This window comes from Rutidosis leptorrhynchoides, chromosome 7 (assembly GCF_046630445.1).
Source record: "Rutidosis leptorrhynchoides isolate AG116_Rl617_1_P2 chromosome 7, CSIRO_AGI_Rlap_v1, whole genome shotgun sequence".
Lineage (NCBI taxonomy): Eukaryota > Viridiplantae > Streptophyta > Magnoliopsida > Asterales > Asteraceae > Rutidosis > Rutidosis leptorrhynchoides.
This window is the reverse complement of record NC_092339.1, coordinates 364,856,007-364,928,095: the sequence shown is the minus strand read 5'-3', so window position 1 is coordinate 364,928,095 and position 72,089 is coordinate 364,856,007. Positions and strand designations below refer to the sequence as shown.

At 33.5% G+C, this 72,089-nt stretch overlaps 1 non-coding gene across 1 annotated transcript; it reads right to left on the bottom strand.

The window, feature by feature from the left end:
• Nucleotides 1–39,051: 39,051 nt before the first annotated feature.
• On the bottom strand, nucleotides 39,052–39,157 carry LOC139860988 (small nucleolar RNA R71). The gene has a single exon (XR_011763611.1). It is a non-coding gene; the product is annotated as a small nucleolar RNA R71 (small nucleolar RNA).
• Between the last annotated feature and the right edge of the window lie 32,932 nt (nucleotides 39,158–72,089).

Genomic DNA, 72,089 nt, shown 5'->3' with positions numbered 1-72,089 from the left:
ATTAAAATTATGTAATGATTATTTATGTTAAACTAATGAACTCGCCAACCTTTTGGTTGACACTTGAAAGCATGTTTATTCCCAGGTACGAAAGAAATCTTCCGCTGTGCATTTGCTCATTTTTGAGACATTACTTGGAGTCATTCATGACATATTTCAAAAGACGTTGCATTCGAGTCATCGAGTTCATCGAGTTCATCAAGATCATTATTAAGTCAATTATAGTTGGATGTATTATGATAATGGTATGCATGTCGTCAACTTTCAATAAAATGAAAGTTTGTCTTTTCAAAAACGAATGCAATGTTTGTAAAATGTATCATATAGAGGTCAAGTACCTCGCGATGTAACCAACTATTGTGAATCGTTTATAATCGATGTGGACTTCGTCCGGATGGATTAGGATGGGGCGCTTTAGTTGGTATCAGAGCGGTGGTCTTAGCTGATGATGTAGCGTGAGGGTACGAAATAGTATTATTTTTACTAGGAAATACTACAAAATATGACACAAGTTTTATTAATTTACGGATGGGATATACCTAAACCTTGCTACAACACTATAGGCAGTGTACCTAATCGTAGAGTAGTGTAGTTTTTAGTAAGTCCGGTTCGTTCCACAGGGAGCTAGTGATTACGTGCTATATTTTTATAAAACTATATTTATATAAATATATATATATATATAAGTAGTAATATTATTATAAAAGGGGGGTTTTTACCGTTTAATGACCGGTTTGTCGATTTTATATTTTTAAGCGTAAAGATAAATGACAATAATTAAAGTGCGTAAAATAAATAAATGACGATAAATAAAATAACAATAAATAAAATTGCGATAGAATATGAAATAAAAGGATTATGCTTATTTAAACTTTCGTAATCATGATGGTTGACGTTTTGATTTTAATTAATTGTTACTCGGGTTAATTGTCCTTTGTCCTGGTTTATTTGATACCTATCTGGTTTTTGTCCATAATAGTCCATCGGTCATAAATATAAAGTGCGAGTGTCCTCGTCAAATTACCCTTATACCCGAAGTCAAATATTCCAACTAATTAAGGATTTAAACTGTGACGCAGTTATCACTTCTGTCAACAATTACACCAGTTATTACTGTATGTAATCCACCCCTGTTTTGATTAGATATGAATATTAATTTACCCACTTGATCAGTTTGAATAATCAATTACCCAACCCGAATAATTAATTAAATGATTATAATAGATTCCATATGAACGTCACTAAATAGGACAACCATAATCATTATTAATTATTAGGTTAATTAATTTGAAGATAGGTTCGACAGACTCCAATGAGTTGTCACTCAATTAGACAATACCCCCCATCTATTAATAGTCAATAGTCCAATTTCCACAAGTGTCGGTCTTTTGCCCAAACCTTAATTATGGTACAAAGTTCAATAACCCCTTCTTAATATTTTAGCCCAACATCACGATTACTTCGGCTTAAATAAGCATAATAATAACTTAGTTACGAGACATTAAATTAAAAAGGAAGAACATAGCTTACAGTGATGATTAATCGCGTAGCGGTGCACGGACAGAATTTTGACTTAAAACCCGTAAAATATTTCTTACAATAACCCAACTAAACCATAACTTTATTATTAAAATTAACTTATATTAAAATTATAATATAAATATATATTACATATTACAGAAGAGAGAAAGAAATATGAAGAAAGGTGTTATTTTTCATTACTACGTGAATTCCATTTTATAGGCAAATGTTGATTTGAAATTTTCACTTATGACCCCTTAACTATGCTCAATTAACAACTTTTTATTATTTATTATTATTCTTATTATGAATTATTTAAATATTATATTATATTCTTGAGCATAGTTAACTTGTAATTTTAGCTCCGTTGCGTCGAGCGTTGAAAGTTGGTTCATGTCTCGGTTCCGAATTTTCGAACGTCCTTGCGTACAATTTAATATCTTGTACTTTGCGTTTTGTAACTTGTACTCTTGTCATTTTTAGACATTTCTCATCAATAATTTGAACCACTTGGATTGTATCTTGTACATTTGAGCTTTTTGGACGTTTGCGTCTTCAAATCTTCGTTTTCGCCTTTTGTCTTCGCGCTTATTTATTTAAACAATTACAATGAAAATATAATACAATTACATATGAAAACCTATTATTTAGGAGGGATATTGCTATGAAATATATGTTCCTTTTTAGCCATATCAAATATCCTCACACTTGAGCGTTGCTTGTCCTCAAGCAATACAGAACTTGAAATAAAAACATACATGAATCACTTTTTTATTCATCACACTTTGTACATCAGTGATTTTGATATGGTGGTATAAACAATGATAGTAACGATAGAACCATGGTTAAAGTTGGGTGTGTCATCCACAGTTGCCTCGGGTTTAGGTCAACGACACTTGCAATCAAATAGCCGATTTACTTTCGGTTTCCAAAGCAAAGTGCACATTTGAAAGGCGGTTTACAGTTCCACATGACTATGAAAATTTAGATCCGTTAGGAAATTGGATCTTTATGAAAACATTTGATCTTTTGAAAATTCAATCTAGCTTTTACCCTAGATAAGTTTTCCGGAATAACCCTTCACCGGTGTTGCAAAATATTTTTTTTTTTTTTTTGGGTTGTGTGGGTTTCAGATTTGAAAATTTTAGCTCAACACTTGTGGTTTTGTGTTACCCACTTGCTAACCTTGTATTGGAAAAGCAACACGTCCAGTTTACTTGTTCCGTATATTACCTTTCGGTAAACTACCTTCCGGTTGTAAAGGAAAGCGATGAACAAGAAACTGTTAAGGCAATGTCTAATGACATGCATATGATTATGGTCTTAAAACGTGTCGGATGCTAGTACTATCCTTTGTAGGAGCAATAGTAAAGATCATCCTATGATTTTTCGGTCTGGCACAAGGTCCTGTCTCCGACCATGCTATGCAACCACCGTTCTTACGGTTGACACCCGATTTGGTTCAGGTGACCTAATGAATTCCAGGTGAATTCCTAGGATTTTACGCTCAATGGTAATGAACGCATTGAAAATGGGTTTTCAGAAAACAAATCGGTTTGTATTTTGATCAAAATATTTTCTCGTTCAAGCTCGAGTTTAGATATCATCGAATTCCATGAGTTTGAATTCTCAATCTTTAAGGTCAATCTCAAGGATTGAGTAATATCAGTCTTAAAAGCTGATTTTTAATCTTTAAGGAGATTATCCTTTCTGGGGATCTGATTCATTAGTCTTATCAAGCTAATTTGCACGGTGCCCCCCCATTATGCGAGATAAATCCTTCTCATGGTTAGGATAAATCTGACCACATGGCGACCCTGTTTGATGCTGAGGTCCGTGGATTTCCTGCTGATTTTAGAGATGACTTTTCTAGATTTTTCGTCAACCTACAGCTGGTCTGAACGACAACTTCATGACCTAAATCAAGAAGCGCGTTTCTTTTTCGGAAGACTTTACTTCCTTTTAATGATGGAATTGATTCATCGTGTAGATCCATCTTTCTTACAGTAAATCGGGTAAACCAGTTAATTTAGTCCAAAGTAAAAGCACCTGCAATAACTTTACAAAAACATGTGATAGATAGTTTTTAATTGAATAACTTGGTACATTCTCCCCACACTTGGCTTTTTTCATGCGTCTTTTTATATCTTAATAAATAAATTCAAGCGTTTTAGTTGTTTCTCAATTTATGTCCTTTCCGAGGTAACAATAATTTCGGCATTAACACCTAGTTTTATCGTTCATAAATATGTATAAACATGATTTTGAATTCATTTAGTTAAAATTTTTTAAAATTTTCATAATATTTAGAAAATAAGCCAAGTATAAACCCGAGAGAATTTATAACCCTTCCCCACACTTGAGATCATGCAATGCCCTCATTTGCATGAAATCAGACTATAATTATAAATTCATGAGGGTGATTAGTGTAGGAAAGTGATTAAAAATACCCAGTTTGTAATTACAAAGCTCGTCGAATGATAGATGGCGCGCCTCATCGTTCATTCCTTCATTTATTATATCACATTTGTTGTTTTGCATCTTGTCGTCAAAATCAGTAGCTTTTGGTGAACTTAATGTTAGTCTTTAAAAGTGCGTTGTTTTACTCTGTTGTTTACATGATAAAATACAAACATATATACATATTTTTAAAGTTGGGTATATTACCCCACGTTCAAAAATTTATAAAATCAAATATTTTTTTTTTTTTTTTTTGCATACTTTAAATCAATAAAATTAAAAATAATGATGACAAAATTTTTCGCCCCGCCCTCGGGTAAAGTAATTTCGGCTTAACGACCTAGTCTTCAACTCACGACGAATTTTAGAAATCATTTTTTTTCAACTTAATGAAATAAAGTAAATTTTTGTTTTTAAATTCACACAAAACTTAAAAAGAAAACATATTAATTTCATATAAAACCTACAAAATAAAAAAAAAAATCAGAATGGGGGGAGAAAACTAGTTCTTTAGTGTCTACTAGCGGAAAAGACCAATCGAATTCCATTCTCGGAACTACACGAGAACAGAACAACTAACTCTAGAGAGCATTTTCTTTTTAGAACACTTGAATCTCCCCACACTTAGGTAGCTGTGGTGTCGAAATTGTGATTAACTTCATCGTCAATTTCTCTTGGACCATAATCAACTTGCGTATCTGTGACTTTTGCTTTAAGCCAGTGACCAGCTTTTTCCGTAATATCCACAAATTCAACTAGCTTCACCTTTTCTTTAGGCAATAGATTGGATACTAACCGGTTACATAACTTAAAGTTCCCCTTGGTTCTAGCATCGCGAATCCGTTTAATAAGTTTCTTCATTGAACTATTAATAACGGGGTCATTTAATTTCGTATCAACAACGGGGTTCTTTGTTATCATGTCATCATTAGGTGTTACTTCATTTTCCCCACACTTAGGCGTTCTATTATTGTTAAGCATTACCGTTGGAGTTGGTAAAACAACATGGTTCTTACCAATCGTTTTTGTCGGTTCAACAATTTTGGTTTGTGGAGATTTAGACTTTCGAATCATAAAGGTGATCGATTTTTCATCATTACTAAGTGTCATTCTACCCTTTCTTACATCAAATAACGCCCCGGTGGACGCTAAGAATGGTCGACCTAAAATTAGAGGAACGTTTGAGTCCTCTTCTATGTCAATGACAATGAATTCAACTAGAAAGGTTAAATTACCTACTTGAACGGGTAGGTTGTCAGCAATTCCAACTGGGTGCTTAATGGTTTGATCAAGGAATCGAACACTCATATCCGTTGGACTTAACTTACCTACACCTAATCTCTTATATAAGGAAAGAGGCATAACACTCACACTTGCACCTAAATCTGCCAGTGCATCATACATGACACAATCACTAAGTAGACAAGGAACAATAAATTCACCCGGATCACCTACCCTAGGTGGAGGTTTTGGTGGAACTGTATTCACCGGGTTTACTTCTACGGCTTTTGTTTCTTGTACTTTCTTATTCTTTTTCTTCTTCTTCTTTCCAGAGGTATCACAATCTTTATTACCTATTACTTGCTCATACTCAACTCCTTTTCTTGGAAACGGGATGGGTGGTTTGTATGGTGCCACCACTGGCTTTACATACTCGGGTGGTGGTGGTGTTGTAACTTCTTCATTGTTACTCATATCTAAAACCTCCCCAACTTCTGGAGCTGGTTTTTCAGAATTCGTGGACACCATATTAACATTCTCATTCCGAGGATTTACTTCAGTATCACTCGGTAGCTTTCCTTGTTCCCTCTCACTCATCATGCTAGCAAGAGTACCTACGTGTTTTTCTAGATTCAAAATGGAAGCTTGTTGAGTTCTTAATGACTGATCAAACCTCTCGTTCGTTTGGGTTTGAGACGTAATAAATTGTGTTTGAGATTCCATTAGCTTTGCCATCATTTCTTCTAGATTTGGCTTTTTCTCTTCGGTTTGATGTGGCGGTTTATACAAGCTAGGTCTTTGTTGATTGAAAGTGTTGTTTTGAGTTGGTTGGTTATTCGGACCTTGTTGGTTGTACGAGTTGTTGTTGGGTCCATTTGGATTGTAAAGAATGTTTTGATTTCGATTAAAGTTTAGCTTTGGCGGTTGATAATTATTCTGATAATTATTTTCCGGCCTTTGGTTCATATAGGAAACATTCTCTCGTTGTTCCATCGTTAGTTCAATGTGACAATCTTTCAATAAGTGTGGTCCACCGCATTGCTCACAACTAATTCGTATTGCGTGAATATCTTTATTCATCTTTTCCATTCGTCTTTCGAAAGCATCTATTTTTGCGGAAACGGAATCAAAGTCATGGCTAGAATCGGCTCTAGCCGCTTTAGATGATCGAAAGATATCTTTTTCTTGATGCCACTCATGAGAGTGGGAAGCAGTGTTATCAATAATTTTGTAAGCTTCAGTTGCGGTTTTCTTCATAATGGAACCACCAGCTGTTATGTCGATGTCTTTTCTTGTAGCAACGTTGACACCTTGGTAGAATATTTGTACTATTTGATAAGTGTCTAAACCGTGTTGAGGACATCCTCTCAACAACTTTCCAAATCTTGTCCACGCCTCATATAGAGTTTCATTTGACTTTTGTGTGAACGTAACAATTTCTCCTTGAAGTCTCACGGCTTTAGATGCCGGAAAGAATCTTTTAAGAAATTTCTCAACTAAAACATCCCATGTGTCAATCGCCCCTTCAGGTAACGATTCTAACCAATCTTTGGCTTCTCCCTTTAAAGTCCAGGGAAACAACATGAGATAGATCTGTTCATCCTCAACTTCTCGGATTTTGAATAGTGTACAGATCCTATTAAACGTACGAAGATGTTCGTTTGGATCTTCCTTCGGCGCACCACTATATTGGCACTGATTAGTTACCATATGTAGGATTTGTCCTTTGATTTCATAATCTGGCGCATTAATGTCTGGCTTAATAATGGCGTGACCTTGGCCCGTGCGTGTGGCTCTCATTCTGTCTTCCATACTTAGAGGTTCCAGATTTTCCATAATTGAATTTGTTAAATACGAATCACTAGAAGATTCTGATTTAATGGTTTGTGGTTCAGGAGGAATGATTAGTGGTTCTGGATCTTGGAATTGTCCCTGAATATTCTCCTGATTCTCAATTGTGAGGTCGGGTTCAAAAGATGGATTATCGGAAATTTGAGTTGGAGTTCTTGGTCGACTAGATGATGATTCTAAAGAAAAATCAACGGCGACAATATTGGCTAGATGTCTTGATCGAGTTATAGGTGGTGAACGTATGAAAGGTGGTGAACGTTTTACTCGGTGCATTCACTGAATATCCTATTAGTTTTTAAAAGGAAAGAAAAATTATATAAGTTATCCAATTAATAGGCTTTTCTGATTTTGCCCACGTTTCGAATAGCCAAAAGATGCAGCAGAGGGGCAGGATTCGTTTGGTCTCAATATAATTGAGTACTGTTTGGCACCAATAACCCGGTCCACGTACAAATCCAACTATTACTACGAACCAGAAAATTTTGATGTCTATCAATTTAACCACTTAAAATAAATTTTCGTAATTTTAAGAAATTTAGATAAGAAGTAGAATAAAAATCTTATCCTAAAACTAGAATAGCGAGAAATAAGAAAGAAAAAAAAAACGCGTCGAAAAAGGTCGAAAAATAAAAGGTCGAAAAATAGGCGTCGAAAAATAAAAATAAGAAAGTAGCGCGAAAAACGGCGTCGCAAAATTCTAAAGCACATAAATCTTAGTCTAAGGAATAAGCACTTAATGGATTTTACGGCAAACCTAAAAATTCTAGAAATAAAAATAACTATGCAAAACTAAACTTAATACTAAAAATTGTAACTATAGTCTAAAAATCTAAAGGTAATAAAACTTAAAAAAAAAATTATTATTTATTATTTTTTAAAAAAATTTTTTTTTTTAAAATTTTTTTTTTTAAAAAAAAACGAATTTTTTTTTACAATTTTTTTTTTTTATTTTAAAAAAACGAATTTTTTTTTACAAATTAATAATTTTTTTATAATTATTATTTTTTTTCAAAACTTTTTTTTTTAATTCATTTACTATTCATGAATAGTAAATGAAAAGAAATTAATTAATTTACTATTCACATGAAAGCGACATGATAGAAATTATTAATTACAAGTTACATAATATACCCCTAAAGTATTTAATAAATACGACTTTTTAAAACTTTACGTATCAAATTTTGATTCTAAAATATTATTATATTATTATATTCTATTTCAATATTATTATATTATTATATTCTATTTCAATATTATTATATTATTATATTTTATTTCAATATTATTATAATTAAAAATATAGCGTTTTAGCGCTCCCCGGCAGCGGCGCCAAAAACTTGATGATGTAGCGTGAGGGTACGAAATAGTATTATTTTTACTAGAAAATACTACAAAATATGACACAAGTTTTATTAATTTACGGATGGGATATACCTAAACCTTGCTACAACACTATAGGAAGTGTACCTAATCGTAGAGTAGTGTAGTTTTTAGTAAGTCCGGCTCGTTCCACAGGGAGCTAGTGATTACGTGCTATATTTTTATAAAACTATATTTATATAAATATATATATATAAGTAGTAATATTATTATAAAAGGGGGGTTTTTACCGTTTAATGACCGGTTTGTCGATTTTATATTTTTAAGCGTAAAGATAAATGACAATAATTAAAGTGCGTAAAATAAATAAATGACGATAAATAAAATAACAATAAATAAAATTGCGATAGAATATGAAATAAAAGGATTATGCTTATTTAAACTTTCGTAATCATGATGGTTGACGTTTTGATTTTAATTAATTGTTACTCGGGTTAATTGTCCTTTGTCCTGGTTTATTTTATACCTATCTGGTTTTTGTCCATAATAGTCCATCGGTCATAAATATAAAGTGCGAGTGTCCTCGTCAAATTACCCTTATACCCGAAGTCAAATATTCCAACTAATTAAGGATTTAAACTGTGACGCAGTTATCACTTCTGTCAACAATTACACCAGTTATTACTGTATGTAATCCACCCCTGTTTTGATTAGATATGAATATTAATTTACCCACTTGATCAGTTTGAATAATCAATTACCCAACCCGAATAATTAATTAAATGATTATAATAGATTCCATATGAACGTCACTAAATAGGACAACCATAATCATTATTAATTATTAGGTTAATTAATTTGAAGATAGGTTCGACAGACTCCAATGAGTTGTCACTCAATTAGACAATACCCCCCATCTATTAATAGTCAATAGTCCAATTTCCACAAGTGTCGGTCTTTTGTCCAAACCTTAATTATGGTACAAAGTTCAATAACCCCTTTTTAATATTTTAGCCCAACATCACGATTACTTCGGCTTAAATAAGCATAATAATAACTTAGTTACGAGACATTAAATTAAAAAGGAAGAACATAGCTTACAGTGATGATTAATCGCGTAGCGTTGCACGGACAGAATTTTGACTTAAAACCCGTAAAATATTTCTTACAATAACCCAACTAAACCATAACTTTATTATTAAAATTAACTTATATTAAAATTATAATATAAATATATATTACATATTACAGAAGAGAGAAAGAAATATGAAGAAAGGTGTTATTTTTCATTACTATATAGGCAAATGTTGATTTAAAATTTTTACTTATGACCCCTTAACTATGCTCAATTAACAACTTTTTATTATTTATTATTATTCTTATTATGAATTATTTAAATATTATATTATATTCTTGAGCATAGTTAACTTGTAATTTTAGCTCCGTTGGGTCGAGCGTTGAAAGTTGGTTCATGTCTCGGTTCCGAATTTTCGAACGTCCTTGCGTACAATTTAATATCTTGTACTTTGCGTTTTGTAACTTGTACTCTTGTCATTTTTAGACATTTCTCATCAATAATTTGAACCACTTGGATTGTATCTTGTACATTTGAGCTTTTTGGACGTTTGCGTCTTCAAATCTTCGTTTTCGCCTTTTGTCTTCGCACTTATTTATTTAAACAATTATAATGAAAATATAATACAATTACATATGAAAACCTATTATTTAGGAGGGATATTGCTATGAAATATATGTTCCTTTTTAGCCATATCATTAGCGAACCAGGTCTGCATTAGTGTGTCTAACTGATAAGTCGTTAGGATGCATTAGCGAGTCTGGACTTCGACCGTGTCTGCATGTCAAAAGTTTTGCTTATCATTTCGTGTCGAAAAACATCTACTTATCATCCTTAGGAAATTACCTGCTTATCATTCTTAGAGAATCACTTGCTTATCACTCTTAGTTTAGACACGTCTTACTGCCTCTATTGCATAGACTGTGTATAGATAAATTCATATCTTAGCATCTCTGTTATTGTTACCTTTGCCTGACAGCTTCCGTTGATTTCTCCGTAACTTATGGGATTTTAGTATTATATATGCATATGTAAATTATGTATTACAGGGTACTAATCTACATCCTATAATCTATTTCTTATCGAAAATCCTTCATCTGATCGTACGAGGTGAATCCCTCAACCAGTTCGAGACCCTCAGATTCCGATAGCTATTCCGATAGTTATTCCGACAGCTATTCCGACACGGATGTTTACCTAAGCTCCGAAAGCAACGTCACCAGAATGAATCAACCAACCATCTATCCCCAATTCATCTGATGGGTTCGTAGTCGGCTTAATCAATGAAGACACGAAGAAGGCGATTCCTTCCACCAATCGAATTCAGCTCTTGAAAATGAACCTGAAGCACTTACCGGTGAACCAGTCTGAAAAATTATTTTCACCTCATTTCCCGAATATCTCGTCATGATTACATAATATCTCAGATTCTAAACATTATTCATTCGCTTGTTCTTACCGACAATCATCCCGGAGTAATCGAAGAAGTCAACGAGCTTCGCGCCTGAGTAATGAATTTTAGAGAATATGGTGCAAAAATTTACCAGCTTCAGCAACATCACCGGCACCAACAGTACCATCAGTAACAGCACCAGCACCATCAACAATCCATGCCTCAACATCTCATTCTGTACCTCGAGTATAATCATCGTTCTACGTATCATTTTACATCATTTATTTTCTTTCGACATGATGGTTATGTAACCTCTAATGTTTTAGAGATTATGTACTCTAGTTCTAACCATAAAGCAAATGAGATTAATATTATATTAACTCATTAAATCCATGATTATATCTGAAGGAAATATATATATGTATATATATATTTTTCATAAAGATTTTAATTAAAAATTCTTTCGTACAAACTGTTATTGGTGAAAATATTTTAACGGGTAGGTAATACTCGAGGAATATATAAATTTCACCTTAATAAGTTACACTGTACATTCGTTGAAGCTGATTCAACAGTCAGTTACTATCCTACTTACAACCACCGATATACGTATTCGTTCACCGCAGAATAACCAAATTTATTCAATTTCATATTTGGATTTTGACCTATCAGAATCCAACAAGTGGCATAATGAAGAAAACATATGTCAAAATAAAATTTGTTAGAAACAGACAAATTAACTATGAGAAATTTTGTTAAGAATCCACGCTAACTGTTCCTAGCTAACTGTTAATTCCGTATTACCTTTTATTTATCGCAATTTATTTATCGCAATTTATTTATCGCATTTATTTTATCGCAATTTACATTTTCGCAATTTTATTTATCGTCATTTAATTTCTGTATTTATTTTTATGCACTTTAAATATCGGGACACGTATACAAGGTTTTGACATATCATATCGACGCATATATATATTATTTGGAATAACCATAGACACTCTATATGCAGTAATGATCGAGTTCTCTATACAGGTTTGAGGTTGATTCTACAATAATATATATAATTTGAGTTGTGATCGAGTCTAAGACATGTACACGGGTCACGATACGTATTAATTAATTCAAATATTATATATTAAACTATATATGAATTATTGAACTGTAAACTGTGGACTATCGACTGTAGACTAATAACATTGAACAATTAAAATGAATTAAAATATTGTTTATAACATATGAAACTAAACAATTCTTCAAGTTTGCCACTTGATTTCATCTTAAACCTCATTTGTATCTTGACGATTCTAATCTGCATTCAAATCTTTCATAATTCTTAAAAACACCTCAATCGAGAGGATGAACCAACCGCACTTCATCTACGGAAGAAAAGATTGATGCATATAGTTATGCACCTGAAAACACTCAGAACCTGTGTAAATGTTTAAAACGTGTCTGTTCTAGCTCCTTTGGCATTGTTATTACCGAAAAATAACATTTCAACTCTTTTCCAAAATAGCCAGTTTTGTCACAGCTTCAGCAAGTCAACTTCGACTTTTCATTCGAAACAACCTTATTATAACCTTGATTTATATGTGTGCTCTTTTATTGTCACCGGGGAACCTTTTATATTCCACCATATTACTAACAGATGTACCAGCAACCTCGTTGCTCCTTGGCTTAAATCTCTTCGACAAATCACTATATTTATCTATTGAAGTCTCATCATGTACTCATCCACATCTTGTAACAAGAATTGCTATACCAATTACCGGGAATCAGCGAATCTATATTGTGAATCTCACAACGTTTCCACATCAACAGTTATACGTATCCATATAACATTTATTTCTTAGAACTATGATCTTTCATTCTGAAATTCTGAAAAGCATCCAGTCTACGAATCAATACTTCAAAGTTTGAAAAAGCTGAATGAAGCAGCAAAAACTGTAAACGACCTTAACAGTCAAAAGTTTGATGATAAATAAGGATACGTTGGAAAAGCTTAGAAAAGTTGGAACAGGAAAACGGATTGAGCTAACCACGAAGGAGATCAAGGACATATACAAGGACCATACTCTATATTCAAAGAATCCAGGTAATTCTGGATCCGTTGAAATCTTTAAAGAATATCTTGCTCCGAAGTCATGTTAAAATCTTGCGGAAAATTTTCTTCACCATCCTTCGGTATTAGAAATTCCAAGATATCATCGTATCTTTCATTATAAATATCCTCCATATTTCTGAAGATATTTTCATAACTATTCTTATCTAAAATCATTAATCTCTTCATGCTATCAGTGTTACATCATATAGAAACTGTTAGTTTCTACATTCTGTAAACTTTCGAGCTTAAAATATGAATATTATTGAAGTAATGTTGGGAACTGATACATGAGTTAGTATAATATAATGACACTTGATCAACGTGATTATATTACAGTAAGTCATGCTGAGTTTCTAAATGGAACGTGATGATTCACAGATCATAACGTCATCATGTACCATGTTACACGACTTTTGTATTCTATTTAAACCTCTAAAATATCAAGAAAATATTTCTTGATGATTCGGTCTTTTCCAGGGTATTCTGATAATTTAACAAATCAAAATCGTTCCATTACTATTCCCTTCCTAGAACATTAACAATGTTCATTCTGAAACTTATATCTGCGAATTCTGGACCATTACGAGAGATGCCTAATCGCAAGAAGAAGAAAAAACGGAGGGACAAAGCTCCGAAATAGAAATTAGAGTATAAATCGCAGCAATTAGGAGGAAGTATTAATTGTGGATGACAATGATTATAGAAAACATAAGCAAGGACTTCGAAATATAAAGAAAAAATATAAAGCCCAATAACAACACGGAGATTACAAACTGTGGATATTAATACGATTAGCAATATAAAGACACGGTATAATTAAGAATAGTATCATCCCAAGGTAATAGTAGAAGTAAACAGATTCTTATGGAGGAAGATCGAAAAGAAGGATAACAGAAATGATAATTAGGAAAATATCAAAGATTAGAACGGGATTAAGAATTTTTACAATCTTTTGGATGTATGAACTAAGAAATAAAGTATAGGAATGGTGAGAATAATAGAACGGAAGAGTTTAATTTATAATGGAAATATCAGACAGAGTAATCGAAGCAGATCACCGCATTCAATTAGAGAGATCTTAATTTCCTTATTTACCGAAGAATCAGATCTTATAGATTTCCAAGATTTTCTTTAAATCCCTTGAATTCCGGAATTAAACCCTGACTCTGTCTAAAGTTAAGATGAATCTTTACTTTCCTATTTCACTCTTTGGTGATAGCTTCATTCGTACTCTTCGAATAATCGAATTATTCTTATCCATATTACTCAATGATGATAAAACTCAATTTATCAACTCATATTCGTCATGAAACCATTTTTATTGTTAGCCATGACCACCTCACTCAAATTTCGGGACGAAATTTCTTTAACGGGTAGGTACTGTGACGACCCGGGAATTTCCGACTAAATTTAAACTTAATCTTTATATGATTTCGACACGATAAGCAAAGTCTGTAAAGTTGAGTCTCAAAACTTTTGAACCGTTTTAATGTATTCATTTACCCTTTGACTATTTCCGACGATTCACGAACAATTATTTGTATATATATATATATATATATATATATATATATATATATATATATATATATATATATATATATATATATATAGAAATATAATTGGAATTAATATATGATTTATCTGTTAGAATTAAATATGTAGATAACTTACGTTATAATGAAACGTGTTATTTAAAATGTGTTTATATACATAGATGGTTTTAAATTTAATTAGTAAATGATATTAAAACGTTGATCATTGATTATTATTAAATAAAGTTCAATGTAAACTTATGAGGATTTAAATAAATGTAGAAATATAAAGATAATTGATGACGGCTAAGAATACCCCTTTAATCACACGTTTTATTAATTATATATATAAACACACATTACACGTATGTATATAGATATCGCCATCAAATTCTTTGATCATTCCCCATATCCAATTATCATTCGATCCCATTCAATTCATGCACTGTGATTTACAACTTGATAATATATTATATATTATATATAGTATAGTATGTGGTGAATTGAATTTGAATATTACTGTTGTTGATTGTTCACAATATTTAACTTATATATGTATACAACGTACATTGCATTATCACCAATATGTTTTCAACTTTTGACTTGGGTTATCACATAACCCCACTTACATTCATACATCTCATTATTAGAACACTTTATATATATACGCATCTCTATTATTGAAACAAGAATAAACAACCACCTCTATCTTTTCCTTCATTTTTTTTTCTACTTGCCTGATTGTTGTATTTCGACCCAAAACACCATCATCGAACTACAAACCACCATAGAACAACCTTATACTGCTATTTTCTTTGTTCGGTACCAACAGGAAACCAAAACCACCACTTGTGATCTTTCATGGTTTCTACTCGATTATAATTAACCTGTTTCTATTTATACGATCACCAAGTACACCTTTGTTGCTTTTATTTCTTTTCATGAAACACCCAACAAAACCCTACGCTGCTACTGCATCCACTGCTGTTTCTGACTCATTCTATCATTACCATAATTCCATCGTTAATAACCATCATCATCTTCAGCCCAGTACACCATCATCTTCCACAACCAAACCGAACACCACCACAATCAGCCTGCAAACAACCGTCTCCACTACTACACCACAGTCAAACCAAGAAACGCCATCACCTTGTAATTTTCTTCTCCTCTCTTGTTCCTGCTATTGTTACTATGTCTCCTATCTCACTAAAACTGTTACATCAGCTGCTGCTGCTATGCAGCCCATATGATGATTCTGCTGGCAATCAAATCCTTTCCATAACCATTAACGATTACTGCTACAGCTGTTGCAACTCCGGTAAGACCACAACAAAACCTTTGTTTTAAGCACATAACAAAACATATATATATATATATATATATATATATATATATATATATATATATATATATATATATATATATATATATATATATATATATAAGGGGTAAAAGTATGATTAATAGATATACAAGATGTCACTTAAACTAATTAAAGTGAATGGATACAAATACATAATATATTACCTTCCTCTATGCTCCAAAAGTTGTTTACAAAAGAGATAGTTACAGGGTCCTGAAGTTATTACAGTGACAAAGCCCAAACAACCTTGTTCCAATCATAAACAATCTTTCTTGTTCTTCTATAACACAAATTCCATCTATTATACCTTACAGTAACAACAACACAATTGGCATATAATAAGTATTCGTACAAATTAACTTTTTCTTTGAAGCAACCTTACCCATAGTCTCATTATAATGAAACCACAAACAAATCAATATGAGGTAGTATACAAACTAATCTCATAAACTTTTAAAATGTAAAAACAGTTAGTAAACTCGAAAGCATAAAGACTTTAATTGTTAAATATAATCCAAACCAAATTGTGTTTGTAAGAGAAATCAAAATTTATCATATAAATATATATACCTGTTTGATTGAATCATAACTTGGCAATCCTTCCTGATGAATAAAAAAAAAGGACCATACCTGTTGCAATCGACGTAGACTTTGTAAACTCATCGAGATTCAATCAGAACCCTACAAATAACTATCATCAGACCTGCAAATCCCATGTAGCTGATACACGGTTACAGTCTCTAATTAGGGTTAATTTATTTTCCGTTCAATCAAACCTTCTAACCAATCACCATCACCACCTATTTTAAAACATTCTGATTCATCATCAATATCATATAAGATCTTTCCATCTTTAATGATCAGATTCGATTCAAAAGAAATAAAAATAAATAAATAAATAAATAAATAAATAGATAAATAAAATACAGAATAAATCTATAAAGGGGTGAAGATATTAAAAGAATAATAACAAATCAATTACCTGATCAATCGATGAAGGATGCTAAGATGATGATCCGGATACAATAAAGATTGGTATTGATGAACAGATATTCGTGTGGGATAATACTCGAACGAAGATGATGATGAACCAATAATCTACTGTGCACCGAAGAATTTCTGGATTAACTGGTCTGATTGATGAATTGAAGAACCCTAGATCGTATTATTCCTCTTCCTCTGTCTTCGAATATATCGATCTGTTTTGGGAACCCTAATATAAAACGCGTACTCTTATCATTAAATATTATCATAACTATTATTATTATTATTTTTATAATTATAATTATTATTATTGTTATTATTATTATTATTATTATTATTATTATTATTATTATTATTATTATTATTATTATTATTATTATTATTATCATTAAGTATTAAGTATTAGTATCATTATTATTATTATTATTATTATTATTACTATCATTATTTTTTATGACAAATAGATACTATACATATAAACACATATCTTTATTACACATAATTATATATTACACATATTTTTATATAAATGATACATATAACAAATTATTGATATAATACTAATTATATATGTATATATACATTGATATAACTACAAACATTAATTACTTTAAATGTATATACAGAATAAATGTAGATAAAACATAAGTTAAGATATAATAAATAAAATATATATATTCTACTTGTAATCTAGTATAAATTTTATATAACTACAATACTAAATATATATATATATATATATATATATATATATAACTTTTTAAATAACAAATATATTACTAAATTAAATAAGGAATATATATAAACTAGTTGATTATTATTACATGTTAAGTATATGTGTTAATATATATATATATATATACTTGATATAGGTTCGTGAATCCGAGGCCAACTCTACATTTGTTCAATGTCGTAATATGTATTTTTACTACAAAATACAGTATGGTGAGTTTCATTTGCTCCCTTTTTAAATGCTTTTGCAATATATATTTTTGGGACTGAGAATACATGCGCTACTTTTATAACTGTTTTAAGAAATAGACACAAGTAATTGAAACTACATTATATGATTGAATGATCGAAATCGAATATGCCCCTTTTTAGTCTGGTAATCTAAGAATTAGGGAACAGACACCCTAATTGACGCGAATCCTAAAGATAGATCTATCGGGCCCAACAAGCCCCATCCAAAGTACCGGATGCTTTAGTACTTCGAAATTTATATCATGTCCGAAGGAGGATCCCGGAATGATGGGGATATTCTTATATGCATATTGTGAATGTCGGTTACCAGGTGTTCAATCCATATGAATGATATTTTTGTCTCTATGCATGGGACGTATGTTTATGAGAAATGGAAATATGAAATCTTGTGGTCTATTAAAATTATGAAATGATTATTTATGTTAAACTAATGAACTCACCAACCTTTTGGTTGACACTTGAAAGCATGTTTATTCTCAGGTACGAAAGAAATCTTCCGCTGTGCATTTGCTCATTTTTGAGACATTACTTGGAGTCATTCATGACATATTTCAAAAGACGTTGCATTCGAGTCATCGAGTTCATCAAGATCATTATTAAGTCAATTATAGTTGGATGTATTATGATAATGGTATGCATGTCGTCAACTTTCAATAAAATGAAAGTTTGTCTTTTCAAAAACGAATGCAATGTTTGTAAAATGTATCATATAGAGGTCAAGTACCTCGCGATGTAACCAACTATTGTGAATCATTTATAATCGATGTGGACTTCGTCCGGATGGATTAGGACGGGGCGCTTCAACAGACCAGTGAGTTGTTTAGAGCATATAAGTTGTATCAGTTAAGACTTATTTTTAAAACATGCTATGACTCTTGATAGTATTTAGTTGAAATAATTCTAACGATGAATTATTCAATGAATATGTATGGATGAATTAAAATTAAGAGGATATATATATATATATATATATATATATATATATATATATATATATATATATATATATATATATATATGGATATTTGGTTAACGGATATGGGTGTTGATATAGTGTAATTCAATATACATACAATCCATTGCCATTTCTACACATTTCAATATAATTCTTTTGCTTACATTTTTCTCTCATTCTTTTACCCACCTCAATATATCGTTTTGCTTATTTTTTTCAATCTTTTATGTCTATCGAATTTATCAAACGTTTAGTTAAGAATGTTAACAAAAATAAGGACTTATAAAATCATTTATAGATATGGGTTATATGTTAATTATTTATTATTTTATTGTTCCATCGAACAAATAATTTGTATTCAATTTATAAAAATTAATTTGGTACACAAAATTACCCCAAACGCAACGTGCAGGCTTCCTGCTTTGTTGATATCATAACTCAAAATTTACCCCACCAAATCAACAAGATACCAATACATTGTCGGTGGTCTGCAGGGGCCCCTCAAAGGAGGATTTTGACTGAATTTTCTGACGATCCTTCCTCATGTTTGCCACTTATTTTCGACGTCCTGGAATTCTAATGAGGTATGATTTTTACTTTTTTCCTTCTCTTCTTCCCCCTATCACATGTGTTTTTTGCGGTGACTACTTTTCTTCACTTTTTTGAAGTTTTTCTTGGGTATTCTGACTTCTATATGCCACCGTTCTCGTGGTGGGTTTTGCTTACGAGGTTCCGTCCTTTCTTTCTCTCCCATAAGTGAGATATTTCCACATCTTTACCTCATCGGAACTGACCGAAGGTTTTTCAGGTTTCTTGCGGGCGGCTTTGTGGTTTCACCACCTTGTTGATTGTGGCTCTCTTATGTCTCCGGCGGAAATGGCGTGCCTACTGGTTCCTTTTTTGACGTTGGTTTGTGGTGCATCACTACCCTATTGGTAGTCGCCACATTTTCGATATTGGGGACGGGGTGTTTGTAAGTGGAGTTTTGGTATTCGGATGTTGCTCGTAGCTGTTGGCTTTATCCTCGTGCTCCTTCTGTTCTGGTCTCTTTAACTAGGTTGAACCAGGAAACAATCTCTGTGTTGGAGATCTGGTTTTTGAGTCAGATGATGTTACTGTTACTGTTTTTTTATCGGTTTGGGTTCATTCAACGACTGGTGGAGATTTGTTGCATTGGTTTATATCTACCGTTATATTGGGTTCTTGTCACTGTGATCTTTTTAGTTATTGCCATTTGGTACGATTTTTGAATTAACGTTTTGAAATCGAATATTGAAGACTTGTATTTGAATTATGCTTGTGATTTAATTTTCTTAGGTGGGGTGAGAGTTTTATTTGGCATAAATAAATCGAACTCTTATAAAAACGAAAATATTTTTCAAATGAAAACGTTTTCAACTAAAAGATACAACAAGTGATAGACGAGGCTCGAATCTAGAGAGGAAAATAACATATAACCATCTAACACTGTGACTACACAAAAAAGAAAATCACGTAGAGAACAAAATATTAAAAAAATAATATATATAACTATCTAACACTGAGCCTTCAATAAAACTCGTAACGAATTCCATAAGAGTTTCAAAATATTTACAAATAATCTCACTTTAAGAGTTTAACTCACAACCTCAAAATTGGTAGTTTACAACAATCTTGCTAGTTCTATGACACTTTGTTTTGATTTGTACTATCTTAAGCTACACATTTTTATTGAAAACAGATAATCATTTAGATTTGACTTTTGAGCTTTAAACTTTATATTGTGTGCTTCTTCTTTTGACCACCATAAGAACGGAATGGACGATATAAAATGGTAGTAAAAAAATACCACAATTTTCGTTTCACATATTCCATTGCAATGGTGGTTATTTGATTTGCATTGCCCACCCTTCTATTTGAATAAGAATATATACCTTTCTGTGATTAAGTAATGCGATAACATGTCTAAGATAAATGATTACATATAATCAGTGGCGAATTCATAAATTTTAAAGGTACGAAATACTACAAAAATAAAAAAAATTGGGTAAAACATCAACTCTTTATTTATAAATACACTAAATGTCGAATTTTAACATATGAATAAACTGAAAAATAAATTGAGTCTTCAGCGGCGACGACCCCTATTGCCCCTTTATAGGTCTTCCTGCTTATAACAACATGGTTCCATTGTTAAAACAGGCGAGTTTATACTGAATAGGTAAAACATCCAAAGATATTATCTCAATATTAACTGTTGCCTGATTTTTCAACATTTTATTAGAAGTTTATTATCACAATAATTTTACTAAAATAAGATTGTATTGTTCAGTGACAATTTTAACAGAATATTTTCTTACCAAAAGAATATTACAATGGATTAAATATAGGTATATATATAATTAAATTTTAATATTGAAATTAATATTTAACTAGTACGGTCCGGCCCGCGCGATGCGGTGGGGCTTTCGGCTGGCGTATTCATATTTAATACGGTTTTATTTACAGAAGGAAAAACGGCTCATGTATTATGCGTCGTTGTTGGTGTCGTCGTCTTTAGTGTTTTTTAAAATATGTTCGGTTCAAACGTAGGTAGTTTCGTTTTGTTGATAAAACTATTTTGAGCCTGACGGTGTTGGTGAAAAAATTTAACTTGCGGCGAACAGGAAGATACGGGCTGTCGTTGTGTTTAGCGTTTTTTAAAAATTGTCCGTTTCGAACGTAGTTAGTATCGTTTTGTTAATAAAATTATTTCGAGTCTGACGGTGCTGTCGGAAAAATTTACCTCTCGGCAAGCGGGAAGATACGGGCTGTCGTTGTGTTTAGCGTTTTCTAAAAAGTGTCAGTTTCGAACGTAGTTAGTTTCGTGTTGTTCGTAAAAATATTTCGAGTTTAACGGAGTGCTTGGTGAAATTTAACTCGGAGCGAAAAGGAAGATACGGGCTGTCGAAGGGTTGAGTGGAGTTTTTAATTTAATTTAGAGAATTTACATTTTACCCCATGAGGTTTGGTGAATTTTTTTTTAAGTTGGGTAAAGTTGAGGGGAAAAAGTGGAAAATCAAAGTGTGGAAGGGGCTATTAACTGTTGTCGTTTTTGTGTTGAACAAACGACCAAAAACCCAACGGGTTTTAGTATGTATAGGATTAATAGGATTAATGTTTAATGTGCTATCAAAAGAGTGAAGAGAAAAAGCCTCAACATAATATAAATCAGTGACCATTGTACGACAAAGCGAATCAAACAGACCAAAAAGCTCTTTAAATAGAAAAACCAGTAAAATCTTAATTAAAGTTAACCAATTTAGGTTGTTTGTTAATTACTGTATTTAAATAATAAAACAACATGAATGTGTTGTTTGTATATACAACAACAAGGCGTCTCTGGCTTAAAATTCGCTTTAGTGACACGCTATATAAAGGTCCAGGCATCAAATACAACTATTCGTTTTCACATTTAAAAATTCTTGAACTTATTTCATATATATTTGGCCATTTTGTCTTTTCATTTTTTGCAGCAATTAAATTGTACTATTTGATTTTTAGTAAAATAATTGTTGAAACATATATTATATTACTAAATATACTAATGGTGAATGAATTTTTATTTGTTGTCACAGTTTGTCTAATCATCATTTTAATTTTTCTCAACTCTTTTCGTAGTAAATTAATTTCAATTATCCTTGTGTTGTTAATCTAGTGGTAATGGTTCATACTTATTTATTGAAGGTTGAGAGTTCGATTGACTGGGGTGATAACATTGAACACAAGAATATTCCATTGATCTTGAAATTCATCTAATGTCGTCTTTCGCACATCGCGTTGCGAGGGCAGTAGAGATGGTGGGTTTTACAGGCTATGCTCTCGGATTGGTCCGAGCTTTTTCCAGAACAACAATTGGGGCATGTTATGCAACTGGGTAGACGTGGTTTAGTTCCTGCTGGGTGATTCCAAACTGTTGTTAAAAAATAAATTACTTTTTATTTATTTATTTATTTATTTATTTACATATTTACTTTTAATATATATTGTATATATTATCTATAATATATAGGGTAATTAATTAATTCCTCGATCCCAATTTAATTGTTATCAAACAATAACACACGATTTAATACTTCACAATTTCACTCCTTACATATCTTTATATTTTAAATAAATAGATTAAAGGGTATAAAAAAATTTACTTTCTTATTTTAAACTATTTTTAGAGGTCGACAACTAATTTGAGATTTTCAAAGAAGAATATTGGACAACTGAATACGAACTAAGGGAGTAAAATTGTATATGTATAAAATTCAAAAATATTTCTATACTTTATAAACAAATACATAAAAATGTATGATATAAAATGTAAAATATGTTTAACTTTTTATAAACGTTGTAAAAATAAACAATGCATGTAATAACCCGCATCACATAAAACATACGTTGCATCATTTTGAATAAAGTATATTCTAACATATGTAATTAAACAATGTATGCAGCAACCCGTTTTACATCCGATTGATAAAAGAATTTTGAGTCCCCTAAAAGTTTAAAATAGATGCTAACTAATTCCTCTCACCATTGTGTTTTAGTTGAAACATATGTGAATATCTACTTAGTCTAGTGCTTCAGCTAATTAGGGGGTGATAAATATGCTATAAGAGCCACTCATGTGGCGTTCGCGATGATTGGGGCAAACCTTATTTATGAAAATAAGTTTAGGCAAATCTTACATGTACCGTGGATATGAGTGATCTTAGGATTTGATTCGGCTTAACGAGGACCTTCAAAATTTAGGTGGGGAGTTTATAACAAAGCGTTCCGCATCGGATCAATAAAAAAATTGTTAGTCTTTTATAAACTTAAAGTAGTGGGGCTAACTAATACAAAATATCTCATACTATGATGTTTAATTGAAACATTAAGGTACATGGTTAGTCTATATTTTAGCTTTTGTGTGTGTGTGTGTGTGTGTGTGTGTGCAACTTCATAACTTCCAAAATCAGTATCGTAATAACCTCCTTTTGCAACGCTTGATTCACCTCATCACTCGTTTTGAAATAAAGTCTATATTATTATTTGATACGGAGTATTCTATGACAGTGAGAAATTATCATACAGTAGTATTTTGCAACAAGTAAAATATATAGTATTTGGGTATTAGACATACATGCAATGCAAACAAAGGTCACTTTTGGCATTATTAAAACACGAAATCCCCATTTCGAAATTGGATCTCTACATAGTGGGATATATATACTCATACTTTATACGATTACGATATAAAATATGATAAAAAGTTTGTAGGGGACAAGGTTATTATTTATTTATATATAAATCATTTATAAATAGATTAAAGATTTAGGTAGGGGAGAATATGCGAGGAATAATTCGGAGTGTTGACATAAATTGTGTTGTTCCTCTCTTGGCACGTACGTAAAAGTAAACACACATAAATATGTGGAAAATTGTGAGGATAGCATAATATTTTAGTATCTGATATTTCTACCACCATTTTGATAAACCAATCAATTTGTTAATTAATAAGGTTTTTTTTTTTTTTTTTTTCTTTTTTTGAAAAGCAGAAAACATTTTATTAACTTGACATGAGATAGAGGTAAAGGAATAATTACAAATATACAACTTTGGAAATGCTATCTATGCTAAAGCAAATTAATAGTGAGCAAAAACAAACGTGAAGTAGGGAAGTAAAATCTAGAGATGTTTATCCAATATGTGATCGGGAGACAACATATATTATCGGGATTGATAGTCGGATTAGCCACTCGAGATTTCATTTTTCTACCTGTAAGAGATCTAATAATGGTTTTCATAAGAGTAGTGTGGGTGACAAAAAGAAACCGGAAGTTGGGACAACTAAAAGCTCTCAAGTGAAGACTCAAAACGCATTTGAAGCTTTGAATAAAGAGGCGGTTAATTTAATTGATGAAGAAAGCGATGTTGAAGCTGATAATGATGAAAATGCTGAGTTCATGGCTTCGAAAACTTGTTCTAAGGAAAGAACTACGTTTGACCTGAAATCAGGTTGGTTTTAGGTTGTGTCCGTGGTTAGGCAGGTTGTTAGGTGTCTTGGCCTGCTAGTACTTTCTATGTTTAGGTTATAGCTTGGTTGTTTGGTTGTTTGTGAGGCCTCAAGGTGCGTTTGAGGTCGTTTGTGCTTTCTTGTATTCTTATTATTATTATTTTTAATAATATTTACCGGGTAAAACTCTTTACCCAAAAAAGAGATCTACTCGAAACTTTTTGGTTGAATGTCGTTTACTATCGATGCACATGTAGACATGTAGTCATATCCTTTAAAAATATACATTGATATCGATTTTTTAAAATTGTGTAACCCGTCAACTACGTTATGGCTTGCCAGAACCTTGAACCTTGAGATGATTTAATCTTTGGATGTTTTCCTTCGAAGGTTTCCATTATGTTCGTGAGATTAATGGTGTCAAGTGTCCATTTGCGAATCCGAACCCAAACTTCAGTAGCACATTTGATTTATCAAGTTCCACTCTAACGGGTAGCTTGTTTCGTTTTGCTATCCAAATTGAGATAACGATTTTTTGGGGATCAAGTTAGTAATTATTGGAGTAATAGCTCGGTAGTTTGATTAGAGTAGTTCAACAGTTAGAGAGTTAAGTTCTTTAGAGCAAAAGTTTTCATTGGAGTCATAAGACAATGTCCAGTAGTCTGTATCTTTTTCAAAAATTGAGACATGATTATAAAACCAATTAAACGTGTTATATCATCTTTTGATCGCCATCTAGGTGTCGAGGGCCAGTTCCATGTGACACGATCAACAACATAAGCATTTTTGTCTTGTTCGATTATGAAAAGCCTAGGAAAATTGCCTTTGAGTAGTTCCGATCCACACCATGGTTCGACCCAGGATTTTGTTTCATGACCTTTATCTATACTTTAACTAACGAGTTAGATAAATCCCACCCTAACTTGTAGGGTGGGGCTAAATTTGTTTATGTTGGACCAGGTTCTTCCTTTTGAATGATTATTTGAATGCATGGTGGATGATTTAATAATGTCCAACCTCCCGATTGACCATAAATACTTTTTATAATACGCACCTAAAGAGAATTTTGTTCATAAAGAAAACGTCACCCCCATTTACCCAAAAGGGTTCAATTTTTTATTTTAAGTGAACCTACATTAAGGCCTCCCGAATCATAAGGGAGCAATATTCTATCCCATGTTACACATGCCATTTTCTTATGATTCAATGATCCACCCCAAAAGAATCCATGATGAATGCCCTTCAACTTATTAATAATACACATAGGTGATTGAAAAATTGAAAAACGATAGAGAGGGACTAAGCCAAGTACCGACTTAATAAGCTTTAGTCTTCCTCCAAATGATAAAGTTTTTGCTTTCCAATCCGCTAATCTCTTGTTTTACTTTTCAATTTTGGAATCTAGTTGAGTTAATTTTTCATGTTAGCAACAGTCGGGAGTCCTAAGTAAGTGAAGGGAAAGTTTCCCTCTTTGTAACCGAACCATGAGGCCAACAAGCTGAGTTCATTTTTAGATGTGCCAATACGGTTGACACAACTTTTGTTGAGGTTTACTTATAATTCCGAAAGGTCTTCAAAGGTTATTAAAAATTTTAGCGTGTTACGGACTTCGAGTTTATTCCATTTTCCAAAAAATTTGTATCGTCGACATATTGAGGATGCCAAACGATAATATTATCTTTCCCTACTTCAACACTCTGAATGATCAGATTATTAACAGCTAAGTTTAGAAGATAGTTGAGACATTCACTGGCGAGTATAAAGAGTAAAGGGGATAAGGGGTCGCCTTGCCTAACACCTATTTTGGGATAAAATTGCATAGTGGGAAAATCATTTATTAGGACTGATATGGTCGTTGAAGATAAACCAGGAGGAAATTCATATTATCCATTTACTTCTATAAACCCATGAGATACATCATATCAAGGAGGAAATTCGAATCATGTAATCGAAAGCTTTCTCAAAATCAATTTTAAATATGAAACTTTTGACTTTTTTTTTTCTTGGAGGTCTTCAACCGATTCTAGTGTGATTAAGACACCATCCAAGATGTATCTACCACGAATGAATGCACTTTGCTATTCACCAATTACTTCAGGAATTATTTTCTTGATTATATTAGTAAGTACTTTTGACAAAATCTTATAGTAGTTAACAATCAAATTTATTGGTCGTTAGTTTGTAAAATTTAAAGGATCTTTAACTTTAGGGATAAGGGTAATGAAAGAGGTGTTGCACCCTTTAGAGATTTCCCTTAATTCCCAGAAAAAGTTGAAGGCATCCAAGAGATCTGATTTGATTATGTTCCAATATTTTGAGTAGAATTTTAGGTTGAAATCGTCGGGACCTGAGGATTTGTTTTGATCGCAACTTTTAGCTGCCTCGAGAATTTCATGTTCTTGGAATGGGATCTCTAAATCAGAAGCTTGTTTGCAAGATATTTTCTCACCATTTAAATTATCAAATTTCAAGTTACAAGATGGGTTTTTGGAAGAAAAAAAATAACGGAAGTAAAAGAAGACTTCAGATTTAATGGCGGAAGGGTCTTCTGACCAAATATCCGCTACATTTACGCCACTCATATTGTTTTTCCGTTGTCTTCTCCGAATGATAGAGTGAAAAAACATACTGTTTTCGCCCCACTCTAAATCCCATTTAACACGAGACTTTTTTTAAGCATTTCGTTTCTGGTTTTTTCCTTTTGAAACCATGTCTACCGGTCTGCATTTTCAGGCAGTTCTTTGATCGTCGTTTAAATCTACAGTTTTTGCTAGGATTTCCCATTCTAATATTTCTTTGCTTAAATATTTAATCTCGGTGATTAGTTTATCTTGAGAAGTGGAGAACCAATTACGAAGATCTTGTATCACAATTTTCATTTTATCAAGAAAAATACAGTCATTTCTCCTGGTAGAAATGTTTTTGTTCCATGCCAATTCGATAACCGAATCAACCTCTTTATGGTTTATCCATTCATTAAAAAAAAATTATTGGTTTGGTGCCAAAATTGTATTCGCAGTCTTTAAGAACAATACGACAATGGTTCGTGTATTTTTTTCTCAAGAATCATAGCTGCACTATTAGGCCAGAACTGGTAGAAATTTTCGCATATGAGAAATCTACCGAGCTTGATAAACTTTTTACCATCATCACTTATTCTTGTATATGATCGACCACCGATGGGAGTATCCAATAGACAATTCGATTTTATGAATTCGTTGAAATGGTCCGCCCTTTTGCTCTTGAATGTAAGTTTTTCATTTCCGAGTTGAATCTTACCTCATTTATATCCCTAAATATAACCCATATTGCATCCAATGAGTAATTCCTGATTTCATTTAAGTCGGACCACATCTTACATTTTGAAAAATCAGCGTGAGGACCATATACACTAGTAAGAATTATTTGAGATGTTCTTCCAATTACCTTTTAGTGCTAAGAAAGAATTTCTTACAACAACTTGATTAGCGATAAAGAAATCGAATCCCAAACCATTAAATTTCCACTCGATTCACCGATTGATGGTTTGAAAGCATATCTAAAATCAGTGTTACCCCAAATAGTTTCTAACCAATATTCACGAAAATTTTTGTTTTTTTGTCTCCTGGAGAGAAAGTATATTCAGTTTGTCAATTCTAATTAATTTTTCAAACTAATTTAATTCATCGGCCTGACCTTTACCCATTCTTATGATATTTAAAGAGAGTATCTTCATTGATAAATTATTTATGAATTCACGAAGACGAAAAATTACCTTAAGGTTTGTGATTCTCCCTTCTGGGTATGCCATGTTTCGAGCATATTTCTTCAAAATTGATTGAATTGTTGGAGTTGGATCGCGATGTATACTTTTTCTCCTTGATTGGATTTGTTTTAGAATTGGCTCTTCTAATCACTGTTTTCGTGTTAGGTGTTATGGCTAGAGATTGATATGTAGGAAATGTGACGATGTATTCCACATGAGCAGGTTAGCCCACGTTGTGTCCTTATTTGTTTTAGAACGAGTTTTGGAGAACTAAGCATCTAGATGGAGTTCTACTATGTCTTGTTGCGCGTTTTGGATGGAAATATATGATGACCCAGAAATTTCGACTTAATTTGAACCAAATTCTCGTTATGATTTAATGTTTCCGACATGATAAGCAATGAATTTTGACAAGTTTTAAAACTTTTGAAAATGAGTTTTTATATAACAGTTGACCACCCTGTTTGTCCGACGATTCACGAACGTCGTAACTTGTGATAATTATATAATTGTGTATATATATATATATATACGGAAACATGCGAATAATATTTATATACGAAATGATAAAAATTTACTATTGAATGATGCAGTTTCGAATTAAAAAGTTTACATATATAATCGTTTTATTTTTATGATGTATTTTTTTTAGTTTTTAAAAAGACACGAAGTTAAATCAAAGATGTACAAGTTGTAAAGCACAACGTACAACAACGTAACTTAAATAGTTGAATCGAAATTAATTCATTTACTATTCATATGAATAGTAAATGAAACAAAATTAATTAATTTACTATTCACATGAAAGCGATAGAAGTTATTAATTATAAGTTACATAAAATACCCCTGAAGTATTTAATAAATACGACTTTTAAAAATATTAAAATTCGTTAATTCGTTTGAATTAAACGAATTCAATAATTCACGGTGGCACAGAATGATCGGCAGACTAGTACATACACTTACATCGAACGTATATAGTAATTTTATAAATAAATGGACCTTTTTACAACTAGTTTTATAAAGCTTAAGATCAAAACAGATATATATATATATATATATATATATATATATATATATATATATATATATATATATATATATATATATATATATATATATATTCAAATATAAAAAGTGGAATTTTTACTCATACTTTTACCCGTCAATTATTAGCAACAGAGTATGAAATACGGATCCGTGAAAAACTGTCGGCATAAACTAACAAAAATGGGGCGGCTAAGATTACACACGTTTTCAATTCTTTAACTTTTATATTATATTTTAATATTATTATATTATTTAAATTATTATTATTCTATCTATATATATATATGCATATCGATCAGTTAAGCGAAGATATCACTCCATATTGTTGTTGCTCTGTCTCACACACATAAGCATATTCATATACATATATTTAGTAGTAATATTATTATTACTATTATATTTCTTAATATTATTATTATTTTTATGATACAAAAATAAAAATATACATAAAATACTACGACAAGGTTATGTTCGGGTGATTTTCAATTCGGGTTTCAAGTTGGTTTTAACTAAGAAAATATTGGATATTGTTCGTGAATTCAAGGCCAACCGTACAGTAGTCTACCATCATTACGTCTACGCAATTTACCTACAATATTGAATCTCAATATTGAATCGTGAGTTTCATTTGCTCCATTTTTAATTGCTTTTGCAATCTATATTTTGGGCTGAGAATACATGCACTTTATTTTAAACGCAATGGATACAAGTACATACTAAATTCTACACCGAGTTTGAACCAAAAATCCCTTAGCTTTGATAATTAGTAACTGCCAGTTATAAGAACTGGTGGGCGCGAATAGTTGTATATGGATCCATAGGGCTTGACATCCCCGTCTGTTTCAGGTATAGAAACCCTAGCCTGAACTATAAAACAGACGTATGCTATTTGAGTTTAGTACACGTTGGATTGCTTGTATTGTACATGTTGGTTGCATGTATGTTAAAACAGGGGTACTTATTATATATATGTTAAGTTTGGTTACCAAGGTGCTCAATTTCGTAGAATATTTTGATAAACGTTTCTGGATGAAACAACTGAAATCTTGTGATCCACCTTTATATACAGATTATGCGCAACATTTAAAACTATGAACTCACCAACCTTTGTGTTGACACTATCAAGCATGTTTATTCTCAGGTTCTTAGAAGTCTTCCGTTGTTTGCTTATACGTTATACAAGCTATGTGCATGGAGTCATACATGCTTTATTCGAGAAAACTTTGCATTCACAAAATCATCACCATGTATCTTATTTTGACTGCATTGTCAACGGATGTATTATTGTAAACTATTATTTACGGTGATTGTCTATATGTAGAAATCATCAGATGTCGAAAATCTTGGAATTAGATATTCATTTATGGTGTGCCTTTTCAAAAGAATGCAATGTTTAAAAAACGTATCATGTAGAGGTCAAAACCTCACTATGAAATCAATGAATAACGTACCGCGTCAATAGTGATTTTGGCGGGTCGTTACAAAATACATAAGAATCTTTTGAGGTTTGTAATGGTTCAGAGGTTGGTTGCGTATGAAGGTTTGATTCATTGATATTCACGGTATTTTGTGAATTGGAACTTAAATTAAATATATAATTTAGGGAAGAATCCGCCACAATTTTATCATTGTTCACGAGTTCATGGGTATGACTAGGTGGTTTAAGATCAAAACATATGTTTGATAGGCCCATATCCTCTGTTTCATTTAGGTCCAAATAGTTTGGAGAGGATTTTAGGCTCGAAGAAATTTTTTTTTCCGAATTAGGTGATTCGGGAGTAAAGGAGGTTTTATTGGGCTCATCAGGATTTGGGCTTGGGATGGAATTGGAAGGGGAATTAAGCTCATCAAATTATGGACATTCAATGAAGGGTTTACAACGATTGGGGATGTCGCTTCATGTTCATCAACGGTTAAATCGTTAATTATACCATCCAAGTTGTAGTTCCCAGAATTGGCACAATCTTAAGGGTTAGATTTTGGGGTTTTATTGGACGGGAGGATAAATTGTTTGATTTATGGTTGGGTGTATTAACTTTGTTACTTTTCCCAAAACTATCTAACGTAACAAAACTTTTAGACGATAAATCTTCCCCAGTTGGTAAATGTTTTCCGATCACCGGAGAATAAGAGTTTTCATCAACGTCCTCTGAATCGGATAGGATGAGTTATGTGGTACGGTCGGAACCAAAATCAGAGCTATTTTTAATTGGTTCTTCTTCTTCTATTTCGACCTCCACTATTCCCTTTACATATTCAATAACTTAGACAAAAAATATGGTGTTTTCAGCTTGAACCATTATCGATTCATTAATAAGATCAATAATTTCCATTTTGACGAGGACATTAGCTTTAATAATGTTTTGATTACCAGAAAAATTACAGTTATAGTAATCATAAATTAGGCCCCATGAGCTTGCTATTTTTTTGAAGTTTTTTTCCGTCCAACATGATAGCGAAACGCCCCTGATTGTTAACCAAGTGAGTCCGTTACCAGGCCAATGAAAACCATTCCATTTATGAAGATTTGTTAGCCATTGCTTTAGAACATGGTCTTTAGAATTTAAGATATGGTCTACCGCCTCTTCAATGGTAAAAATCAAACATAAATCTAAACCGCCAAGGTATTTGATATAAAAATCAAACATACCATCAGAAGAGCATTTGGTAAGAAATTTTTCTATTAGATATTGGAGATAGCATTTTTCAAGCAATCTTTATTTGTATCTGTCGAGTTAAAGTTCATCACCGTAAATTTGTCTTCGACTTAAGTTTTAGGGTGACCATTTGACTTACTTTTTTTGCCTAATGCCTCACGATAATTTATGTTGTAACAAAAAACATTACAGTGATTATTTGCTTCCTTGTTAGATTTGAGTCTGGGTGTAGGAGGTTTTAAGGGTTCGTTATGATCAGGATCATCATTTTAAGGAGGGCACTCTTTAACGACCCGCCAAAATTGCTATTGACGCAGCGCGTTATCATTGGTCCTAAAAGAACGGTCATGACCTCTATCAACAGCGGAAGCAATATCTAGATACCTGAGAATAAAACATGCGAGTAATCTGTCAACAATAATATTAGTGAATTACAGATTTAGTACAACAATTTGTATAAAAATTTAACCACAAGATTTTATGATGAGAATCGTATAATATTAGACCACAAAATTTATTGTTGAGAAACGTCTTAAAAATATTACTACATCTATCCCGTGGGCACCTGGAAACCCAACTTAACTCGGTTTATCTACCCTTTTATGGACCATACACTAAACAGGTGTATCTTCTACGAAGTACTAAACACTCTCTTGAAAACTAGCGCGACTAGGAAGGAATGGGGCGGTTAAGCCCGATAGATCTATCAATAGGATTCGCGCCTACCGGTGCAGAGACCAGTAGTTACAAGTTATCAAGCTAAGGTATATTTTTGTTCAACTCACAAATAAATAATTCACCATTTTGATTACTTCTGTCTAATGTCTAAAACAAAAAACATGTATTCTCATCCCAAAAAGATTTAAAATAATAGAAAAATGGGACTATAACTCACGTATAGTAACCTTTAGATGTTTGTGGCTATTGCGTAAAAATATAAACTTGCATGTATTCTCACCCCAAAAATAGTAGAGAATAAAGGGGCTATAACTCACCTGATAGCATAGCAACAAATCACACAAATGTGATGATAACTCGAAATGCAATGACCGTAAACCTCAACCTAATTATACAGAATGGTCGGAAATAAAGTCTAACATATTAGGTCAAGTCATAGTGTATACATTCCTAATGCTCGAGACCGACACAAAAGTTTAACACAAAAGTCACCAAAAGTCAACACGAAAAGTCAACTCAAAAGTCAAAGGTCAAACCTAATAGTCAAACACTAAGGTCAACCCAAGTCAACACAGGTCAACACAGAAAGTCAACACATAAAGTCAATCACCAAAAGCCAACTTAGAAAGTCAGCATGAAAAGTCAAAGTCAGAGGTCAAACCTCGCAGTTAATCCGAAGTAAAAGCAGGTCAAATCGCGCGCATGCTCGATATAATATATTATATTTTACTTTGCGCTATATAAAAGTCAAAGTAAGGTGTTTTGGTTGGACGGTCAACAGAAGTCAAACCCGCCATCTCGTTTGAGTAAAAGTCAGTGGTTGGTCAGAGTTCACAGTCACACTTAGTACACTTTTCATATTATAAAAGAATTTATATATATATATATATATATATATATATATATATATATATATATATATATATATATATATAATACATATATACAATTAATCATGTAAACACTTGGTCAATGGTTGACCAAGTGGTCAACCAAGGTCAAAATCATGGTTAATATGGTCAACGGGTCAGGTCTGACCCAAAAGGTTTCTCAAAATCAAGTCGCTAGTTTACAAGTCAAAACATGCAATTCATATAATGATAACATTATTTTACCGACAAGTCACTGCGCAGTAAATTTTCAGAATTTTTATAAAAATAAATACAACTCCGTTTGACTTGAAATAGGTGCCAAAATCTCCGTAACTAAGAGTTCTAAAACGTATCCCGAAATCAGACTCTAAGTCCTAACTGAAAAGTCGTAGCAGTCCGAATTGCGCCCGAATGTTTTTCAGAAAAGTTTCAGCACTTTTATATAAAACGTATAAACTTTGAACGAGTGTATAGGTCTAAAGAAAAATCGAAACAAACCGTTTCTTGAGTCCAAAATCAGTAGCTTTTAAATGCGAACAAGACTATGAACTCATACTAGTAGCCACATGTCATTAACCATGTCAAAAACGTCCATAAACGAACATACAAAAGTATAACTTGATTTAATAGTTACTTTTGACTCACAAATCGAATCCACGATATCTAAATGAAAATTTAATATTTTTTCTCAAGGAATAAGACTAAATAACTTTTATGACCTGAATATAACATGTACTTTTTCAGATTATCAATTTCAATTAGGAATTTTCAAATCGAAAACAAAATTGTCCTATCTTTTAAACCGTAAATCGAAATCATGTTATTTTTAAACAAAAAGTTATTAATTTTTCGAGAGCTATCCATCTACATAAATATTATAAACAGATTCTAACTCGTACATACCATTATTATATCATTCAAATTCGTGATTTAGCAACATAACCTCAAACGATCAAATTAACGATTAAAATCATGCATACAAACAACGACTCGGGCACTAGACTTGTATACACTATCTAATTGGACAAAAATCAGAAAATTAAGAGTTAGGGTTCTTAGAGTTTTTACCCAAATCAAGAAATTGCACGGTGTATAGTGTAGCTCTTGCGTAGGTTAAGAATATATAATTTATTTAACGATCGGGCAAGAAATCGATGGTGTGGATGATGAAGAAGGCCACGATGGTGATGAAGGTGTTTGGGGTTGTTTTAGGTCGTGGTTTAGGTGAGGCCAAGAAAGAAGTAGAAGAAAATAAGATTATGGCAAGATTAACTAGCCTTAAATACCTAACATGTTTCAAAATAATGCACAAACACCCCTCCACTAGCGTCACGACATTGGAAGGCTAAAAAGGGGTTCTCGGAAGTTTAATTTCTTCTATTTTGACCACTAAAAGATTACACGCAAATCTGCGAGTCTCGGTGATTTTTAAGGCAAGCGATAACGATTAAATTCTTAAACGGTGTACTAAGGATAGCACAAAGATAAATAAATGATAATTATGAATGAGAATGACATAAAAATTTTCCTTAAAATTATTGGTGTAACACTCCAGCTTAACATGATCACAATATTGTCCGCTTTGCCCGCAGGCACACGACTTTTTCTTAGCGACCACACATGAGGAGCACTTTTCCAGGAGGTCACCCATCTTAGTAGTGCTCTCGCCCGAGTACGCTTAACCACAACGTACTCACACGTCTGTTCTGCTTGTGGTCCCAAAACGCGTTGTGTCATTTAAGCGTGAGTATTACCTTATAATCCCATGATCACTCATGTCCATGGGCAATGTGGGATTTGCCTAGGGTGTTACAACTCACCCTCCTCAGGGACTTATCGTCCTCGATGAGGTTTGCCCCACCCCCCACCCCCAATGGCACATGAATGGCTCTGATACCATTCTGTAACACCCCAACTTAATATGACCACAATATTGTCCGCTTTGCCCGCAGGCGCACGGCTTTTTCATTGCGACCACACACGAGGAGAACTTTCCCAGGAGGTCACCCATCCTGGTAGTGCTCTCGCACGAGCACGCTTAACCACAACGTACTCACACATCCGTTCTGCCTGTGGGTAATGTGAGATTTGCCTAGGTTGTTACAGTTGGTAATCCTAAAAATTAACAGTCTAACAAAAGTTAAACCGCTAACGGTCTCTAACGGCCGTCAGGTTTCAATGAAATAAATTAAGAATTGGAATTCTTAATATACATTTAATCTCCAATAAATATTAAGGATAATATATATTATTAAATAATAATATAAAAATATTATATCTTCGAATAGTGACTCAAAAGTCAATTTTTGGTCGTTACGTGCAAATAAATAAGAATAGGAATTATTATACTTTCAATCTGCCACATATATATTATAAGTAATATTTAACTAAATATAATATAAAAGTCATATTAAAATCATTAGTTGATATCGGCTAAAAAGTCACGTTTTCACCCCGGTATTAAGGCCCGAAAACAATAAAGTCCCAAACTTTGTCGCCAAAATACCCGCTTCGTCGGTCAATATTGAAGAACAAGTAATTACGAAGACGATGCAAAAAGAATCAAGAGAAACGGAGCTAAAACGAAGATTCTAGAGCGAAAACGGTGAAAGACAAGAAATCAAGTTACAATCCAGCAAATCAGCAAGCCAAACGGCTTGCCAAATGGCCTCGTCAAATGGGCTGGTCTAGCAAACGGCCCCTACAAACGGCCTGCCAAATGGCCTGCCAAACGTCCTGCCAGCCGTTTGCAGGGAAATTTTTGGTTTATTTAAAGGGCATTTGTCATTCATTCCAACACACACTTCAATTAACTTCTTTCTCTCTCTTGTACAATATTAGTCAAACTTTCAAGGTCTTCGACTCCGTACGGGAAACCTAGTAACCGGAGAAGAACGCCGAATATTGTATCAGGAGCAGTCTGGAGTCTTGAAGTTGTCACTTTTGTATTCAGAACTCGTTTAATCTACTGGTACTTCTATCCCCTTGTCTTTATATAATGTCTTCCATTATTATGCTTTGTGATACTATTGCCATGATTAGCGAGTAGTTATCTTTAGTGTATGTTATGATGTAATCAGTTATAATGCCGAAATTATATTATGGTTTGTGTATGTTGTCGAAATGCTTTCCGATTATGCTTTGAACTCAATCGCTTTTCCAACTAATAGAACGTAGTTATTGGCTCTGTTATTAGGAAGTCGCGAACCCCGATTCAGAGTACACTATCTGTGTCACCCCTTGGTAAGAGAAGTCTATCAGATACAATGTGAGTTTGACTGAGGCACACCGGTTGTAGTAAGTCCACCGAGCCTTAGATTTCGACTGAGGACTCTTTGGTAGTGAAACATCTAACTAGTCCCCTAGTACATTATCGGTCTTAGATCATGCTAGTGTAGTCACCAAGTATATAAACTTCGTACGTGCACGCTAAAGCACAATGGTTGTTGTAAGCTGTACCTCTGCTAAGTAAGGCCATGGAACACGGTTAGTGTTGACTAGTACACTTCACCATAACGTGGTCTCAAGCATTGCACCCCGCTTGAGAGATTCTTAGTTAATTAAGGAACTGTTTGTTCGAACATATAAAGAATTGGATCGTTAGGATAATCGAACGTATTCATGGAAGTCAGCCTGACTTGGCCATGGTGTTCTTTATGGTTAAACTCTTTTAAGGGCCTAACTATCTTTTAAACCAATTATTAACGAAAGCATTAAGGCAGATCGCGTCTCTTGGATATGAAAAACCATGTATTCTATTATACTTAAGAAAGTTTAGACCATTTCGGAATGTTAATACGTCAACCAACCGAGTCGCTCAATTGGATGAGCCGTTTGAACGTGTATGCGTGTAGTCAGACTGCACGGGCATCGAGGGTAAGGGACGTTGCTGTCTATTCAGAATCTTCAAGCCTATCGCATTACCCAGTGACATGTCTTATGACAGGGGCGTTTAGGACCAGTGTAGTAAATATAAGGTCACTGCCTATCCATGAGCCAGCATTCCATAATACTGGCAAAGTAACTGATGAAATCATAGCATGCACTTATTTTAGCCTTATCCGAATTACAAATTTTATCTTATCTACTTTGCTTTACTTACTTAATCTAGAAAACCCAAAATTAGGTAATCAGCCACTACTCCTGCACCTTAGAATTATCTTAAGTTTTAGATATAGGTTCGATACTACTGATATCTCAAAAATACGACTCTAGGTCATACTTCCCTTATTCATAATAAGGAGTAGTACGATTTAGGCCCCGCTAAATATAAATTTAAAACGAGTATCCACTTTTGATAGTCAAAGTTGACGCATTGCGACCTGACGACATCGCATAAATAAAACCGTCCGTTTTGGCCATATCATTGTGGAACATAAAGTTTTTGGCGCCGCTGCGGGGAACTGGTATCAGACAATACTGCTCTCTATCAAACTCATTCACAAGCATTTAAGTGGTGTCTAAGAAAGACAATTATACACGGACTTGGCTGTTGGATTTTCCGAACAGACTCCAATTATATTGGAACCAAAAGGATCCTGCCTCTTCGTAGCCGGCCTGGCCACTTGGTTTGTTGAATAGTTCGTGCGAAGCTCTGCTATCGAAATATCAGGGAATCAGTAGCAAAAACCAAAAACATATCTATAATTAGGATAATTAGAATACCTTAGCTTAGAATACCTTAGATTACCTTAGATTACTTTAGATTAATCATTAGATTGCCTTAGACTAAATTAGGAACCTAGTTTATCTGTTTAAAATTTAAAACAACAAAAAAAGGCATACCCAGTGTATGACCCAAACCCGATCTAGACCAGGGCCGTTGTTATTCGTACCTGATCCAGACGTCATAATCTCTAAAGCACGCAAGGAAGCAAGAATCAGAAAACAAATGGCGTTACGCATTACTTTAGCAGAAAACACTAAACCCTCGATTGAAAGTCGAGGAGAACCAATCAGATTTCCAAAGATTCAAGGACACTCGTTCGAGTTAAAACATCACATCATACAACTCATCCAAAATAGCTGTCAATTCCATGGATTACCGAATGACGATCCTAATTCTCACCTCAATAAATTCATATCTCTTTCGAATTCCTACACGCAGCCAGGGATAGGACAAGATATATTCCGGCTATACTTGTTCCCCTATTATCTCACTCATCATGCACAGACATGGTTCGAAGGACTGAAAAAAGATTCCATCACGTCTTGGACGGAGATGGCTACTAAATTACTAACCAAATATTTCCCTCCTTCTAAACAAACCAAGCTTAAGAATGACATCATTAACTTCAAACAAAGTTATGATGAATCTCTTTACACTGCATGGGAGCGATTCAAAACCCTGCTGAAGAAATGCCCTAATCACCAGTTAGAACGGTCAGCCCAAATCTGCACCTTCTACAATGCTCTTACGGTAAATCATAAGACGACGATCTATGCCGCCGCTCAAGGAAATCTGATGAACCAAACCGCAGACGAAGCATGGGAGTTGCTCGAGAACATGACAATGCATCATCATGACTGGAACAGTGGTGAAACAACTTCATCATCTGCACCACTCTCCGCACTTAATAATCTAACAGAGGCCATCAAATCCCTCACAGATAAGATGGAGTCTCTTGCCAAACAACTCGGAGAATTGAAGACGTAGCCGCAGCAAGTTAACCAGGTCCAGGCCTGTGTTAATTGTACCAACCCGCAACCCACTAAAGAATATCAAGTTGAGTACGAAAACCCTGAAGGTTCAGTCTGTTACGTTCAATACCCAGATCGTCAATCAAATCCCGGATTCAATCTACAACCTAGGGTTAACCAATTCCAAAGAAACAACCAACCTTTTCGCTATCGTTACCCACCTTATCCACCCCAACAAACTCAATTGACCTACGATCAACCACTTCCACTCACTGGTCCACCAGCTGAGGAAAATTCCCCAACCACCCAAATTACAAAAGTAACCAACCCCACACTCGGAACTGATGATCAGTTGACACAGTTCATTCAAGGACAACAATAGCTAAATTAGAGAACTGCATCTAGACAAGACCAGACAGAGATACTAATGAGAAATCAACTAAGTCTTCTCAAAAGTCTAGAAACGCAGCTCGGACAGTTATCACAACGCATTGAAACCCGACCCTAGGGAAGGTTACCTAGTAATACTATCCAAAATCCCCACATAGAGGAAGCTAAGCAAATGGACTCAGTAATCCCAGGAGAAGAACCACGAAGATGGTCAGCTAGAATCAAGAACAAATCAACGTATACTCAGCAGTTGTCCACCGTAACTCCGAATCGTGTACCATATCCTGGAAGGTTACAGGAGGAACCGTCTAAGCTTGATTCCTTCAAACTCGATGGAAGATTCCTGGACACCGTGTCCAAAGTGCCTAATCAAAAGAGATATATCCGAAGGCTTCTTTCTACAAAGGAAAAGATACCAGATTCTAACAAAATTCCACTGAATGAAGACTGCTCAGCAGTACTAAGAAACTCTCTACCACAGAAGCTAGGAGATACGGAACGCTTCATTTTCCCGTGTTCAATCTACCAATCTGGAACCATTCATGCGCTAGCAGGTTTAGGAGCAAGTATCAACCTAATCCCCTACTCTCTCTACAAGAGATTAGAGTTAGGAGACTTGTCACCAACCAAAATGACAATCCAACTTGCCGATCACACAATTCGATATCCTAAGGGCATAGTTGAAAACGTCTTGGTGAAAGTCAACAAATTCTTGTATCCTACGGATTTCGTAGTGATGGACATTCAGGAAGACCTACACACACCAATAGTGTTAGGAAGACCTTTCATGAATACGGCTAGGACAGTCATTGATGTGTACAATCAAACCTTGATCTTACGATCATATGGGGAGAGCGTTACCTTCAAAATTGACCAACCTACCGATCTTTCTGGACAGGCAGAAGATATCGATATGGGTGTCGAGTCAAAGTCTGTTGATGACCCAGAAATGGATGAAGATGATCCCAGCGAAGAAATAGAGGAAGAGGAAGAACCTGAGGAGGAAGAGGAAATGGAAGACGCAAAAGAAACTGCGATAATACCAAGCCGGAGCATCACGAAGAATTAATGAGGATTGAGACTAAGGATCACAGTTTAATCATTCGCTTCAAGAAGAAGATAGATAAGGTTGACGTTAAAGACATAGAAATTGATCCCGAAAGTGTCAAGGCGAAGAACCAGAATACTGAAGAAACCCGTTCATCAGACGAATCTTCAGACGATTATTCTACCGATGATAACGAGGAAGAGACACATTAAGACATTCTGGATAACTCATATTCTCCATTCGAATTAGATCAAGTGGAGCCGAACTCTTCTTCAGATCGGATTCCGATCATATCCACTCACGCCTACATGATAACCTTCATCAATGACACCAATGAATTTGAAGAGATTCTCGAAGCCATCCATAAGTCAACAATTGATTACACCCTATGCTTAACCGAAAGAATCACGGCTATCAAGAACAAATACGACCGTTATCTCCAGAGAGAAGACAATAATGCTGAAATCCTAGAAGAACGCATTCAAGACTTTATCAATACCCTTAACGATCATACATACCGCGAAGAAAGGCAACGAGAGCATGACTCAGTAGTTTGCACTATTCTAGAGACGAGATTTTGTCGAGATCAGAAGATCATTTACTCTAAGATTTACAACGCCTTAGCCAGATCTTCACTTCCGTTCTCAGCAAACCAACGAGCACTACTGACTCGCATCCAGAAGCATATGGATCTTTCCACCGGACGCCCGACTTATCACTCCGACTTGCAAATTATCGAGGATATTCACAGCTTTTTCGCTCTCTTAGAGAGGGATAATTTTGAAAGCACACCAGAGAGGCTAGTAATTTACGTAACAATTGATCACCACGCCGATCTAATTATCAAAGAGTTACAAGACACACTCACAGAAGAAGTAAGACGCAACAATCCGTTTTCTCATCTTGAACCAGACCGAGTCAACATTGCCACCTACGTTACGAAGCAAGTAGCACGTATCTTCCAAGAATCCACGGATCCTAGTTTCACATTCAAGGCCGGATGTAGGGAGATATACTCAAAGATGGTGACATTAATGCTTGGGTCAGGGCTGCTCTTTACTTCTTTTCAGCTTCGCCTTTTGATTACTCTGTGCAAAGCCACGGACTCCTACTGTGGAGACCAGCGATCAAAAGATTTTGAAATACTAAAGATAAAATTTCTGACAATATTTGAAGATCTCCGAAACGAGCATCCTAATAGAGATATAATCACCACCTGCACTGCATCAATGATCGACATTCATGGGTCAATCAGCAGAGCAGTGGATCATATTCTTATCGGACTTCAAGATTTGTCACGAGCTAAAACCGCACATTATCTTTCTTTCAGAAGATCTTCAAGAGAAGTACCGGACCTGTTACCACTTTTAGTCCGACACTTTCTCAGGATTTATCCACCAAGACTCACATTCCCTCGAGAAGACCAAGATCACAACTACCAGAGGGGAATGACGACTTTTTAAGCATCACTAAGGTCGGGCCAACGACCTTAAACAAAAGCGCTTCTCGAGAGGTAACCCGTGCAATAAAGTAGAGTAGAAGAATAAAGGATGACAAGTGAGCCGATGAATGAAGGACGAAACTTCCAGGCCAGCCAGCTCTTCATAAGCAACCACGTCTGCTGGGGGTACCCTTTCTTTCCGCTACTAGCTCAAATTTTTATGCCACATCCTAAGCTTATCACTAAGTGTGGGATCCCAACCCAAATAAACACTAAACGAATAATCCCAAATTCTTTAACTAAAACTCCTAAGTATGGGATACACTAGGAACATTGGGGACAATGTTCGTTTAAGTGTGGGATGTTGGTATAATCCTTTTTATGCTGTATTAAAATAACCCATTACAAAGATTCCAAGTTTTTTAAGCCAAATTTCAAATTTTTAACAAAAGAAAGCCTTTTTAAAAAAGTATTTTTGAAAACCTGAAACGTTTGTAAATAAAAATAAGGCTTAAATAAGGTGGAAATCTTGTTAGGATGAACCGAATCTCTAAAAGAGCCTTGCATGACTAGGCATTATCTACCTAAATTGATTATGGTGAGGCACCCCAAATAAGACCAGCATTCATCTTTAATGCTTCACTATTTTCCGTTGAGAGTGCCGATGTTTGTGCTCGGAATCAGAACTTGCTTTAGATATGCATTTCTAAGTAACGAAATGTGATTCGGTTATAATCAGAAGAGCTAGCCATTTGTCAAACAACCCTCTCACACTTCCGCTACTTCTACCACACCACCTCATCCACATCATCTTTACTATCACTCGAAAATCTAGAAAATGAGATTCCTTCCGTAAACCCAATGTTATGAACTTCTCAAATATCACGTCAAAGGTCTTGAAAAAGTTTACCGGCAAAAAGTTTCTCGAGATGAAATTTTCTCAAAAAAAAAAAAAATTCAAAGTTCTGAGAAGAGGAGCAGAACTTATAAAGAGAAATGCCGAAGAAGAACTTGACCGCAAATACCTACCACTTCAAAAGGAGGAATAGTTCAAAAGTGCTTCTCAAAAACACCAGCACTCCTATCTATCTTAAATCTTCCAAAATAAAAGTCTTTTGAGACTATGTTACCCTTTTTCACCCCTTAAAACAACTTCACCACCACTTCAAAATTCCTTCCCATCATTGACAAATGACCTAGAAGCTATGGTTACTACCATTTTCACACTAGTAGCAAGGATTTGAGTCTTTATCAAGCCTATGATGATGAGTACAACATGACTGGCTATGAGTGAAATTCATTTCTTAGATTTATAGGAAACCTTAAACACTTGAGTGATTTGAGTGACCCGTGAAAGCTAGCCTAAGTCATGTAACCTCCTCGCATGCTTGCAGAGATAGTTTCAACCCTAACATAGATGACTCACCTTATCTTTCTCTCTTATAATAAAAAGCAAACTGCTTAGGCTATTAGAAAAGAAACTCCGAAAAGATTTCATGAAGTAAAAACGAGAAGTTTGCTTGAGGACAAGCAAAGTCTAAGTGTGGGATATTTGATATTGGCTAAAAAGTCACGTTTTCACCACGGTATTAAGGCCCAAACACAATAAAGTCCCAAAATGTATCACCAAAATACCCGCTTCGTCGGTCAATATTGAAGAACAAGTAATTATGAAGACAGTGCAAAAAGAATCAAGAGAAACGGAGCTAAAACGAAGATTCTAGAGTGAAAACGGTGAAAGACAAGAAATCAAGTTACGATCCAGCAAATCAGCAAGCCAAACGGCTTACCAAATGGGCTGCCAAATGGCCTGCCAGTATGGAAAATGGCCTGCCATACACCCTCAAAAAACGGCCTCGTCAAACGGGCTGGTCTGGCAAACGACCCCTGCAAACGGCCTGCCAGCCGTTTGCAGGGAAATTTTTAGTTTATTTAAAGGGCATTTGTCATTCATTCCAACACACACTTCAATTCCCTTCTTTCTCTCACTTGTACAATATTAGTCATACTTTCAAGGTCTTCGACTCTGTGCAGGAAACCTAGTACCCGGAGAAGAATGCCGAAGATTGTATTAGAAGCAGTCTGGAGTCTTGAAGTTGTCACTTTTGTATTCAGAATTCGTTTAATCTACTGGCACTTCTATCCCCTTGTCTTTATATAATGTCTTCCATTATTATGCTTTGTGATACTGTTGCCATGATTAGCGAGTAGTTATCTTTAGTGTATGTTATGACGTAATCAGTTATAATGCCGAAACTATATTATGGTTTGTGTATGTTGTCGAAATGCTTTTCGATTATGCTTTGAACTCAATCGCTTTTCCAACTAATAGAACGTAGTTATTGGCTCTGTTATTGGGAAGTCGTGAACCCCGATTCAGAGTACACTATCTGTGTCACCCCTTGGTAAGAGAAGTCTATCGGATACAACGTGAGTTTGACTGAGGCACACTGGTTGTAGTAAGTCCACCGAGCCTTGGATTCCGACTGAGGACTCTTTCGTAGTGAAATATCTAACTAGACCCCTAGTACATTGTCGGTCTTAGACCATGCTAGTGTAGTCACCAAGCATATAAACTTCATACGTACACACTGAAGCACAACAGTTGTTGTAAGCTATAACTCTGCTAAGTAAGGCCATGGAACACGGTTAGTGTTGACTAGTACACTTCACCATAATGCGGTCTCAAGCATTGCACCCCGCTTGAGGGATTCTTAGTTAATTAAGGAACTGTTTGTTCGAACACATAAATGATTGGACCGTTAGGATAACCGAACGTATTCATGAAAGTCAGCCTGACTTGGCCATGGTGTTCTTTATGGTTGAACTCTTTTAAGGGCCAAACTATCTTTTAAACCAATCATTAATGAAAGCATTAAAGGACATCGCGTCTCTCGGATATGGAAAACCATGTATTCTATTATACTTAAGAAAGTTTAGACCATTTCGGAATGTTAATACGTCAACCAACCGAGTCGCTCAATTGGATGAGCCGTTTGAACGTGTATGCATGTAGTCAGACTGCACGGGCGTCGAGGGTAAGGGACGTTGCTGTCTATTCAGAATCTTTAAGCCTATCGCATTACCCAGTGACATGTCTTATGACAGGGCATTTAGGACCAATGTAATAAATATAAGGTCACTGCCTATCCATGAGCCAGCATTCCATAATACTGGCAAAGTAACTGATGAAATCATAGCATGCACTTATTTTATCCTTATACGAATTACAAATTTTATCTTATCTACTTTGCTTTACTTACTTAATCTAGAAAACCCAAAATTAGGTAATCAGCCACTACTCCTGCACCTTAGAATTATCTTAAGTTTTAGATATAGGTTCGATACTACTGATATCTCAAAAATACGACTCTAGGTCATACTTCCCTTATTCATAATAAGGAGTAGTACGATTTAGGCCCCGCTAAATATAAATTTAAAACTAGTATCCACTTTTGATAGTCAAAGCTGACGCATTGCGACCTGACGACATCGCACAAATAAAACCGTCCATTTTGGCCATATCATTAGTCAATAAGAAGTCAACTAATAGTCGTTAAAACATTAATAGAAAAATTAACGGAAAATTCGGGTCGTTACACACTCTTCTGTTGATCTTCTCTTTCTTTTGCTTTATAAGTAAGTAGCCACCATCCGTTAAAACATATTTAGTTAAGTCTTAAAGTAATTCTTTCATATTTTTAATTCCTTCGAATCTAACAAATCCGAAACGAATCTCACTTTTTAGTCTTTTGGCTTGGATGTAAACATCTTTAACAATTTTGAAGTTTTTGAAAGTTATCCAGAGATCACTCCGTGTTAATTTATCGAGAAAGTTGAAGAAGATTATGGATTGAATAATGTTATCCGATTTAGGTTTGTTACGCTCTTTCTTTTGACTTGGGTCTATTCTTCATTTTGGTCTTAATGTCAGTCGTCTTCTTTCCACTGATGGACTGAAATGTTATCTTTATTGTGAGTCTCAGGGAAGTAGCAATTTGAATTCGAGGATGGATATCCACCGTATTGTCTGACGAGAGCTCTGATTTTCATATTTATTTCATCACAGGATTTGTTGTTATTAATATGAATAGGAATGTTGTTTGGGTGAGTCGCCAGAGTACATGGTTGTGATGTTAGGTTGATGAATTTTTCAGTGGGAAAGGGATGTTTTTTTTTTTGTGAGAGTGGGGGGGGGGGGGGGTATGTTGATTTGATAGCATTTTTTTACGGTTCCGTTAATTAATATGTTTTAGGACACGAGTTGTTAATGTTGATATGTGATAGATTTATTAAAAAAGATGGTGTATTTATGAATGACCTAATATTACAACAACAACAACAACAACAACAACAACAATACCCAATCCCACATGTGTGGGGTATGGGGGGGGGGGGTGAGACGTAGACAATCCTTCCTCCAACCTAGACCTAATATTATAATCTTGTATTCAAATTATTGTCTTATTTATCTTTTAAAGTCTTTATTTTTCAAGTTCGACTTACAATATTTTTATTTATATTATACATTATTTAATAAAATTTATATAAATGTACTTGATTTTAAATAAATTTTCATTCATATTCATATATCTTAGCTTTGTTTCATAAAAATTTTCCACCTTATTATTTTTGTTTGTCTCAAAATTATTGTCTCTTACTCTAAATAACTAACAAAAAATCATAAAACTTTCAATTACGTCCATTTTATTATTAGAAATTTAACATTAAATATAACAATTAATTTATTAGTTCTCTTTATAACAACATTAAGTGAATGACAAATTAGACAATTCATTAATATATCTTAAATTCAATAAAAAGTTAAACATGACCAATTTATGAGACAGATGGACTACAATATAACAAAAACAAAAATATCTAAAGTTAAAATTGGAAAAAGACATTAAAAGTCAAAATATGTCCTGTGATATATATATATATATATATATATATATATATATATATATATATATATATATATATATATATATATATATATATATATATATTAAAAGCAAGCGAATTTATATTACTCAAGAAACATGTACAAACACAAAGGGCCACAATAAGATAGCCCAAAGTTCACACGAGCATTACAATGGGAGCCAAGAGAGCAACCCAAAAAAGAAACACGAAATTAAATATTGAAATACAACGAAGGATTTGGTAGCTAAGATTGCCACTCGATACGTTTTCCTTTGAGCTTTCTCGAGATCCAATCGAACGGCTTTACTTGAATATCATTGATCAACACCGGGACGCACGAGCTTTTATTTTTAAAAACCTTCGAATTCCTATTTTTCCAAAGAGAGTAAACACATACCCATTGAACCGCTTTCCAAATCTTGGATCCAAGCGGCGTGATGGGGGTAGATGAAGTTCCACAAAGCATTTGGTTAGCATTTTGATTTGATGAAAAATCAACGCCCCACCAATTATAGATGTGATACCAAACTTTCGAAGAAAAATTACACGATATAAGAAAATGATCTACCGATTCAACATCTTCGTCACAAACGGGACACCGAGTACTATGCAAATTTAATGCCACGATTATCAAGTTCGACACGCACTGGGATTCTTTTCTTTAAAATTCTCCAAACAAAGACTTCTAACTTTTTTGGAACAAGATTGTTCTTAAGAGTTTCTGATCGAGGTTGAGACAATACCGGAAACATTTTCGTGGTTATGATGTCCGTAAGCTTTTTGACAGAAAAGACACCATTACTAGCGAGGCTCCAGCTCCATGAAGATGGATTACTAAAATCGAAAGTGACTTATGAGAGTATCCTTGTGAGTTCAACGCGTTCCCCCAAAATTCTACCTGTAGGGTTACTGATGTGTTCTAGAGGGTGTGTATGAAACGGCTATCAGTTTTATATTTATTTACTACAGGAAATCACCTAAATTAAACTAAAACACAAAAGGCAAGTATACCTATCGTGTAATAATATAGCTAAGGTAAAGTCCGGGAGGTCGATCCGTGGACACTATTATTGGGTGTTGATGTTTCAGCAGAGGTGTATATAAAATAGCTATTAAATTTTAGCAGGAAAATACTATTAAATACGATACATTTTTACACAAGATATTTATTTATTTATAGAATGGATATACTTAAACCTTGATACAACACTTATAGGCAGTGTACCTAATCGTATAGTAGTGTAGTTTTTAGTAAGTCCGGTTCGTTCCACAAGGAAAATCTTTAAACAAAGCTTAACGCTATATTAGTTTACTTTTATAAAAATACAAATATATATAAGTAATATTATTATTATAAAGGGGGGTTTTTACCTTTTAATGACCGGTTTGTCGATTTTAAAACTTTAGTCGCAGTTAAAACCAAATGTAAAATAATAAATAAATACAAGACTTAATTTAAAGCGTAAAGTAAATAACGATAATGAAATTGCGAATAATAAAAGTGCGATAAAATAAACTTGCGATAATTAAAAAGTACGATAATTAAAAGTGCAATTAAATATAATAACAATAAATAAAAGTGCTATAATTAGAAGTGCAATTAAATATAAAATAAAGGAAATTAAATATGAAATAAAAGAATTATGCTTATTTAAACTTCCGTAATCATGATGTTTGACGTGTTGATTTTATTTTTATGCCCATGGGTTAATTGTCCTTTGTCCTGGATTATTTATTATGTCCGTCTGGTTTTTGTCCATAACAGTCCATCAGTCATAAATATAAAGTGCGAGTGTCCTCGTTAAATTATCCTTATACCCGAAGTTAAATATTCCAACTAATTGGGGACTTAAACTGTAACAAGATTTTAATACTTTGTTTAATAATTACACCAGGATATCGACTGAGTGTAACCCAAGGTTTTAATATTTTGTTATCAATTATACCAAGTGTCCTTGTACATAATTTCACCCCTGTTTTAATTATTCTAGTGGCTATTAATCCATTCCCTTGTCCGGTTAAATGAACGATTATTCGTACATATAAATACCCCGCCCATCGTGTCCAATCGAGTGTATATGGTAATTTATAGGGACGCCCAATTGTAAATCTTTATATTAACATTAACAAACTATCATTTAGTTAAACAAATATAAAGCCCATTAATAGCCCATAGTCTAATTTCCACAAGTGTCGTTCTTTTGTCCAAACCCCAATTATGGTACAAAGCCCAATTACCCAATTTTAGTAATTAGCCCAACATCATGATTACTTCGGATTAAATAAGCATAATAATAACTTAGCTACGAGACATTAATATAAAAAGGTTGAACATAACTTACAATGATTAAAAATAGCGTAGCGTTACACGGACAGAATTTCGACTTACACCCTTACAATATTCGCTAACATACCTTTATTATTAGGATTAAAATTAAAATTAAAATTAAAATTAAAATATAAATATAAATATTTACGTATAGATATAGAGAGGATGGATATATGTTATGAAAAATGATCAGAATTCGGTTGGCTTTATAGGGAGTTTCAGAATTTAGGGCTCCGCGACTCGCGGCCCTTTTTGCCTTCAAACTCCGCGAGTCGCGGAGTTTGAAATTACAGCTCACAAACTTTGGAGTCTTTCTTGCCGACGGATTTTTATTATTTATATAATATATAAATAATTATAAGAATTATTTAAATATTATATTATATTTATGTGCATAGTTGACTTGTAATTTTTAGTCCGTTGCGTCGAGCGTTGAGAGTTGACTCTGGTCCCGGTTCCGGATTTTCGAACGTCCTTGCGTACAATTTAATATCTTGTACTTTGCGTTTTGAATCTTGTACTCTTGTAATTTCGAGACGTTTCTTATCAATAATTGGAACCTCTTTGATTGTATTTTGTACTTTTGAGCTTTTTGGTCGTTTGCGTCTTCAATTCGTCGAATCTGTCTTTTGTCTTCACCTTTTATTATTTAAACGAATATCACTTGTAAATAGAACAATTGCAACTAAAAGCTTGTCTTTCTTGAGGAATAATGCTATGAAATATATGTTCGTTTTTAGCATTATCAAATATTCCCACACTTGAGCGTTGCTTGTCCTCAAGCAATATCGTCTTGAAATACTAGAATCACTTCTTTATTCTTCACACTTTGTACATCAGTGATTTCTATACGGCGGTATAAACAATGGTAGTAATGATATGGTTTACAGTCCCACATGACTATAAAAATTTAGATCCATTAAGGAAATTGGATCTTTATGAAAACATTTGATCTTTTGAAAATTAAATCTAGTTTTTACCCTAGATAAGTTTTCCGGAATAACCCTTTACCAGTGTTTGCAAAATATTTTGTGGGTTTGGTGGGTTTCAGATTTGAAAATTTTAGCTCAAAACTTGCGATTTTGTGTCACCCACTTGCTAACCTTGTATTTGGAAAGCAACACGTCCAGTTTACTTGTCCCGTATATTACCTTTCGGTAAACTACCGTCCGGTTGTAAAGGAAAGCGTTGAACAAGCAACTGTTAAGGAAATGTCCCCTGACATGCTTTTAATTATGGTCTATAACGTGTCGGACGCAATTACTATCCTTGGTAGGAGCAATAGTAAAGCTCACCCTTATGATTTTTCGGTCTGGCACAAGGTCCTGTCTTTGACCACTAACCCTATTTAGTTCAGGTGACCTAATGAATTCCAGGTGAATTCCTAGGATTTTACGTTCAATGGTAATGAACGCATTGAAAATAGGGTTTTCAGAAAACAAATCGGTTTGTAATTTTGATCAAAATATTTTCTCGTTCAAGCTTGAGTTTAGATATCATTGAATTCCATGAGTTTGTAATTCTCAATCTTTAAGGTCAATCTCAAGGATTGAGTAATATCAGGCTTAAAAGCTGATTTTTGATCTTTTAAGGAGATTATCCTTTCTGGGGATCTGAATCATTAGTCTTATCCAGCTAATTTGCATGGTGCCCCCCATTTTACGAGATAAATCCTTCTCATGGTTAGGATAAATCTGACCACTTGGCGACCCTGTGTAATGCTGAGGTCCGTGGATTTCCTGCTGATTTTAGTGATGACTTTTCTAGATTTTTCGTCAACCTACTGCTGGTCTGGACGACAACTTCCTGACCTAAATCAAGAAGCGCGTGTCTTTTTCAGAAGACTTTACTTCCTTTTAATGATGGAATTGATTCATCGTGTAGATCCATCTTTCTTACAGTAAATCAGGTAAAACAGTTTAGTTTAGTCCAAAGCAAAAGTATTTTCAGTTATTTGTTACAGATATATGTGACATATGTTTAAGATAACTTGGTAAATTTTCCCACACTTGGCTTTTATTTTCCTTTTTATCGTCCTCTATTCCATTTTAAATGAATTTTAACATTTTGGTTTGTTTCTCAATTTATGTCCTTTCTGAGGTAACAATAATTTCGGTGTTAAAACCTAGTTTTATCGTTCATACATATGTATAAACATGATTTTGAGTTCATTTAATTGAAAATTCTGAAAAATTTTACTAGAATTGGGTAGTCAGTATATAAGACTAGAGCTGTTCTTTATTATCAGAGAGCACTAGATTCTAATACAACTACTGCTTTACTAGTATTTTTAATGGTAACCAAGTGTTTAAGATAAAAATTATAAAATCCGAAAGAATTTAACCCCTTCCCACACTTAAGATCTTGCAATGCCCTCATTTGCAAGAAATCAGTAACAATTTAAATTATTGAGGGTGATTTGTGTGAAATGATTAAATTTTTACCAAAGTTTCCAAATATATTGGCGTTTGTTTGCTGAATGATAAATGGTGCACATCATTTTTTCATTCCGTCTTGTTGTTATTTCACATATATTTTGCATCTTGTCGTCAAAATTAGTTGCTTTTGCTGAACTTAATGCCAGTCTTTGAAAATGCGTTGTTTTACCTTGTTATGTACATAAGATAAACTGCAAACATATATACATATTTTTGAAGTTTGGTATATTACCCCACATTCAAAAATTATTAAAATCTAAGAATAAAAGTTAGAAAATTATAAAAACTATTACAATATTAACATATGTATTAAACGTATCAACATTACAAATTACAAAATAAATAAAACTAAGTAGACTAGGGATGATACTGATACCAATAGGGGTTCCATGCATAACCATAGGTGCTATAAAATGCTTCGGCTGGGTTATACGTAGGATACGGTGGTTGCATCTCTATAGACCAGGGAGGGAATATGGGTTTTGGAGTAGGAATATAGTTTCTACCTATATGTTGGCAATGAGCTATGATTTGGTTTTGATGAACTTGCCAATCTTCAAATGCTCTCTGTCTAGCATTTTCGTACTCCTGTGAAGCTATAAACCTTTGCATTTCTTGCATTTCATTTCCCCCCTCCTACATTACCTTGCTGTTGGTTTCTCTCAACCTGTGGATGTCTACCATGGTATTGTACTGCGGCGTTATTTCGCCTCTTCAAAACTTTCGCACCATGGTATACATTTAAACCTATAGTATCGCGGGGTTCTGGTTCTTCGACTAATAATCCCCCCGACTTATATCCACACCGAGATATTCAGCAATCAAAGTAATAAAAATACCACCTCCTATTATGCTATGCGGTCTCATCCCCTAACCATAGCTGATAAATAATAACCCACACAATAAGGTATACTTACAGCGCTTTGTGGGTCTCGAATACACATATGGTAAAACAAATCCTGTTCATTTACCTTTTCCTTGTTCTTACCTCTTTGTGTAATCGAATTAGCTAAAAACCTACGAATTACTCTTAATTCAGCTCTATCTATATCCAAATAAGAGTAATTTCCCTCTTTGAATCGGTGATGGCTTGTCATTTGACTCCATACACCATGTGTATCAAAATTTTCATCTATCTTTCTACCATTTAGTATCAACCCTCTACAATCGGCAGATGCTAACTCCTCAGGCGTATATATACGTAAAGCCTGAGCCATGTCTAGTAAAGACAAGTGGCGCATCGAACCTCCTAACAAAAATCTAATAAAAGATCGATCGGTTAAACTAGCTACCCGATCATTTAATTCTATACTACACAACAATTCTTCACACCATACTTTATATACTGGTCTACGCATGGTGAATAAATGATAATGCTAAAAACGAACATATATTTCATAGCATTATTCCTCAAGAAAGACAAGCTTTTAGTTGCAATTGTTCTATTTACAAGTGATATTCGTTTAAATAATAAAAGGTGAAGACAAAAGGCAGATTCGACGAATTGAAGATGCAAACGACCAAAAAGCTTAAAAGTACAAAATACAATCAAAGAGGTTCCAATTATTGATAAGAAACGTCTCGAAATTACAAGAGTACAAGATTCAAAACGCAAAGTACAAAATATTAAATTGTACGCAAGGACGTTCGAAAATCCGGAACCGGGACCAGAGTCAACTCTCAACGCTCGACGCAACGGACTAAAAATTACAAGTCAACTATGCACATAAATATAATATACTATTTAAATAATTCTTATAATTATTTATATATTATATAATATATTTAAAACCGTCGGCAAGAAAGACTCCAAAATGACTGAGCTGTATTTACAAACTCCGCGACTCGCGGAGTTTGAAGGCAAAAAATGCCGCGAGTCGCGGAGCCCCAATTTCTGAAACTCCCTATAAAAGCAACCGAATTCTGATCGCAAAATCCATCCTTTTTTTCTTCTCTCATAATACGTAAATATTTATATTTATATTTTAATTTTAATTTTAATTTTAATTATAATTCTAATAATAAGGGTATGTTAGCGAATGTTGTAAGGGTGTAAGTCGAAATTCTGTCCGTGTAACGCTACGCTATTTTTAATCATTGTAAGTTATGTTCAACCTTTTTACATTAATGTCTCGTAGCTAAGTTATTATTATTCTTATTTAATCCGAAGTAATCATGATGTTGGGCTAATTACTAAAATTGGGTAATTGGGCTTTGTACCATAATTGGGGTTTGGATAAAAGAACGACACTTGTGGAAATTAGACTATGGGTTATTAATGGGTTTTATATTAACTAAACAATACCTTGTTAATTTAATATACAAACTTATAATTCGACGTATTTATATATAACCACATACGCTTGACTGGGTACGGTGGGCGGGATATCTATAAATACCAATAATTATTCATTTTACCGGATACGGAACTGGATTAATAGTTAATAGACTTGTTGAAACAGGGGTGAATTACATTCAAGGTTAATTGGTGTAATTGTTAACAAAGTAGTAAAACCTTGGTTTACACGCAGTCGATAACCTGGTGTATTCATTAAACAAAGTATTAAAACCTTGTTACAATTCGAATCCCCAATTAGTTGGAATATTTGACTTCGGGAATAAGAATAATTTGACGAAGGCTTTCGCTCTTTATATTTATGACTGATGGACTATTATGGACAAATCCGTATGGACATATTAAATAATCCAGGACAAAAGACAATTAACCCATGGGCATAAAACTAAAATCAACACGTCAAACATCATGATTACGGAAGTTTAAATAAGCATAATTCTTTTATTTCATATTTAATTTCCTTTATTTTATATTTAATTGCACTTCTAATTATCGCATTTTTATTGTTGTTGTATTTAATTGCACTTTTAATTATCGTACTTTTTAATTATCGCAAGTTTATTTTATCGCATTTTTATTAATCGCAATTTCATTATCGTTATTTACTTTACGCTTTAAATTAAGTCTTTAATTTATTATTTTACATTTGGTTTTAACTGCGACTAAAGTTTTAAAATCGACAAACCGGTCATTAAACGGTAAAAACCCCCCTTTATAATAATAATATTACTTATATATATATATTTGTATTTTTATAAAAGTAAACTAATATAGCGTTAAGCTTTGTTTAAAAAGATTCCCTGTGGAACGAACCAGACTTACTAAAAACTACACTACTGTACGATTAGGTACACTGCCTATAAGTGTTGTAGCAAGGTTTAAGTATATCCATTCAATAAATAAATAAATATCTTGTGTAAAATTGTATCGTATTTAATAGTATTTTCTGCTAAAATTAATAGTATTTTTATACCACTCTGCTCCCACATCAAGTATTTTTGGCGCCGCTGCCGGGGAATCGCTTAAAAGCCGGAAGCGCAACGCTACATAAAAAAAAAGATTTTTTACTTTTATTAAAATTCGTTTTTATAAAAGTACGTTTTAAATATTCGAAAATATAAAAAGAAAAACAAAAATTTATATATTTTTTAAGAGTTTGTTAAAAGTTTTATAAGTTTCTTTATTTTTATTTTAGTTTATAAAAATATAAGTTTTATTTAAATATCTTTTATTTATATAAAAAAAAAACGTCAAGTTTTAAACTGTACCTGAGTTGAATTTTGGAACCCCGCGACTCGCGGGGTTTACTGCTTGAAATACCGCAAGTCGCGGAGAAACTCTGACACCGACAGAAACCCTAAACTGCAATTAATTACGGGTAATTAATTATTATTATTATTATTAACCCTAATTATCTATTATTATTATAATTAAGTTTTATTTTAAAGTTTCTTTTTATTTAATTTGTTTTATTTAGTTAAATTAGTTTAATTAAAGTTTAAAATTAATAGTTTTAATAAATAAATAATATAAAAATAATATTTTTATAAAATTTGTACTTTTTACAACTTTTTGTATATTTTTATATTTTGTCCCTTTTTAATTATTTTAGCGTAATATTTGTATTTTTCGCTCATATTTAGTTTTAAATTTAGTTTTTGCCATAGTTATTTTTACTTCTAGATTTTTAGGCTTAGCCGTAGAATTCCTTAAGTGCTTTTTCTTTATACTAAGATTTAGGTGCTTTAGAATTTTGCGACGTTTTTTTTTTTTAAGTTTTAGTTTCTTTTTAAGTTATTTCCATTTGGGATTTAGTTTTTCCTGTAAGCTTTAATATTTTTAGACGACTTTTACCTATGTATCAATTATCATTCCAATTAGTAAGCTCAATTTGCGATTATAATTTTAAGTTAGTTGTAGTAATAAGGTTAGGTTAGTCAAGTATTTTTAAGTTTTATAAGTTTCTTTTATTTTTTCATCACCTTTTATTTTTCAACCATTTTTCTTTTTCGACCTTTTTCGACGAACTCTTTTTCTTTCTTATTTCTCTCTATTCTAGTTTTTAGGACATAGATTTTTATTCTACTTCTTATCTAATTTTCTTAAAATTACGAAAATTTATTTTAAGTGGTTAAATTGATAGACATCAAAATTTTCTGGTTCGTAGTGATAGTTGGATTTGTACGTGGACCGGGTTATTGGAGCCAAACAGTCCTCAATTATATTGAGACCAAACGAATCCTGTCCCTCTGCTGCATCTTTTGGCTATTCAAAACGTGGGCAAAATCAGAAAAGTCTATTGATTGGATAACTTATTATAATTTTTCTTTCCTTTTAAAAACTAATAGGATATTCAGTGAATGCACGCAAGACGTTCACCTTTTGTGCGTTCACCACCTGTAACTAGATCAAGACATTTAGCAAATATTACTGCCGTTGATTTTTCTTTAGAATCGTCATCCAGTCGACCAAGTACTCCTGTTCAAATTTCCGATAATCCATTTTTTGAACCCGACCTCAAAATTGAGAATCCGGAGAATATTCAGGAACGATTCATAGATCCTGAACCACTAAACTTTCCTCCGGAACCACCAATCATTCAAACAGAGATTGTTGAGGAACGAACCATAAAATCAGAATCCTCTAGTGATTCCAATTCAACAAATTCAATTATGGAGAATCTGGAACCTTTAAGTATGGAAGACCGAATGAGAGCTAAACGCACTGGCCAAGGTCACGCAATTACTCATCCAGACATTAATGCGCCAGATTATGAAATCAAAGGACAAATTCTACACATGGTGACTAATCAATGCCAATTTAGTGGTGCGCCGAAGGAAGATCCAAATGAACATCTACGTACCTTTAATAGGATCTGCACACTATTTAAAATTCGAGAAGTGGAGGATGAACAGATATATCTCATGTTATTTCCCTGGACTTTAAAGGGAGAAGCCAAAGATTGGTTGGAATCGTTACCTGAAGGGGCGATTGAGACATGGGACGTTTTAGTTGACAAATTTCTTAAACAATTCTTTCCTGCATCTAAAGCCGTAAGACTTCAAGCAGAAATTGTTACGTTCACACAGAAGCCAAATGAAACTCTATATGAGGCGTGGACAAGATATGGAAAGTTGTTAAGAGGATGTCCGCAACATGGTTTAGACACCTGTCAAATAGTACAAATATTCTACCAAGGATGCGACATCACTACAAGGAAAGACATAGATATAGCAGCTGGTGGTTCTATTATGAAGAAAACCGAAACTGATGCTTACAAAATTATTGATAACACTGCTTCCCACTCACATGAGTGGCACCAAGAAAAAGATATCGTTAGATCATCTAAAGCAGCTAGAGCCGATTCTAGCCATGACTTAGATTCCATTTCCGCAAAGATAGATGCTGTGAAGAGACGAATGGAAAAGATGACTAAAGATATTCACTCAATACGAATTAGTTGTGAGCAGTGTGGAGGACCACATTTGACAAAAGATTGTCTCAGTATTGAATTAACAATGGAACAAAGAGAGAATATTTCATACATAAACCAAAGGCCTGGAAATAATTATCAGAATAATTATCAACCACCAAGACCGATTTACAATCAAAACCAGAATTATAACCGAAATATTCCATACAACAACCAACAAGGTCCTAGCAATCAACAAGTATCCAATAATACTTACAATCAGCAAAGACCTAATTTTCAAAACAAACCACCACAACAAACCGATGATAAAAAGCCGAATTTAGAAGATATGATGACGAAGCTAGTTGAAACTCAAACGCAGTTTTTCACATCTCAAAAACAAACTAATGAACAAAATGCTCAAGCATTTAGAAATCAACAAGCTTCTATTCAAAATCTGGAACAAGAAGTAAGTAAACTAGCAAGGTTAATAGGTGAAAAAAAACCGGGAAGTCTACCTAGTAATACAAATGCTAACCCCCGGAATGAAACAGCTAAAGCCATTACCACAAGAAGTGGTACAACACTTAAACCACCTGAAATACCTGTAACTTCTGATGAAGCTATTCCTACTCCACAAGAACCACAACCTGATCAAGATAAGGAAAAAGAACCGGTAGTTGAAAAGGTTAATGAAGATAACACAGTTAAGGCTAAACCTTATGTTAAACCATACCAACCACCACTTCCTTACCCGAGTAAAATAAAGAAAGAGAAACTTGAAGCCGAGCAATCCAAATTCTTGGATATGTTTAAACAGATAAATGTAAATCTTCCTTTCATTGATGTGATTTCAGGAATGCCTAGATATGCTAAATTCTTGAAAGACCTAATCTCAAATAGAAAGAAAATGGAAGAACTCTCGGCTGTTACTATGAATGCTAATTGTTCAGCAGTGCTGTTGAATAAGATACCAGAAAAACTATCTGATCCAGGAAGTTTCACAATTCCATGTTTTCTGGGTAGTCTTAGTTCAATAGAAGCATTAGCAGATTTAGGTGCTAGTATAAATCTAATGCCGTATTCACTATACGCTAAACTAGACCTTGGAGAATTGAAACCAACTAGAATAAGCATACAACTAGCCGATAGATCAATAAAATATTCTAGAGGGATAATGGAGAACATGCTAGTTAAAGTTGGTACTTTAGTATTTCCAGTAGATTTTGTTGTTCTGGACATGGAAGAAGATTCTCAAGTTCCTCTCATATTAGGAAGACCATTCTTAAACACGGCTAAAGCAATGATAGACGTGTTCGGTAAGAAATTGACCCTAAGTATAGAGGATGAGAGTGTTACCTTTTCAGTTGATAGAGCAATGCAACAACCACAATCTGCAGATGATACATGTTATTATATTCAAACTATAGATGCACATGCAGAATTATTAGAAGAATTTCCAGAATTACAAGGAACAGGAGAATGTTCTTTAGGAGAAGGTAATGAACCAATTGATGAAGCTGAAATGTTAGCTACACTTATAGCTAATGGATATGAACCAACAACAGAAGAAATTCAAATGCTAAAAGAAGAAGACAGATATCGATACAAATCATTGATAGAAGAACCTCCGAAATTAGAGTTAAAGCCACTTCCAAACGATTTGGAATATGCTTATTTACATGGTGAATCTGAATTACCTGTAATAATATCGTCTTCTCTTACTGAAAATGAGAAATCACAACTCATTTCTGTGTTGAAAGCTCATAAACCAGCCATTGCATGGAAGATTCATGATATTAAAGGAATAAGTCCTTCGTATTGCACACATAAAATCCTTATGGAAGAAGGTCATAAAACGTTTGTGCAACGCCAACGAAGACTAAATCCTAATATGCAAGATGTAGTTAAGAAAGAGATTATTAAACTGCTAGACGCAGGTTTAATTTATCCAATCTCTGGTAGTCCATGGGTAAGCCCAGTTCAATGCGTGCCTAAGAAGGGTGGCATGACTGTCATTACAAATGAGAAAAATGAGCTTATTCCTACTAGGACTGTAACAGGATGGCGTGTATGTATTGATTATAGAAAATTAAATGACGCCACCAGAAAAGATCACTTTCCCTTACCTTTCATAGATCAAATGTTGGAAAGATTAGCTGAAAATAGTTACTATTATTTTCTAGATGGATTTTCCGGATATTTTCAAATTCCAATAGCACCCGAGGACCAAGAGAAAACAACATTCACGTGCCCTTATGGTACTTTTGCTTACAAACGCATGCCATTTGGACTTTGCAACGCCCCTGCAACCTTTCAAAGGTGTATGATGGTGATTTTTCATGACATGATAGAAGAATGCATGGAAGTTTTCATGGATGACTTTTCAGTCTTCGGTGATACATTTGAATCATGTCTAGCTAATCTTGAACGAATGCTTATTAGATGCGAACAATCAAATCTAGTACTTAATTGGGAGAAATGCCATTTTATGGTTAAAGAAGGCATCGTTCTTGGTCATAAAATTTCAAAAGAAGGAATTGAAGTGGATAGAGCTAAAGTAGATGTAATTGCTAAACTTCCACATCCCACCAATGTTAGAGGAGTTAGGAGTTTTCTAGGGCATGCCGGTTTTTACCGACGTTTCATAAAAGATTTTTCTAAAATTGCCACTCCTATGAATAAACTCCTAGAAAAGGATGCTCCATTCATCTTTTCAGATGAGTGTATCAAATCTTTTAATATTCTTAAAGAAAAACTCACTAATGCGCCGATCATGATAACACCAAATTGGAATCTACCATTTGAACTAATGTGCGATGCAAGTGATTTTGCAATGGGAGCCGTTTTAGGACAAAGGATTGAAAAACGATTTCAACCTATATATTATGCTAGTAAGACGTTACAAGGAGCATAAACGAACTATACAACTACTGAAAAAGAACTCCTTGCTATTGTCTTTGCTTTTGATAAATTTCGATCATATCTCGTTCTAGCAAAAACGGTGGTCTATACCGACCATTCTGCTCTTAGATACCTATTTTCAAAACAAGATGCTAAACCAAGATTAATCCGTTGGATCTTACTCTTACAAGAGTTTGATATTGAAATCCGAGATAAAAGAGGAGCAGAAAATCTCGCCGCTGATCACCTTTCTCGTCTTGAAAATCCTGAGTTAGAAGTTCTAAATGAATCAGCCATACAAGACAACTTTCCTGATGAATATCTATTGAAGATAGATTATAAAGAAATTCCATGGTTTGGAGACTATGCAAACTACTTAGTTTGTGGATTCCTTGAAAAAGGATTATCGTACCAAAGACGAAAGAAATTCTTCAGTAATATAAAACACTATTTTTGGGAAGATCCACATCTGTTTAAAAGTTGTCCCGATGGAATAATACGCCGATGTGTATTTGGAGATGAAGCTAGTAAAATATTAAACCATTGTCACACAGGACCAACAGGAGGGCATTATGGGCCTCAACTAACAGCAAGAAAAGTTTATGATGCTGGATTCTATTGGCCTACAATTTACAAAGACGCACACCTTCTTTGCAAATCCTGTGATGCTTGTCAAAGGGCCGGAAAAATAAGTCAACGTGATGAAATGCCACAAAATGTCATCCAAGTATGTGAAGTATTTGACATTTGGGGTATTGACTTTATGGGTCCATTTCCAAAATCTCATAATAATCTATATATACTCGTAGCCATTGATTATGTATCTAAATGGGCGGAAGCACAAGCTCTCCCAACTAACGATGCACGAGTTGTAGTCAACTTTTTAAAACGTCTTTTTGCAAGGTTTGGAACACCGAAAGCTTTAATAAGTGATCGGGGTACTCATTTCTATAATAATCAACTTGAGAAAGTTCTTAAAAGATATGGAGTAACTCATAAAATCTCCACCGCATATCATCCACAGACAAGTGGACAAGTTGAAAATACCAACCGAGCTTTAAAACGTATTCTAGAGAAAACCGTAGGATCAAATCCGAAGGAATGGTCCATTAAATTGGAGGATGCACTCTGGGCTTTTAGAACAGCCTACAAAACTCCAATTGGAACCACACCTTTTAGACTTGTTTATGGAAAAGCATGTCATCTTCCAGTAGAAATTGAACTCAAAGCATTTTGGGCTTTGAAGACATGTAATCTTGATTTACATGAAGCCGGACGTCTACGATTAAGTCAACTAAACAAATTAGAAGAATTAAGACATGAAGCATACGAAAATTCGTTAATCTATAAAGAAAGAACGAAGAAATGGCATGATAAAAGAATCAGAAGTTCAAAAGAATTTAAAGAAGGAGACAAAGTTCTTCTTTTCAATTCACGATTCAAGCTATTTCCTGGAAAATTGAAATCAATATGGTCTGGACCATTCATAGTCAAAAGAGTTTTCCCATACGGAACGATAGAATTAATAAATTCAAATGGGATTGAATTTAAAGTTAATGGTCACAGAGTTAAACATTACATACATGGTCCGATGGAAGTTGACAATGAAGTTAATCATAATTTCACCAACCAAGAAAAGCTTCAAAATGAAAACATAAATATGTTATCAACAACATATGAAAAATCAAAATTGGAATATAGGGAGGATTCAAATTTGAGTGATGAAGAAGAATTCCTATACAATCCTCCCATTCCAAGAAACGAAGAAAAATATGAACAAGAAATTCAAATAGAAATGAAAGAATCAAGGAAAGAACACCCGAAAAAAGTTTACAAACCAACTCGACTTACTAAAGCAGGAGACCCGGGTGAATTTATCATTTCTTGCTTACTTAATGATGGTGCTGTATATAATGGACTCGCAGATTTAGGAGCAAGTGCAAATATTATGCCTCTTTCCTTATACAAAAGATTAGGCATGGGTAAATTAAAACCAACCAAAATAGGTGTTCAATCATTTGACAAAACCATTAAACACCCGGTTGGAATAGCAAATAATTTACTTGTTAACGTGAGAAGTTTGACCTTTGTTGCAAACTTCATAGTGATTAATATGGAGAAAAACCTTGATGTTCCTCTAATTCTAGGTCGCCCATTTTTAGCAATCACCGAGGCATTCATTGATGTAAGAGAAGGTAGAATGACACTTAGGGATGGTGATACATCGATCACCTTTGTGAACTGAAAGTTTAGATCTCCACAAACCAAAACTGTTAGAAAAATAAAAACGCATAAGTGTGGGGAAGATGAAGAAACACTAAATGATGATCCAATCACAAAGAATGCCGCTGATAATACGAAATTAGATGAACCCATTTTTAACAGTTTAACGAAGAAACTTTATAAACGGATTCACGATGCTAAGATTAAAGGAAACTTTAAGTCATATAACCGATTAATATCCAATTTATCGTAAAAAAAAAAGGCAATGTTAGTTGAATTTGTGAAAGTTACGGAGGAAATCAACAAATGGATTGAAGAAAAAGTCAAAGATATACAAGTTGTTGAAGATTCAATTGAAAATAATGTTAATCACAATTTCAACTAAGTATAGGGGGTTTATGTATTTCTGTTAGAGTTAGATTGTCTGTTTTCGTGTAGTTCTCGAAAATGGAACCCGAATGGTCTTTCCCTAGCAGACCCTAAAGAACTAGTCTTCTCCCCCCATTCTGAATTTTTATTTTTTTTAGGTTTTTACAAAATGAAGACTGCCTGTGAACTAAACCATGGTCTAATGCTACACGCTTTGATCACTAAACGTAATAATGACACACTTCCGAGTGAAATAGTATCAGTAATCAGAGAAAGAATGGACGGAGTTAGAAAAGAATCCAGATGCGAAGATAATAAGTTACAATTTGGTAAAGGAAAATCAAAATCCGCAGCGAAAAGAAGAGCACGACACCTAGAAAGATGTCACAAATGCGGAAAATGGTCACATGGAGGTAAATGTTCAAATAATCAAACCTATTCAAACACCGAATTTGTTACTTTATGCAGAGACGGACCGTTCATATGTTTAGAAGAAAAGACACTGAATGCTCGAGGTTACGCCTATGTAGCTATGGAAAACCAATTAAACCGACTATATTATGAATGGGATAGATCATATAACTAAGAATACTATCTCACAGGTAAGTCTGTACAGTCTCAATTTTTATTTTTTTATTTTTATTTTTAACCTTTTGATAATAAACGCTAATTTGTTCGCTATAAAGTATTAAATTGGTATTGAATAAAATTAGGTTTGGCGACTGAAATTATTGATATCATTCAAAAATTTATTACATCACTGCAAAATTTAACGTTTATTCTTAAGGTATAAATATCTTTAATCAATCAACCCAAAATATTTCAAAAATTCGTCATGAGTTAAATTAGGTCATGGAACCGAAATTACTTTACCGAAAAGAGGGGCGCATATTTTTGATAATATTTGATTGATTAAAGTGGGATAAAAAGCCAAAAAGATTTTAATTTTATTTTTACCATGTTTTTAAAATTAATATATAAATCTTAAATTAATATTGTAAACTTTGTAAAAACAATATATTTAAAATTGTAAATATTTGGAAAATTAATATAAGTTTGGTGTGAATTTATAATATGAATTTTTAAATTAAGTTTGGTGTGAATTTTTAATTTTTAAAATATGAAATTTTAATTTTATGCATTTCAAATTTTAAGTTTGGTGTGAATTTTTAATATTAATTTTGAATTTTATATTTAAATTGTGTGAATTTAAAAACAAAAATTTACTTTATCTCATTAAGTTGAAAATATGATTTTTAAAATTCGTCGTAAGTTGAAGACTAGGTCGTTGAACCGAAATTGCTTTACCCAAGGGAGGGACGAGAACTTTTATTATCATTATTTTTAATCTTATTGAATTAAAGTATGCCAAAAACATTAAAAAAAACCTAAAAATCTTAGCTTTTAAAACAATCGCTACAAAAAGACAAATTTTAAAATTTTGTCGAGGGACGGACTAGGACATCGATCCGAAACGACCTCGTCCTAAATAACAAGGGAAACAAAATTTTAAAATTAATTACTTAATTGTTTTAATTAATATAAGATGTTAAAAAAAAAAGCAAACTCCGCGACTCGCGAAGTTTGAAGGGTAATTCACCGCGACTCGCGGAGGTTACGAATTACAGAAAAAAATATAAGAGCTGGAACAGCTCAGTCCCAACCCAAAAAACAGAAAACACTGCGAAAAACAGACGCAAAAACACGAAAAAAACCCCCAAAAACACAATTTTTAACCGTTAATCATCAAATCTTTTACTAAAATCATGTTGAGAAGGATGCTATGAAGGAATTACTAAAGAAAAACGGTAAATTTCTACACCTAAACACCATTTAATCCAAAAATTAGTGTTCTTGAGCAATTTTTTCCCCAATTTGATTTTGATGCTTTTTAGTGTAATTAGGCTTAAATTGTTTATGTATTATGCTTGTATAACCTAGATTGATGCTGTTTAACATGATTAGAAGCCTTAAACTTCAAATTTTGAGTAATCTAGGGTTTGTGTTCTTGAGCAAATTTGGGGCTTTTTGATATAAACAGGTTATGGCCAATTTTTGTCATGAATTGATGCTAAATTAAGTAGTGTAACATGTTTAGGTAGTTAAATGATCCAAACTTTGAGCCTAAACATGATTTTGAGAATTAAAGTGGACCTTTTCAAGTCTAAAATTCATGAACTTGATTTTTGAGAGATAATGCCATTTGAAACTTGTTTAATTGCTAGTAATGATTATTTTGACATGTTATTTGAGTTGAATGCTTAAGAACTTGGCGAACATTTTTGTATATGCTATTTTGAAAAAGTGTAGATTTGATAAAAATGTGAAAATGAGCTTAAGTTTGATATAAATTGATCATGTCATTGTAATTATTTTGATTGATGATTTTGCTGACACTAATGCATATTTGGATGCACAAAAATTGTGTTTGATGTGTTTTGCAGACTGAAAGGGGTGAATCTTCATCCCAAGCTCGCAATGCTCCTGCTGAGAATGCGGAACAACAGGAGGTAGATAGCTTCTACAAACAAGATATACCTCATCCAGTCATGACCTTTTCTGATATGCACTTGGAAGATTTGCAACCGAACCTGAGATTTGACAGACTTTGGATAGATTATCCAAAATACCAAAGGGGTTTGCATACTCTTCATTCTAAGGTTGTTGAGGTACCTAGGGTCATAGAATGGGGACCCTTAGAAGCTGTAGAATTGGCCGGGCCAATTAGGGAATTACTTGCACAGAGGTATGGTAATTCTACTTTTAATGACTGGGTACGTTTATTCACCATGCGTAGACCTGTATATAAAGTATGGTGTGAAGAATTGTTGTGTAGTATAGAATTAAATGATCAGGTAACTAGTTTAACTGATCAATATTTTATTAGATTTTTGTTAGGCGGTTCGATGCGCCACATGTCTTTACTAGACATGGCTCAGGCTTTACGTATATATACGCCTGAGGAGTTAGCATCTGCCGATTGTAGAGGGTTGATACTAAATGGAAGAAAGATAGATGAAAATTTTGATACACACGGTGTGTGGAGTCAAATGACAAGCCATCACCGATTCAAAGGGGGAAATTACTCTTATTTGGATATAGATAGAGCTGAATTAAGAGTGATTCATAGGTTTTTAGCTAATTCGATTACACAAAGAGGTAAGAACAAGGAAAAGGTAAATGAACAGGATTTGTTTTACCATATGTGTATTCGAGACCCACAAAGCGCTGTAAATATACCTTATTGTGTGGATTATTATTTATCAGCTATGGTTAGGGGGATGAGACCGCATAGCATAATAGGAGGTGGTATTTTTATTACTTTGATTGCTGAATATCTCGGTGTGGATATAAGTCGGGGGGGATTATTAGTCGAAGAACCAGAACCCCGCGATACTATAGGTTTAAATGTATACCATGGTGCGAAAGTTTTGAAGAGGCGAAATAACGCCGCAGTACAATACCATGGTAGACATCCACATGTTGAGAGAAACCAACAGCAAGGTAATGTAGGAGGGGGAAATGAAATGCAAGAAATGCAAAGGTTTATAGCTGCACAGGAGTACAAAAATGCTAGACAGAGAGCATTTGAAGATTGGCAAGTTCATCAAAACCAAATCATAGCTCATTGCCAACATATAGGTAGAAACTATATTCCTACACCAAAACCCATATTCCCTCCCTGGTCTATAGAGATGCAACCACCGTATCCTACGTATAACCCTGCCGAAGCATTCTATAGCACCTATGGTTATGCTTGGAACCCCTATTGGTATCAGTATCATCCCTAGTCTACTTAGTTTTATTTATTTTGTAATTTGTAATGTTGATACGTTTAATACTTATGTTAATATTGTAATAGTTTTTATAATTTTCTAACTTTTATTCTTAGATTTTAATAATTTTTGAATGTGGGGTAATATACCAAACTTCAAAAATATGTATATATGTTTGCAGTTTATCTTATGTACACAACAGGGTAAAACAACGCATTTTCAAAGACTGGCATTAAGTTCAGCAAAAGCAACTAATTTTGACGACAAGATGCAAAATATATGTGAAATAACAACAAGACGGAATGAACAAATGATGTGCACCATTTATCATTCAGCAAACAAACGCCAATATATTTGGAAACTTTGGTAAAAATTTAATCATTTTCACACAAATCACCCTCAATAATTTAAATTGTTACTGATTTCTTGCAAATGAGGGCATTGCAAGATCTTAAGTGTGGGAAGGGGTTAAATTCTTTCGGATTTTATAATTTCTATCTTAAACACTTGGTTACCATTAAAAATACTAGTAAAGCAGTAGTTGTATTAGAATCTAGTGCTCTCTGATAATAAAGAACAGCCCTAGTCTTATATACTGACTACCCAATTCTAGTAAAATTTTTCAAAATTTTCAATTAAATGAACTCAAAATCATGTTTATACATATTTATGAACGATAAAACTAGGTTTTAACACCGAAATTATTGTTACCTCAGAAAGGACATAAATTGAGAAATAAACCGAAATGTTAAAATTCATTTAAAATGGAATAGAGGACGATAAAAAGGAAAATAAAAGCCAAGTGTGGGAAAATTTACCAAGTTATCTTAAACATATGTCACATATATCTGTAACAAATAACTGAAAATACTTTTGCTTTGGACTAAACTAAACTGTTTTACCCGATGAAAGAAAAGAAGAGATGGATCTACACGATGAATCAATTCCATCATTAAAAGGAAGTAAAGTCTTCCGAAAAAGAAACGCGCTTCTTGATTTAGGTCATGAAGTTGTCGTCCAGACCAGCTGTAGGTTGAATAAAAATCTAGAAAAGTCATCACTAAAATCAGCAGGAAATCCACGGACCTCAGCATTAAACAGGGTTGCCAAGTGGTCAGATTTATCCTAACCATGAGAAGGATTTATCTCGTACAATGGGGGGGCACCATGCAAATTAGCTGGATAAGACTAATGAATCAGATCCCCGGAAAGGATAATCTTCTTTTAAAGATTAAAAATCAGCTTTTAAGCCTGATATTACTCAATCCTTGAGATTGACCTTAAAGATTGAGAATTACAAACTCATGGAATTCAATGATATCTAAACTCGAGCTTGAACGAGAAAATATTTTGATCAAAATTACAAACCGATTTGTTTTCTGAAAACCCTATTTTCAATGCGTTCATTACCATTGAACGTAAAATCCTAGGAATTCACCTGGAATTCATTAGGTCACCTGAACTAAATCGGGTGTCAACCGTAAGAACGGTGGTTGCATAGTGGTCAAAGACAGGACCTTGTGCCAGACCGAAAAATCATAAGGGTGAGCTTTACTATTGCTCCTACCAAGGATAGTAATTGCGTCCGACACGTTATAGACCATAATTAAAAGCATGTCAGGGGACATTGCCTTAACAGTTGCTTGTTCAACGCTTTCCTTTACAACCGGACGGTAGTTTATCGAAAGGTAATATACGGGACAAGTAAACTGGACGTGTTGCTTTCCAAATACAAGGTTAGCAAGTGGGTGACACAAAACCACAAGTTTTGAGCTAAAATTTTCAAATCTGAAACCCACCAAACCCACAAAAATATTTTGCAAACACCGGTAAAGGGTTATTCCGGAAAACTTATCTAGGGTAAAAACTAGATTTAATTTTCAAAAGATCAAATGTTTTCATAAAGATCCAATTTCCTTAATGGATCTAAATTTTTATAGTCATGTGGGACTGTAAACCATATCGTTACTACCATTGTTTATACCGCCGTATAAAAATCACCGATGTACAAAGTGTGAAGAATAAAGAAGTGATTCTAGTATCTCAAGACGATATTGCTTGAGGACAAGCAACGCTCAAGTGTGGGAATATTTGATAATGCTAAAAACGAACATATATTTCATAGCATTATTCCTCAAGAAAGACAAGCTTTTAGTTGCAATTGTTCTATTTACAAGTGATATTCGTTTAAATAATAAAAGGTGAAGACAAAAGACAGATTCGACGAATTGAAGACGCAAACGACCAAAAAGCTCAAAAGTACAAAATACAATCAAAGAGGTTCCAATTATTGATAAGAAACGTCTCGAAATTACAAGAGTACAAGATTCAAAACGCAAAGTACAAAATATTAAATTGTACGCAAGGACGTTCGAAAATCCGGAACCGGGACCAGAGTCAACTCTCAACGCTCGACGCAACGGACTAAAAATTACAAGTCAACTATGCACATAAATATAATATAATATTTAAATAATTCTTATAATTATTTATATATTATATAATATATTTAAAACCATCGGCAAGAAAGACTCCAAAATGACTGAGCTGTATTTACAAACTCCGCGACTCGCGGAGTTTGAAGGCAAAAAATGCCGCGAGTCACGGAGCCCCAATTTCTGAAACTCTCTATAAAAGCAACCGAATTCTGATCGCAAAATCCATCCTTTTTCTTCTTCTCTCATAATACGTAAATATTTATATTTATATTTTAATTTTAATTTTAATTTTAATTTTAATTCTAATAATAAGGGTATGTTAGCGAATGTTGTAAGGGTGTAAGTCGAAATTATGTCCGTGTAACGCTACGCTATTTTTAATCATTGTAAGTTATGTTCAACCTTTTTACATTAATGTCTCGTAGCTAAGTTATTATTATGCTTATTTAATCCGAAGTAATCATGATGTTGGGCTAATTACTAAAATTGGGTAATTGGGCTTTGTACCATAATTGGGGTTTGGATAAAAGAATGACACTTGTGGAAATTAGACTATGGGTTATTAATGGGTTTTATATTAACTAAACAATACCTTGTTAATTTAATATACAAACTTATAATTCGACGTATTTATATATAACCACATACGCTTGACTGGGTACGGTGGGCGGGATATCTATAAATACCAATAATTATTCATTTTACCAGATACGGAACTGGATTAATAGTTAATAGACTTGTTGAAACAGGGGTGAATTACATTCAAGGGTAATTGGTGTAATTGTTAACAAAGTAGTAAAACCTTGGTTTACACGCAGTCGATAACCTGGTGTATTCATTAAACAAAGTATTAAAACCTTGTTACAATTCGAATCCCCAATTAGTTGGAATATTTGACTTCGGGAATAAGAATAATTTGACGAAGGCTTTCGCTCTTTATATTTATGACTGATGGACTATTATGGACAAATCCGTATGGACATATTAAATAATCCAGGACAAAGGACAATTAACCCATGGGCATAAAACTAAAATCAACACGTCAAACATCATGATTACGGAAGTTTAAATTAGCATAATTCTTTTATTTCATATTTAATTTCCTTTATTTTATATTTAATTGCACTTCTAATTATCGTATTTTTATTGTTATTGTATTTAATTGCACTTTTAATTATCGTACTTTTTAATTATCGCAAGTTTATTTTATCGCATTTTTATTAATCGCAATTTCATTATCGTTATTTACTTTACGCTTTAAATTAAGTCTTTTATTTATTATTTTACATTTGGTTTTAACTGCGACTAAAGTTTTAAAATCGACAAACCGGTCATTAAACGGTAAAAACCCCCCTTTATAATAATAATATTACTTATATATATATTTGTATTTTTATAAAAGTAAACTAATATAGCGTTAAGCTTTGTTTAAAAAGATTCCCTATGGAACGAACCGGACTTACTAAAAACTACACTACTGTACGATTAGGTACACTGCCTATAAGTGTTGTAGCAAGGTTTAAGTATATCCATTCAATAAATAAATAAATATCTTGTGTAAAATTGTATCGTATTTAATAGTATTTTCTGCTAAAATTAATAGTATTTTTATACCACTCTGCTCCCACATCAATAAACGTACCCAGTCATTAAAAGTAGAATTACCATACCTCTGTGCAAGTAATTCCCTAATTGGCCCGGCCAATTCTACAGCTTCTAATGGTCCCCATTCTATGACCCTAGGTACCTCAACAACTTTAGAATGAAGAGTATGCAAACCCCTTTGGTATTTTGGATAATCTATCCAAAGTCTGTCAAATCTCAGGTTCGGGTGCAAATCTTCCAAGTGCATATCAGAAAATGTCATGACTGGATGAGGTATATCTTGCTTGTAGTAGTTATCCACCTCCTGTTGTTCCGCATTCTCAGCAGGAGCATTGAGAGCTTGGGATGAAGATTCACCCCTTTCAGTCTGCAAAACACATCAAACACAATTTTTGTGCATCCAAATATGCATTAGTGTCAGCAAAATCATCAATCAAAATAATTACAATGACATGATCAATTTATATCAAACTTAAGCTCATTTTCATATTTTCATCAAATCTACACTTTTTCAAATAAGCATATACGAAAATGTTCGCCAAGTTCATAAGCATTCAACTCAAATAACATGTCAAAATAATCATCACTAGCAATTAAACAAGTTTCAAATGGCATTATCTCTCAAAAATCAAGTTCATGAATTTTTAGACTTGAAAAAGTCCACTTTAATTCTCAAAATCATGTTTAGGTTCAAAGTTTGGATCATTTAACTACCTAAACATGTTACACTACTTAATTTAGCAACAATTCATGACAAAAATCGGCCATAACCTGTTTATATCAAAAAGCCCCAAATTGCTCAAGAACACAAACCCTAGATTACTCAAAATTTGAAGTTTAAGGCTTCTAATCATGTTAAATAGCATCAATCTAGGTTATACAAGCATAATACATAAACAATTTAAGCATAATTACACTAAAAAGCATCAAAATCAAATTGGGGAAAAAAATTGCTCAAGAACACTAATTTTTGGATTAAATGGTGTTTAGGTGTAGAAATTTACCGTTTT